Source organism: Stenella coeruleoalba, assembly GCF_951394435.1.
Source record: "Stenella coeruleoalba genome assembly, chromosome: 16".
Classification (NCBI taxonomy): Eukaryota; Metazoa; Chordata; class Mammalia; order Artiodactyla; family Delphinidae; genus Stenella; species Stenella coeruleoalba.
Genome location: NC_137162.1, coordinates 2,564,917 through 2,636,426, shown reverse-complemented (window position 1 = coordinate 2,636,426; position 71,510 = coordinate 2,564,917).

Genomic DNA, 71,510 nt, shown 5'->3' with positions numbered 1-71,510 from the left:
AACTTCTTAAATGATATGTCGACTGTGTACAAGTTGAGTAAAAGCAGTAATAATATATAGTTTCTGTTGGTCCCTGTACATGCACAAAACCAGAAAAAGGCCCATTCTGAGGAGGGGAAAGGGGACTTTAGATTTCTCTGTAATGTTTCGTTTTTTCAGTAATTGTTTTCTTTCTCAATGAAAGTAATACATGTATGCAGTCTTGCAAGTCACATGGCACCACCAGGCTGGTCACCAAAACGGCAGCCGCTACCCTGAGCCCTCTCTCTCTCTCTAGATTCTTGCACCTCTCCAGGGGAAACTACTGTCACTCTTGTTAGCTCTTTTGAAATTTAATTCTCTCTGTCTAAAATGGGCTTATATTTTTTACTGCTCCATTTGGGGTATTATTTATGGACTTTCCATTGACGTTACTATTTGATAATTTATTCTTCTTTGTTTTCTTCCGTTCTCCGTTTCTGGAACTCCTGTTGTTTGAATGTTGGACCTCTTGGATGAATCCCCTAATTCCTTATTTTTTTGTCTCTTACTTTCTATCTCTGTCTTATTGTTCACCTTTTTGGAATCTGTCCTTAATTTTATCTTTCAAACTTTGGAATCATTTTCTTTAGCTCTGCTTTCATACTTGTCATTTCTAAGAGCGCGCGCTCTCTCTCTCTCTCTCGCTCGCTCTCTCTCTCTCTCGTTACCTGAATGCTCCTGTTTTATACTCAGCTGCCCTTCTTTTGTGGATGCAGCATCTCCCTCCACCACCCCAAGGATACTGATCATAGGTTTTTCCCCGCAGTGTGTGTGTTTGGATCCCTGCGTTGTGTCTGCTGCTTCTGAATTTCCTTGACCTTGTTGGATTGGTTTCTTGCCCAGAGCCTTTTCTCACTGGCCTGGTGGCTCGTGGCTGCTCAACTGGCGTTTAAGAGCGAGGCCCCAAGGTGCTGCTTGGAGCTTCGTGGCTGCAGGAGGGTGATTGCTGGGACCTGCTCATTTTATTGGGAAGCTCCTGTTGTCAGTGTCTGTGGATCTCTCCTCCCGGGCAGATGTCTTCCTAGAGAGGAACCCTCCACCGCCTGCTTGTGGGGTGTATGAGATTGTTGGGGCCGCCGTGACACGGCACCACAGGCGGGGTGGCTGCTTAACAAGCTGGAGCTTGGAGGCTGGAAGTCCAAGGTCAAGGTGTCAGCAGGGGTGGTCCTCCTTCTTGCGCGCCCTTGCCTGCGTGTATCCCCGGGGTTTCTTCCTCTTCTGATAAGGCCGCTAAGTCTGTCGGGTTAGGATCCCACCCTTCTGAGCTCACGTAACCGCACTCACCTCTTTAAAGGCCCATCTCCAAATACAGTCATGTTGGGGGTTAGGGCTTCAGCGTATGAATTCTGGGGGGGACACGTTCGGTCCATAACGTGGGGTATAAGCTGGCTGTCGGTGTCCTGTGAGCCCCAGGTGGGGGCTGGGAGCCTCACGCTGAAATTGACTTTCACTTAATGTCCTTGTTTTCGGTTCTTCACTCCATGGCCATCTTCAGCTGGACTCCTGTCCTCGAGTCCAGGGCCTGCCTGTTTCTTCCTCCCGAAGGCATCTCGTGTTTTCTCATGGGTCGGGGGCATTGTGTGGACCTGGGCTGGTTTCACGACAGCTCCTGTCTGCAGGCTCGCCGGGCGCACCCTCCGATTGTTCCCTTTCTGGGAATTCCTGACCTCTGCCCCCTGCCTTGCTGCCCGCCAGCTGCAGCTGCTTGGTGCTCTGACCTTGCTGGTTTCCTTCTCCTCTCTGTCCCCGTGGGGCTGTCCCTTTTTATTCCTGTGTAGCCATTTTCACGGCGGGTTTGGGCAGGGTCAGAGGAAATAGCAATGTTGGGTGGGCCACGTCTAATCAGTGCCTGAGCACAGTGGGTACCTCACATGCGAGGTGAGCCTGCTGAGGGCGGTCATGGGAACGCTTCACTCCACCGTTGTAACTTCCATGACCTAAGACAGCGGTCTCGCGTTGGTGTGGCTTTATCACGGCATAGAGTTCACGAGTGAGACTGTGTGCATCTCCTTTTCTTGCAGAAAACCTTGATGGTTTGACTCTCAGGACAGAGTTCAAATAGCATTCATGGGTTTATTTCATCTGAATCCAGTGAAGATATTTCGTGGAAATAAATGCGACTGCGAGGTAAAGACTCTTCAATGATGGAATAGCAGTATCAGCTTTATTTTTGAATTAATGGACCTAGGAAGATTAAACAGGTTTTGATTTACCATCTGCTATAGTTCTTGAGACTCGAGTCAAAATATTTTCCCCTCTTCATGTGTGTTGACAAGTGTTTGTCTTTATTATTTAGGAAATTCATCACCATTGCTTCAAGTTGAGATTCTGTTCTGCCTAAAATCCAATGGCACCCTCATCACCCTGCTCCTCGCTGTTGTTTAAACTCGTATATATATATATATATTTTAACATCTTTATTGGGGTATAATTGCTTTACAGTGGTGTGTTAGTTTCTGCTGTTTAACAAAGTGAATCAGTTATACATATACATATGTTCCCATATCTCTTCCCTCTTGCATCTCCCTCCCTCCCACCCTCCCTATCCCACCCCTCTAGGTGGTCACAAAGCACAGAGCTGATCTCCCTGTGCTATGCGGCTGCTTCCCACTAGCTGTCTACCTTACGTTTGGTAGTGTATATATGTCCATGCCTCTCTATCACTTTGTCACAGCTCACCCTTCCCCCTCCTCGTAACCTCAAGTCCATGCTCTAGTAGGTATGTGTCTTTATTCCTGTCTTACCCCTAGGTTCTTCATGACATTTTTTTTTCTTAGATTCCATATATATGTATTAGTATACAGTATTTGTCTTTCTCTTTCTGACTTACTTCACTCTGTATGACAGACTCTAGGTCCATCCACCTCACTACAAATAACTCAATTTCGTTTCTTTTTATGGCTGAGTAATATTCCATTATATATATGTGCCACATCTTCTTTATCCATTCATCTGTCGATGGGCATTTAGGTTGCTTCCATGTCCTGGCTATTGTAAATAGAGCTGCAATGAACATTGTGGTACATGACTCTTTTTGAATTATGGTTTTCTCAGGGTATATGCCCAGTAGTGGGATTGCTGGGTCATATGGTAGTTCTATTTTTAGCTTTTTAAGGAACCTCCATACTGTTCTCCATAGTGGCTGTATCAATTTACATTCCCACCAACAGTGCAAGAGGGTTCCCTTTTCTCCACACCCTCTCCAGCATTTATTGTTTCTAAATTTTTTGATGATGGCCATTCTGACTGGTGTGAGATGATACCTCATTGTAGTTTTGATTTGCATTTCTCTAATTAATGATGTTGAGCCTTCTTTCATGTGTTTGTCGGCAATCTGTATGTCTTCTTTGGAGAATGTCTGTTTAGGTCTTCTGCCCATTTCTGGATTGGGTTGTTTGTGTTTGATATTGAGCTGCATGAGCCGCTTGTAAATTTTGGAGATTAATCCTTTGTCAGTTGCTTCATTTGCAAATATTTTCTCCCATTCTGAGGGCTGTCTTTTCGTCTTGTTTATGGTTTCCTTTGCTGTGCAAAAGCTTTTAAGTTTCATTAGGTCCCATTTGTTAAACTCATATTTTTAAATACCATGTCTTATCAACTATTAAATAATAAAGGAACCCAAGTGGGAATCTTCCTAATTACCTCCTTAGACTTTTATGGGGAATGTGTATGAATTGAGCAAAGCCCCATGGGTGGATAACCTTTGTGGTCTTAGGGTACTCCATCCTATGATGAGCGTAATTAATGCCAGAGTCCATAAAAGAGCCGTGCTGTGAGCCTCATAAAACTTGGAGAAGGCGTAAAGCCCCCTCGTGCCGCTGGTTGTCATGGTTACTGTTTGGGGAGCACTTTATTATCAATTCCCAGCCCCTTCCTTCCCTTACCAGGGTGATAAGCCATAGATTTGTGGGTCTCTGTTTGCCCTGCAGTCTCGCATTCTCTCTCTGTTAACCGCCTGGGCCTGGCTGGAGGTCGGACGTGGGGACACAGGGGCTGGCTAATAGCACGGGGACATCGTGGGAGGATTAGGCCAGATGAGTTAATGACACCAGTATCATATCCCAGGTCGGTTATAAACTGAATTGGCCAATAGAGGGAGAGTGGGGTGATGCCCAGTTTGAGACCACAGAGGGAGTGCGTGGGGCTGCAGAAAGGTGCAGAGGTGCACTCTGCACTGAGACCGAGGAGACTGAGGGCCCTGGTGGACCCCTGGGCGGGAGCATGGGGAAGCCAGTGCCCCCTGCCTCAGGAAGCTGTTTCTAACGGTCCAAGCTTCCCTGGGAGGGGACAGTCCCCAGTGCAGGGGAGGGGCCGGGCCCAGTGACCTTCTGGGTATACCAGGAAAGCCATCTTGGCCCTGGGGAGGGAGATCCTGACCCTCCAGGTCCCTCCCCGGGCACCAGGCCTGGTCTCCTCTCCTGCCCACGCCTCCTCTTTGCCTTTCCCACCTCTGCCTTCTCTCTCCTCTGCAGGCCCCGCTTTCTTGCTCTCTGTTGGTTTAAAACAACACATATTGATATTTATTCTCATGTAGTTCTGGAGGTCAGAGGTCTGAAAGCAGCGCTCCGGGGCTGAGACCAGGGGTGGCAGGGCCCCATGCCCGCAGAGGCTCCAGGGGAGAATCGGCTCCGGCGTCTGGAGCAGCGTTCCCGGCTGCCTGGGCTCCTGGTCTCTTCCTCCACCTTCAGACCGGGAGCTTGTGATGTCACAGAGCCTCTTCCTTTGTCCGGAATCTCCCTCTGCCTCCCTCTTGTAAGGACCTTTGTGATGGCATTTAGGGCCCACCCTGTAATCCAGGATGGTATCTGCACCTCAGGGTCCTTAATGTCCTCACGCCTGCAAAGTCTCTTTTGCCATGTAAGGAAATATTCATGTGTTCCAGAGATTAGGACCTGGATGTCTTTGGGGGCCATTGTTCCGCTGACCACGGGCTCTACAAAGAGCTCCCCGGTGGGCGGTTTAGAGTGTCATTAAGCCCTCTGTTCTGCATAACAAACCACCGCAAACCACAACATTGTAATTGTTTGAATTACATTTGAATATAAATATAAATTACATTTGAATATAAATTCAAACAACCAAACAAAAATCAAACCACCAGCCCGTGGGCACCGAAATCAACACCTGGTTCTTATCTCTCCTGTGTCTGCAGGTCGGCTGGCTGGGTGGTTCAGCTGCTCTGGGCTCGCTCAGGGGTCTGTGGTCAGCTGGTGGGGGGTCTGCCTAGGATGGCCCCCTCTTCTCTGATTGTATCTGAGGTCCCTCGGTCTCGTGGTGATTGCAGAGGAGCAAGGGAGGAAGCAGAAACACACAAGCAGGGCTTCCCTGGTGGCGCAGTGGTTAAAAATCCACCTGCCAATGCAGGGGACACGGGTTCGAGCCCTGGTCCGGGAAGATCCCACATGCCGCGGAGCGACTAAACCCATGCGCCACAACTACTGAGCCTGCGCTCTAGAGCCCGCGACTCACAGCTACCGGGCCCGCGAGCCACAACTACTGAGCCTGTGCTTTGGAGCCTGCAAGCCACAACTACTGAGCCCGTGCGCCGCAACTGCTGAAGCCCACACACCTAGAGCCTGTGCTCCGCAGCAAGAGAAGCCACCGCGATGAGAAGACCACGCACCGCAATGAAGAGGAGCCCCCGATCGCCGCAACTAGAGAAAGCCCGTGCGCAGCAGCGAAGACCCAACGCAGCCAATAAATAAATAAATTTATTTAAGGAAAAAATAACACACAAGCACTTTCAAAACCTCTTCTGGCTGTCAAGCTTGTGACTATCTCGTTGCTCAAAGCAAGTCACGTGGCCAAGAATCAGCCCAGGGGGAGACTACAGCAGTACAGGGCAAAGGGGAGGATGCAGGGAGGCGGCCCTTTATTCGGACCATCAATCTAATCAGCCTGCACACTGGACCCTGGATTGGGGGCGTGGCCTTGAGTTGCTCTCTGTGTGACTGTGGACAGATTCCTACCTGCTCCGAGCCTCAGTGCCCTCGTTTCTTACAGGGATTCTAGGCGTGTGTTAGACAGGAGTTGTGGGGATTATATGAAATAATGTCTAGAATGAGATGCTGGAAGTGTGGTTACAAGCAAATAACTGTGAGCTACTGTTCTCTCCCGAGGTAATTGTTATAATCTTAATAGCGGTTATTATTTTTACTGGGGTCACCGTTCCCTGTTCTGTCTCCGTGTGTGCGCGGGGGGAGAGCACATCAGAGTCTGAACTCAGGCAGCGTTCAACCTGACATTTTCATGCCTTCGGAACGCAAGCAGAAGTGAAGGAAGATAAGCGCTCAGAGCTGTTTAAATGTGTTTGGGCAGCTCTGAAAAGGCGTGAGCGTACTTGTCTTTAAATTGAAATGTAATTTTGTTCTTCATGCTTCAAAGTGGAATTAGTGTGATTTTAATAGCAAATTTGTAATTGGCTTTAACTGTTATTTATTAAAAGTGATTACTTTTCATGTTGACATCTGAAATGGAAACGCGTGAAGTCAGGCTCCGTGGAGGAGTCCCGTGCGTCAGCGGCTTCCCGTTCTTATGCAAGCAGATGTCAGTTAAAAAAAGGGGAGGGGGTGCCATTAAGTTGGAAGCTGCCCAAAGTTTAAGTGAACAGAACAAAAACCTTGTGAATAATGAAGGTTTTTGAAGTTTAATTTAGCATTAAATGACTGTGAAGAAATATCCAAAATGAAGAGGCTTTCGGGGATGCTGTTGTCTCTAATTTGGAGAAAAGTAGAATGAATATGCATGAAACTGATGCGTGAGAGCCAGGTAAGGCTTTTTAATTCCAGACTGCTAAGTGTTTTCAAAATAGTGTTTCTGGTGAGTGATTTTAGTTTAATGGTATGGCTGCTGGTGTTGCAGGAACGCTCCATATTCTGGAATTGCCCGTGGAGTCAGTTTGCTCCAGACCCTGGTGTGAAGTCGGAGGGAAGCTTCTCCCTTCCCTTCCTGTCTCCCCAGATCCTCAAGGGCTTCCCAGAGAAAGCCTGAGAGCACTTCCTGCCAACCTTAAATCACGTTTATTTCTGTGACATATGGGCTTTTGAGGGGTTCTTAGAGAAGTACTTGAAAATATAAGTGCTTTCCCCAAATCCCCCCAAATCCCCGGTTTTGCCTTGTCTTTACAGCTGAGGGACAATGTCTGGGTGCTCATGGTCTCAGACATGGGGGTGCACGGCTCTCGGGATTCTCCCTGGAGGAATAGGCGTCCTAATGTCAAGGTGGTTTATTTTAGAAAATGGCAAGTGTTGGAGATTTTTAATAGAGTTACTCTGATTGTTTCATCGGGGAGGCTCAGTGGCTGAGTCTTCGTGTTGAACTCAGATCTGTTCAGGTAAACTGTTGGAGCAGTTCATCTGCGATGGGCTGGGTCCACTTTTTTCCAGTTTTATTGGGATATAATTGACATATAACATTGTGTAAGTTTAAGGGGTGCGTGTTGATTTGATATGCTTACATCTTGCAAAAATGATGCCACCATAGCTTTAGGTAACACCTCCATCATGTCACATCATTACCATTTGTGTGTGTGTGTGTGTGTGTGTGTGTGTGTGGTGAGAACATTTAGGATCTACTCTCTTAGTAACTTTCTTTTTTTTTAAAAATAGATTTATTTACTTTATTTATTTGTTTTTGGCTGTGTTGGGTCTTCCTTGCTGCACACAGGCTTTCTCTAGTTGCGGCGAGCAGGGGCTACTCTGTGTTGTGGTGCACGGGCTTCTCATTGCGGTGGCTTCTCTTGTTGCAGAGCACAGGCTCTAGGCACGTGGGCTTTAGTAGTTGTGGCACGCGGGCTCAGTAGTTGTGGTGCGCAGGCTCAGTAGCTGTGGCGCACGGGCTTAGTTACTCTGCGGCATGTGAGATCTTCCTGGACCAGGGCTTGAACCCGTGTCCCCTGCAATGGCAGGTGGATTCTTAACCACTGCGCCACCAAGGAAAGCCCTCTCTTAGCAACGTTCAAGTATACCATACAGTATTATTACTATAGCCACCATGCTGTACATTAGATCCCCAGAACGTATTCGTCTTATAACTGGACGTTTGTGCCTCTGACCTTCCGTTTCTCCCCTGTGCCCCCTCCAGCCCTGGTCACCACTGTTTCACTCTCTGTTTCTATGAGTTTGGCTTTGCTAGGTTTTGCATACAAGTGATAACGTACAACGTTGTCTTTCTCTATCTGACTTATGGTGGGCTGTTCCTTGACCTCTCAGTCTTGGTCTTTTCATCTGAAAAGTGGGGAGAATGGTACCAACCCCATTGTGTTCGGGTTGGTTGCAGAGAGGATGGTGTGGGAGAGCTCCGTGCGGCGAAGGTCTGATTAGAGGTGCAGGGTTACTCCTGTTATACTCGCCCTGTGTCATCCTGACCCTTCCTCCTATGAGCTGGCCCTGGAAGTGCTTAGGAAATGTCGAATCAACATGTTCTATTTTCAGAGTCAATCATTGTGACTCTTCTTTTGTTAACCAAACATGCAAATTCTGACAACCCAGTTGGATTTTCCATTCTAGGCTCTCCTCACCCTCAGCCAGCACCTGTGCTCCAGGCATACGTGGTGCATGACAGGACCTCAGTCCTGGGGGCTCTGAGCCTGGTCACCAGGCCCTTTTGGGCGTGTCTGGAGATGTTCGGGGTGCCCCGGGGTGGGCTGGCTCCCAGGGCCAGCCTGGGCAGGACGAGAAGGGGGTGCAGGGGGAGCCATCTTGAGGGTCACTTCTGTGTCCCTTTGGTCCAGCTGATGCCCCGGGTTTGTTTTGTGGACCTGAGTGTGTCACCCCATCGCTGGGTTCTGGGTGGTGGAGGCGTCCGTGGCCTCCTTTACCGTGGTGGATCGGGACCGCGTCTGTAGGAGCCCAGCCACCTGCCCTCATCACCTGCCCTCTCCATGCCCTGTTTCCAGTCGCGAGGCCTACATGCCTCTCCCTGAGGGCCTTCTCTGCAGCCAGAGCGCACTCGGCCTGGGTCCACGCCCCACCCCAGAGAAGCTCTCAGCCCACGACTGAGCCATGGAACTTGGTGGATAAATACTGCAGCTCCCTTGCCCGCCAGGGCGTAGCTCTAAGCTACATGGTCTCCATGGTCCCTGGGCTCCCTGGGGACTGAGCGCCGTTTGTCCACAGCATCATCTGTCACCTGCTTGGTATCACATCCGTGTTTTGTTTTCCTTTTGTTCCCAGTTCCCCGCCCCTCCCCGCTCGCCAGCCAGTGCTCCCCGCGACCACGTCCCAGATCAGCTAGTTGTGCGCAAATCTCTGCCTTAAGGTCAGTTTCTGGGGGAACCCGAACTAAGATGTGGGGAATCTTCCGTGTTTTAGGAGGGCCTGGTGCCTGTTCAGAATGAGCTGTTTGGTTTGTTGGGGAGAAATTCATCTGTTATACTGGACACAAAAAAATCCCTCCAGAAAACTGCGTCACCGACCCTGTCTGCATCTTTAGCTGAGCCAGTAAGAAGCACTGCACCAATGCCAGAAACCACCCACCTCGGGGACGTGTCCTGGAGTCCCGGGCCGTGCCTGCGTGCAGTCTCTTGGGTGGCCCTTCTTCATCGTGGAAGAGATGGGAAAGGCTGAGTGTCCTCCCAGGGCTCAGCGTGAGGGGACCTTATCATCTCCTATCAGGGTGGAGATTCAATGTCAAGACCCCCTTCTCCCTCTAAAGCTGTCACACCACGTGCTCTTTTGGTTACAACCTGCCAGGGCAGACCACTTTTACGTGGGCCCGAAACATGTTCTGTCTTTTCACTCACTCTCCTAGCTTATTACTCCCGCCACCAAAGACTGCTCCCCAACTTCCGATTCATCCCCCAAATTTGAAGATTTCCTACCAGTTCAAAATAATTTGTTATACCTTCTGGAAAGAAGCTGGTAAAGAGGTTTTCCCAATAATGGAATAAAAATCAATCTGTTTTTAGGAAACTGTGCATATTTGGATGTATAAACTTGACTCGTTTAGTGAAACACCAGTCATGTTGACTAGAATTACACCTCATATGTGACTTTTTTCTTTCAGAGTAGGCTTTTGGGGACCACATTGAGTTTTCACAAGAAACTTGACTTTTTTCAAGGGCTTGGAAATACAGAAGAGCTTGTCTTTTGTAGATGGCAAAAAAGAAGCCTTCTCCACCCTGTAGAGGAAAGAAAAAACCCCACCGCTTACAAAACCTCTGGAGAAAGCATTGAACTCAAAAACTCAGAGTTCCAGGAAATAGACTCTCCACACGGGTCTGCAAGGGTGTGTTGAACTTTTAAATGCAAATGTAGTGGAATCAATAGTTTTTTGAAAATGTATAATATGGTGAGTGAGTGCTGCCAATACAGCATCATTACCCCGGACCCATGGGAGCAGGAGCCCTTTTGATGAGAACTGATTTTGCTTGGATGAAAAGAGGCCCTGCCTGTGAACAAACCAGGGAGGAATCCTTTCGTATTCTTAGAAGAGGCTGCTGGGTTTGCATGATGTCAGTGGTCTTTCAACCAAAAGGCTCAGAAATATTCTCCCTACTAATCACAGAAGGTGGGGCCATTACTAACCCCCAAGAATCATATCGATTTTGATTACTTTTACTTTGACTCCTTACTCGGAAGCTAAGCTCGAGAGTGGTTTGGGCTCATCTGTTTCTTTGCATTTACTTTATGGATGATTTGGTCCATCGTTTGAAGGCTGCATGTTTTCATGGGGGAAGTAGGGTTATTTTTAGATCACTTGAGTTCAATCAAACTTGAATTTTATAAAGAGATGTTAGTGGACTTGAGCCTTTGGGAGCTCACGTTCAACTACTTTGCATTCTGTTTCTCATTCCCTTGAAGGAGGGATTCGAGGGAATCGTTGGTCTTTGTAGATACACCAGCCAGTCGCGGTGCAAGTTCAGACCCCTGGGAAGGGTTTTTCCAGCGTGAGGTCTGATACCCCTCGGTGACCCTGGCGCCTTGATGGACCACAGGGTTGGCTGTGGTCAACCTTCACTCGTCATGGCTGTGGACGACATGTGGATTTTGTGTGCTGTCACCATCTCCTCTTTCCTGAAAACAAAAACACGTTCCTTTTTGCACAGAGAAAAATACTCCCTGCCCTTCCTTGCCCTTCCGGAAGGAGGCTTCACGTTTTCAAGTGATCTCTAGGTGATGAGTAGGTGAGAAGCATCTCAAAGGCAGATTCCTCCCGCTCCTGGGACCCCAGGCCCAGCTGTTTTTACCCAAATCAAAACTTTCTGTCCTTTGAGCCCTCAAGGTCTTCTCTCCTTTCATTGTAGGAAAAGGATTTTACCGAACATGCCTTTTTTCTCTAAATCCTGGGACTTTCAATTCAATAGCTCCTCATTTGTAACTCGGGCAGCTCCTGAAGAAAGAGGTCAGTCACTGAGCCACACAACTCCATCTTTTAGTCAATAACAAAATCCATGTGTATAGGATTTTCCAGATTCCCAAAGGGAATCATTACTGGGATAATCATTTAAAGGCATTTCTTTGCAGCATTTTCCCAGAAATTAGATCTCAGAGCCCTACCTCCTGGGTTTGTTTCCTGGGGCTGCTGTAACTGATTACTACATACTGGGTGGCTTAAAGCAACAGAAATGTATTCTCTTACAATTCTGGAGGCTGGAAGTCCAAAATCAATGTGTTGGTGTGCTGTGCTCGCTGCAGGGGCTCTAAGGGAGGATCCTCCGCGTTTCCTGGGCTCGTAGGCGCATCTTTGTAGCCTCTGCTGTCTGTATTCATGTGGCCTTCTTCCCTCTGGGTCTGTGTCTGGGTCTTCTCTTTGTCTCTTATGAGCGCAATTGTCACTGGGTTTAGGGCCACCGTAAATCCAGAATGATCTCGTCTTGAGATCGTTAATTACTTTTTTCTGCCAAGATCCTTTTTCTAAATAAGGTCACAGGCCCAGGTTCCTGGGTTTAGGACGTGGGCACTTCTTCTGGGGGCCACGGTTCAACCCTCTTTTGTGTTTTATAATCGAAGCAAACTCTTCCTTTGGGTGTTACAGGCTACCCTGCGGCTTTCCTTTTTCTGTAACCACTCCGGAGTAGAACTTAGCCTTTGGGGGGAACTAACCTTAATCGGGGTTTCTGGTGCACCTCTTCCCTCTGCTCAAGGACTCTCCTCCAGTTTATAAGAAGGCTTTTAGGGGCTTCCCTGGTGGCGCAGTAGTTGAGAGTCCGCCTGCCGATGCAGGGGACACGGGTTCGTGCCCCGGTCCGGGAAGATCCCACATGCCGCGGAGCGGCTGGGCCCGTGAGCCATGGCCGCTGAGTCTGTGCGTCCGGAGCCTGTGCTCCGCAATGGGAGAGGCCACAGCAGTGAGAGGCCTGCGTACAGCAGGGGAAAAAAAAAAAAAAAAGGCTTTTAATTTCCAGTCCATATTTAATAGACCTATTTCATTTTTAAAGTAGACCTTCTCCAAACTTGAAAGTAACAAATACCCGAATGCAGGACAGCATGTTATACCTTCGATATATTGGAACAGAGAAACAAAGACAGCTGAAGAGCATCCGGATTAGAACTTGAAATATGGGTTTGGAAATTGAGATAAAATTCCTTTTATAGATATTAAACTAACACTTGCCTTAAATGGCAAGAATGAGTTAACTGTAAATTGTTTACTGAGGCTTGAAGACAGGTTAGGGGTCAGCCTGTCTCCTCCTGGGGACATGTTTCTGTGTTGGTCCTGACTTCGTGACCCAGATGGGGCTGCTTTCTCTTATAGTAACTCTCCGCTCCGTGGCGGGCAAACCCCCAACCCGGTTGGGCCAGTCGTTGACCCCCTCCAGCCAGCGTGTGAGCACTGGGATGCACCCTGGGACTGGCGCTCCTGCATGGGCCCTGAGACGCGGCGCAGAGCCCTGGTCACACTTTGGGGGGGGGGCGCCGTACCTGCCTCCCTGGTCTGCCAAACTGCCGGATGCGTGCATGGTTCCAGCCGCCTTCAGCTCTGATCCCCCTGAGCTGGCTGGGGGCAGAGAGGAAGGAGCCTCCGTGCAGCTCTGGGAAGCTCTGGATTTCTTTGCACTTAAGGGGGATTTTGAATGCAACAGGCCCGTTTCTAGGAGTTTATCCTCAGGAAATGTTTAGAAAATGCACATCACTGTCTGCAGAGCTACTCATTTGCAGTGTCCCCAGTTGGAGGGTGGTTATGTCAGTTAGTACACGTGCATGCGAAGAACAGCTCCATGACCCTCCGGGGGGTGGGCCTGGGTCTGAAGGACCCTCTCTCTCTCTGTCTCTCTCTCTGTCTCTTCATCTCCATCTCCCTCTCCCTCTGTCTCTCCCTCTCTCTCTCCCTCTCTCTCTCTCTCTCTCCCCCTCTCCCCCTCTCCCCCTCTCCTGCAGTGGGGCTGGTGGCTCAGAGTTCTGGATGTGGTGCAGGAGCCCTTCATTCACGTCTGAGCTCTGTCACCTGCTACGTGCTGCTGGGGGGGGGGGGTATTGCCACGTTCCTCACCTGTAAAATGCAGTCATCAGACAGCTCGCCTCCTAGGGTCCCTGTGAGGATTACACGAGTCAGTAGAAGCAGAGTGCTTAGGACAGGGAGCGCCTGAGGAGGGGATGAGCTCAGCGAGGATGCGCCATGACCAGGACGCACCTTCAGGGAAGGAAGCACGTGTGGAACGGTATGTAGGCGGTGACCCTGTTATTTCCTACATATTGCGTACGTGTCGCGTGTCTGTACCAACGTGTTGACACACTTGTGAGAAGGGATATTTCAGGGGATTTTAATGAAATCATTGGTTCAGTCAAGTGCTTGAATCGTGCGGTTCCACGTGGGATCCTGTTCTGTGTCCCGTTCATCCTTTCCCTTGTTCGTGGATGGAACGATACCTCTGGAGCAGGACATGCAGTGGAGAGCGAGAGGGTCACTAAAGTCACAGGGATACCACCTCCTGGAAGGGGAGACCGTATTCAACAAGCACACGGTTAATCACTTCATCACAAGTGCGGCGCGAGCTGGGGGTGTGGTGGCGAGGGGCCTGGGAGCCCTGGAAGAAGTCGCGGGGGCAGCTGGTCACTGGAGGATGAGCAGGGTTCCCAGGGGAGACGGGGTATTCTGGCAGAGGGGGCAGCGGGTGGGAAGGCCTGGAGTGGCCAGGAAGGCCGGGAGCCAGGGCGGGGCGGAGGTGATGGGAGTAGGTGGACCCAGAAAGCCATGAAACAGACAGCCGCCTGTAAGGGTTTCAGACAGTGGGGAGCTGTGCTTAAGTATAGGTTTAGACGTGCTCCCCCAGCTGCCCGGGGAGGTGATGCAGGGACACCCAGCGGAGGGGTGAGGGTGGCTGCCAAGGGGGGCGGCTCCAGGCAGTGGGGGAACTGGATTGCCTTGAAAGGCAATCTGATTTACACTGAGACTCTCCCAGGTTAACCTCGTGGTAAAGGAACGCACCTCAACGCCAGGACGGCGTGGCAGCTTAGCACATGAAGCGCTGGGAAGACAAAGAGGCTGAACTAAAACCCCTTAAAAGCAGTCAGTATCCCGGCGGATGCACTGCCTGCCCTCTGCTGCTGCAGCTGCATCCCAGGGCCCCGGGCGGAAGCGGGCTGCGCACCCCGCCTGCCTGCTCTGCCCCGGTGGGCGGGCTCCCTCCCCAGCCTGTCGCCAGGGCTCCTGCAGCGCTGCCAGCAGGGGGCGTGGCTGGATTCGAAGCGATGACGAAACAGGAAACTGGGCAGCTCTTCTGAAGGCCGGGCCTCCGAGGCCAGTGTGCCATCAGGGTCCGGCCCGGGGCCTGGGGCTGCCTGACCGACAGCAGCTCTGGCTGTGAGAGGGACGGGCCAGGTCTGACCGGCGACCCCGCCATCTGTCAGCCGGGGACGGTCAGCAGCGTGAGTGAAGCAGGGGCTCCGGCAGGGCCGCCCACCCAGCACCTGCTCTCGGGGCACCCAGGTGGACGCCGGAAGGAGACGAGATGGCGCCTCGGCCCTTCTGCTGGCCCCGAAGGGAGAGCAGGGTTTGGGCCAGAACCCGCTGCGTGGCTGTGTCCGCGGGTGGCTCTCCCGGCGCTCTAGGGAAGGATGCTGTTGCTGTCACGGCGCTGGCTTTCGCCCGCAGAGACTGCGGGGACGGGCGCAGGCCCTCGTCCTCCCTCGCGGCGCGGCCCAGGCCCGAGCTCGCCCACCTCTGCACAGCGCGGCGGCTCCTGGACGCCCGGCCCGCGTCGGTCTCCTCCACAGGATGGAAGCGCGAGGCCTCTGGCTGTCGGTCTGAGCCAGGCCGACAGAGCGGGGCTCCGTGGCGGGGACATCAGAAAGCTCTGGGGCCCGGGCTGCGCCTACCACCCACAGACGGAGGCCGAAATGTGCTGTTTTCCTGGCCCTTGGTGAAGAGAGGAAACTGGCTGAGCTAATTCGGGAGCCCGGAAGGCGGGCGATTCGCAGGTCAGTCAGGCATCCGCAGGGTCACGTGACGGGCGAGCCGGGGCCCGGCTGAACCGAAGTTCAGTTTCCAACTCGAAAGTCCTGTGTCGGAACCACCACCGGGAGAGACGAGCGTGGAAGCTCGGGATTGGGCGGGTGGCCAGCGCACAGTGAGCGGGGGGCTTCTTGGCCTCGGTGTGGACGCTGTTCAAGGTGACTGGCCGATGAGCTGACTCAGACCAGCCTGAGCCGTGAAGATGCGGGGCGGCCCTCAGAGACCGGGCTGTGGCGAACCCCCTCGCGGCCCTGCTCCTGGCCTGGCCTCCTTTCCCAGCCCCGCCTTGGGCAGGAAGGACATAGGCTCTGGACGCTTCCCCCCTTTTGTTCCCGACTCCCAGGAAAGACCACGGAATCGGGTTTCCTTGGCCATGGTCAGCCTGTCCCGTGTCCTGTGCTGACCCCTTATCTGGCCACCGTGACCAGAGGAAGGGGCTGCCTGGGCTCCGCCGCTGGAAGCTGGAGTTGGTCCGAGGGGGGCGGGTGGGTGTGGGGACAGCAGGGAGGGGGTCAGTCCTCTCCTTGTCCCTACCATGCCGCCTGAATCTCAGTATTCCTTCAAATCCATCTTTCTAGCTCCCTCTTCTTTTTTTGCCCTAAAATCAGTGCCTTTTCATTTTTGAAACTTCTGAATATTTAGGGTCATTTACAGCATAGTGACTTGCCACTGTAATTGCCCAAAGAGCCCTGGGTGGAAAAGGGGATTTACTGGCTCGTGTAACTGAGGACGTTTCCTGTCCGTGGTGAATGCAGTGCTGTCTGTGTGGGGACCGCTGACCCCATCTCTGCCCTTTTGGGTGTGGAAGACTCTGCTTTGCACAGTCCACTCTCCCAGCCGCCCCATCATGACCCTTTTCTTCCCCAGATGTCTCAGGTGGGAGTCACTGGGACCAGGGCTGATAGAAGGGTGCACTGGGCCTTGGAGAGGACCCTCCTCCCTAGGGGAGAGGTCGGAGGTGTGTCCCCAGTGGTCGGAGAGCAGCCAGGAGTGGGCACACGCTGGCCGTGGTGGACAGAATGGCCTGCTGCTCCGCAGTTCTGTGCCAAGCACCTTGTCTGGTCACTGCTCCCAGATGCCTAAAGGTTCAGCATCTCCCTGGCGGGCTTTCTGTGGTGTCAGTTTCTTTTAAAGATGACATTAGTGTCAGGCTGGCAGTTTTGGACATCATCCTTCTGTTCAGTGAGTGCTGCCCTAAAATGCAAGCCCTTCTGAGCAGGATTGATAGAGTTATTAAGAATTATCTTCCTGGAATCAGAATGAAAGTGCTATTGCTCACTGTGTCCATTCTAGGTCATTGGGGCTGAAGCCAGGCAGGATTTTGGGGGCACTCAGAATCCTTCTGATGGAGCTCTGCGTTTGAAGCCTGGGTGCAGGAGTTTTCAGAAGAGGATGGTGCTCTGCATGACGGCTGTTTGGCTTGACAGACAGACCCCTGAGTCTCAAAGGTATTCTCCTATGTTTTCTTCTAGCAGCTATATTCTTTAAGTGTTAATGTTTAGGCTTGTGATACATTTTGAATTAAATTTTGTGTACAGTGTGTGGTAAGGGTCAAGGACTTTATTTTTAAGGACCTGGTTGTTCCAACACCATTTGCTGTAAAGATGTTCCTTTTCATATTAGATCACTTCTGTGCCTTTGCTGCATCTCCTTTTGCTCTCTCTATCCTGTTTCATTGATGTATTTGTTGTTATTTTATACCAGTGTCACACTGCCTTGATTACTCTAGCTTTGTCGTAAGTATTGAAGTCAGGTAGTAAGTCTGCCAACATTATTCTTCTTTTCTAACATTGTTTTGGCATTTTAAGGTACTTTGCATTTCCATACAAATTTTAGAACCAGCTTGTGAATTTCTACATAGAAGCCAGCTGTGCCTTTGATTGAGATTATGTTAAATTTATAGAGAAATTTTGGGGCAGTTGACATTCTTAACAATATTGAGTCTTCAAAGCCATGAACATGGGATGTGTCTTCATTTATTTAGGTCTTATTTAATGTCTCTTTGTAATATTTTGTGGTTTTTTAGTGAACAGATATTGCATATACTTAGTGAGTTTATTGCTGAGTATTTTGTTTTTTCATGCTATTGCAAAAGGAATTTAAAAAATTTCATTTTCCAATTGTTTTTTGCTAGGATATAAATTTACAGCCTATTGTTGTATTTTAAACATGTGTTCTGGGACCTTGTCAATTCATTTATTAGTTCTAATAGTTTCATAAATTCCTTAGGATTTTCTCTGTAGGCAGTGGGGTTATATGCAAATAGATAGTTTTACTTCTCCTTTTCTAATCCCTGTGCTGTTTATTTGCTTTTTCTTGTCTGATTACAATGGTTAGGACTTCTAGTGTAATAACTGAGTATGTGTAATGAGAGTAGATGTCATTGCATTATTCCCTGCATTGGGCAGGGAAGTATTCAGTCTTTTAACATTCAGTATAACTTTAGCTGTTTTGTTTTTTTAAGGTTCCTTTAGCAGATTGAACATGTTCCTTTCTAATCCTAGTTTGCTGAGGTTTTAAAAATCATGAATGATTGTTGAGTTTTGTTAAATGAGCAAATGCTTTTTTCACATCTATTGAAATAATCATATGCTTTTCTTTTATTCTGTTAATAATGTGGCTTATATTTATTGCTTTTCTAATGCTAAACCAACCTTGTATTCTTGGGTTAATTCTCACATGGTCATGTGATATTATCCACCTTATATCTGCTAATATTTTGTTAAGGAAATTTGCATGTTTCATGAGGTATCCTTTTCTGTGATTTTCTTTTATTGTAGTATACTTTTCAGGTTATTGTATTAGAATTATGCTAGCCTCATATAATGGATTGGCAAATGTTCCTCTTCTATTTTCTGAAAGAGTTTGTACAAGAGTGGTGTTATTTTCTTCCTTAACATATACGGGGCCATTCAGATTGTGTGTTTCATCTGTGTCAGATTTGGTAAGCTGCGTATTTTTCACAAAATTTGTCCATTTCATCTAAGTCACCAAATTTGTTGGCATAAACTTCTTCAAATACTCCTTTATTTTCCTTTTAAAATCTGTAGGTTTTATAGCAACAGTCCACCCTTCATTCCTGAAATCGATAATTTGTCCTTTTTCTCTTTTTTTAACCAGTACAGCTATAGGGGGTTTGTAAATTTTATTGCTCTTGTTTGTTTTCTATTTCACTGATTTTATTACTTCCTTCCTTCTGTTTAATTTGGGTTTACTTTGCTCTTCTTTTACTAGGTTCTTGGGTTGTACATTCATTCATTAATTTTTCAACTGTTTTTTCCTAATATAAATATCTGAAGTTATAAATCTCAGCACATTCCAAAAATCATATGATTTCTGTTTTCATTGTCATTCACTGTGAATATTTTCTAAATTTCCCTCATTTTTTTTCTATGAGATATGGATTATTTAGAAGTATGTCTAATTTTCACACACTAACAGTTTTTTGAAATATGATTATTAATTTCTAATTTAATTGCACTTTGGTCAGAGAACATATATATGATTTTAACCCCTTTACATTTAATAAGTCTTATTCTATTGGCCTGTATAGTGTGTCTTGGTGAACATGCTAGGTGGGCTTGCAAAGAATGTGTATTATGCAGTTTTTGGTTGTAGTAAAGGGCAAATCTATAGTTTACTCATTTTTAATCTATTCTATTAATTTATGAGGGAAGGAAATTTAAAATCTTTAACAGTGTTTGCGGAATTATGTGTCCTTTTAATTCTATCAATTTTTCCTTCATGGAGTTTGAAATTCTATTAGGTACATGCATATTTATGATTATTTTGTTTTCCTGTTGCTTCATATATCTTGTGCTTTTGGATTATATCCTAACTTTGTGAGTGGTATGTCATAGAGACTCTCTATTTTGTTCTGTGTCTCCAAAGATTACTTATTTTCTTTGTTAATCAGGCAGTGTATGTGACTGAACTCAAACTTCAAATCCTCTCTCTCTTGTGGTGTGAATAGCTCATATCCAGGTTCAGTTCTTTCAGTCTTAGCAGGGCAGCTTGGAGCCTGCCCTGCGTCTGTGTTGTTCAGTGGTCAGCCAGAGATTTGGGTTGAGTTTATACACGGAATTCCTTCTCCTGTCCTGGCTGTCTCCCCGCCAGTATTTCCCATTTATTCTCCAGTGGTCATGGTTGCTCCAAACTCCTTCCTCTGGTTCTTTAAGCCAGAAAGACTGAGGATTTGCTATTGAAGTTTAGCTGCCCTGAATGTCTCAGATTTGGACCTGCTCTTAGACTAAAAGTCATAAGAATGGGAAATTCACCCCATGCTGTTCCCTTTTTCCAAATATCTACTCCCTCCAGTGTCCGCCTGCTTCTGATCACTCTCCAGGGCCTTCAGACTTAAAAAAATATGTCTAAAACTTTTAGTTTGTATGTGTGGGAGGGTTAGTCCAATAGGAGCAATTTATCCATAACCAGAAGTGGAATGATCCATTTGCTTTGTATTTTCCAAAATTTTTTTGCTGTTGACTTACTTACATACTTAGATTCTGTCCATATGAACCGATGTTATTTTTATCCTTTTGCTCTTATTTTAGTGAGTTTTTTCTAGGTAGCAGCTATAAATGCATTTATTCCAGCTTCTGTGTTTAATCTAGAGTGTTTTTTCTATTTTGAATAATTTCCAAAGAAATTCTGGGTTAAGGGGCATAAACACTTTCAAAGCTTGTGATAAGTGCTGACAACATATCTTAGATTCTGTTTTCACCCATCGCTCTCTCTTTGCAGTAATAGCCCTTGTTTGCAGAGGGGCTGCCCTTCTCTTCATTCTTTCTGGTAGTAAGAAAGGCCCACAGCTATGCTCAGAGCTGCAGCCAGGACCAGGGGGCCCCTGGGCAGATCACCCAGATGGAAGGGTTTTCCAGCCCAAGACCCAAATTAGATTCCCTAACTTTCTTCATTGATCTAAGCCTGTATATCCTCAGGAATAGTTAAATCTCTCATTGGGTTGGGTTTGCCTTTTTATAATCTCTACCTCTGCTCACCTAATCGACTTGCCACGAGTCAGGGTTATGGATTTATCATGCAGTTAATTCCCAGTCAGTTAGAGAACTAGGGTAGAAGAGAGACAGGAAGAAACATTTGAAGGTCTCATATCAGATGCTGTTTGAATTGACCTGGAGACTCTCTGGAACAGTCAGGTCAGTTCTTGGAGGTGAACATGAACCAGCAGCCCCATGGCTGGTCAGGGGAGAAGCTGGCAGCCTGACGATGTCGTTGATCTCACTGTGTCCCAGCTCATCGGGTCTCCTCCCTGGCAAGCTCGTCACAATCCTTTCGGGCTCGATCACGGCCTTCTTTGTTTCTTCTCTTCTCTTTGGTAGCTTACGACACTCCCTGTGGACATGGAGTCTCAGTTTTCCTCAAATTGCAGGAAGCAGAGACACAGGACAGAGGGTGCTGTGGAGAGAATGTGGGTGTTGACCAGGCAGAGGATAGCCACGGTCTCGGGGAATGGCTCCCCCGGCTGCTGGAGGGCTGATGGTTCCAGAAGATCCTAACTGAGCTGTTACTGAAGGGACGCACCTGGGACTTGAATTGTCATTTCAAGGGGAGAGACAGTGGGGTGAGGAAAATATCCACTCAAAGTGTGATCTGCGGGACCAGAAGCATCAGGATCTCCTGGGAACTTGCTAGAAACACCGAATCACACCCCAGAGCTGTGAATCTGCCTTTCAACAAGACCGCCGCGTGATTTCTACACACCTTAATTTGCTCTGCATTTGCTGCACGACATCGGGGAGCAATGCACGTCACGTTGCTTGGTTTTTCTAGAGAACAGAAAGCCCACCTTTACGCCCCGTTCACCAGCATTGGGGAGATGCTCACCATCGACAGTTATCAGCAGCCCCCTCCCATCTCTGGGGTCTCCGGGGTCCTGCAGGGACCTTGGGGTGTGTGCCATCTGGGATGTTCTGGAAAGTTCTCCATGGCCTGTCCATCCTGGCTGTGGGGATGTGCCCAGTGCTGGCCCGCCTGGTCCTCTGGGAGGAGGGTGACTTGCCGCTCTCACCCCGCACTTGGCCACCAGCCTTGAGCATTGGGGGCCTCCCCTTCTCCTTCCTCCACCGCTCAGCCTGGGGGGATCTGCTGCCCTGCCGCTCTCCCCACTATGCTCTCCATCTTTCTGCACCGTCCTCTTGGATGTGTTGACACTGACAGACACTGCCCACTTGGACGTGGTGACGCTGTCCTGGAGAGTCTGGCCGAGGCCTCCTGGCTCTTCCTGGGGAAGCTCGGGCCTCCGTCCTCACCGCCCTGGCCTCTGTCGAGGGAAGAGGAAGTCATCTCATTGAGCGAGACTCTGCCTTTTCCCTGTGGCTTCTCTGAGGCTGAGGCTGGACCTTGAGGTGGAGGCACCTCGTGGGGACACAGGATGGGTGGCTGGAAAGGACCGTGCGGGGTAGAGAGCCATCTTGACTCCTGAGCGACATAGCAGGGGTCCTGGAGGGCCACAGGGAGTTCTCCACTGGTCCTTGGAGGCTGTTCAGGGCCTGGGTTGGAGGGCCCTGGCTTCTGCTGTAGCAGGGCTCTGGGTGTGACCTCGGGCTGACGGGGCCTGGAGAGGCTGGGCTCTCGAGGCCTGTCGGCTGGTTGGGACCTGCAGTGACCTCAGGAGAGTCACTCCCTTCTCTGTCCTTGGTTTCTTCTTCTGAGAATGAGGACCACAGTAGTGTTACCTCTCAAGGTCGCTGTGAAGAGTGGATACAAGCAAAGCCCGGAGCGCCACGCCCCCAGGGTGAGCCAGCCGCGCAGGTGACAAGATGCGGAAGCTGCAGCGCCGCCGTCAGGGCTGACGTCTGTTGGCACAAGCAGAGAACAAGGGCACTGCTCATGCAGGGGCCTGGCCAGGAGGCCCGGGCGGTGCTCCACAGATAGGACGGGTGGCCAGCCTGGGCCGTGGGTGCCGCAGAGACCCAAGTGTTTCTGACCTGAGTCTGTGGGCCCTTTTCTCGGTCTCACAGGGTTGTCCTTGAGGGCACTCCTTCCTGCTCTCCGGACGGAATAGTCAGGATATACAGGTCTTCCTCCACCTATGATGGAGTCACGTCCTCATAAAGCATCGTGAGTCGGAAAGATCATAAGCTGAAATGCACTTGCTACACCTCCCCTCCTGAACTTCACAGCTCAGCCCAGCCTCCCTCAGATGTGCTCAGAGCACGGACATTAGCCTACAGTTGGGGAAACAAAGCCTATTTTATAATGAAGTGTTGAATGTCTCATGTAATTTATTGGGTGCTGCACTGAACTTGAAAAACACAGTGGCTGTCTGGGTCCAGGATGGTTGGAAGTGCGCTGGTTTTCAACCCCGAGATCGCGGGGCTGACCGGGAGTTGCGGCCGCTGCCCAGCATCACGAGAGAGGATCGGCCCCCCTCTCCTAGCCCGGGAAGAGATCCTAATTCAACACCTGAAGTACGCGGTTTCTACCGTATGCACATCAGTTTCACACCGTCATAACGTCGGAAAATCCTAAGTTGAACCACGAGTTGGGGACCATCCATGGATGGAGCTAAGCTTCAGGAGAGAAGGCTTCATTCATTTGCTGGAGTTACTTTCTTCTGGGGAGAACGAACGCCTTGCTCAGATAAAGTATTTTTAGAGATCATCTGTGCTACATTAAGGAAATGTTTTTAGAATCTCTAGTTCTAAATTTCACTTTGATCTCACAAGGAATATTTTATCGGATAACGCAGGCCTGGCAGGGTGGCTTTGTCCCCCCCGTACTTGTCACTGTCACCGTGGAGCAGACCGGCAGGGTGCTCTCTGGGCCTTCTCTCCAGGCGGGAGATATCTGAGCTGACATCACTGCTGACCAGGATGCTATGATCACATTGGATCTGAGAGCCTCTGGGACCCACATCGTTTTCTTAATTTGCTTGCTGGTGTGACAAAGATGAAGCTCATTTCGAGGAAAGTTGGAGGCAGACAGAGCTGCGTGGGGAGACACAATAAGGAGCATTTATAATTTTCATCAAGTAGCAGATTTCAGAGACCGTTCAGTCTAGGCTGGAGCTCCAGGCGGAGCATCCCCCGGAAGCTGGTTTTCCATGGGCCTCTCCTGTGTTTTGACCTCATTTCTCAGTCAGATGATGGATGAGAGGAAACTCACTGGGGCATGGGCTTTCTTCTCAAGGTGAGGCTTGGGAACCTGGGCTGCGGGAGAGGCTCGGGCCCCTGCAAGTGGAGAGACAGGTGATTTTGAAGACTATGACGATGCTTACTGTGGTGGGGTGAGAAGTGTCCCCCAAAGATGTGTCTTCACGTGGCTTCTCCTCGTGTCTCTGTATGTGCTGTCTGCTTCCATCTCTTCTAAGGACATCATTCACTGGGTTTAGGGCCACCCTAATCCAGCATGATCTCATCTTGAGATACTTACCTTAAGTACATCTGCAAAGGCCTTATTTCCGAATAAGGTCACATTCACAGGTAACCAGGTTTAGGACCTGGGCATATCTTTGGGGGACGTGTCCTCTGTGTCCGCTGGTGGGGAGGGTGTGTTTCCCACCAGGGCCTCAAGTCTTTGCCACGTGCCCAGCGGTTAAGCTTTGCTTCTTTGGCATTTTTATAGCCCTTACTCTTAAGGAACCGGGTACAAATCGCTGTCTACAGTTTGGGTCAGAAAGAGGCCAGCGTCCACTGCCAAAGGCCCACCTTCTGAGTGTCAGAGTGGGATTGAGCCTGGACTCTGCCTTGTGGTGAGAGCCTGGCTGAGGGGGACACTTGCGGCTTTTGCTGCCCTGCGTCTATTCCATAGTTTGTCTGTGGACAAAGGACCCCTTCCCAGCCCCCAGCCCATGTGGCTGGGCCCAGGCCCCTGGGTGAGGTTGGCAATCAGCCACTAAGACTAAATTCTGACACTTCTGTTTGAGCTGGGGAAGGGGACTCTGTCCTTGCAATAGAACCAAATCTGGAAGTACAGAGGGCTGGAGCACTGCAGCCATTCTGTCATCATGAGGGGAAACTCTGCTTAAGACAACACCAGAGCTGGGACTAGCGAGAGGCCAATGGGGCTCAGGGGTGCAGAATTTAAGGAGGTGTCAGACTCAGGGTTGTGCAAGTGCAGGTTGGCCCTGGACAGCACCATTGAAAGCAGAGCTGAGGGAGAGAATACAAGAATTCCTGATGACATTGTCTGAGTTCCTGGATCCCACTGTGCCTGAAGCCATTAACCTCTGAATTATTCAGTGTATGAACCCATACATTTTCTTTTGCTCAAGCCAGTTTGAATTGGATTTTCAATCTCTTGCAGCCGACAGAGCCCTTGTAATATACCTGCCCCCACATTACTCCCCACTGAGGTTGGGAGGGTGCTCCGGACCCCTCCCCAGAGTCTGCCTGAGGGTCTTATATGAAGTCCCAGCATCAGACCACAAGTCTTCAAGGTCTGTACAGCATCCCTCCAGAGGCCTGCTACAGCCCCTGCAAGCAGGCCTCCTGCTCTCCTCCAAAACCCCCACACCCAAGGCACGGCCTCCCCTGTGAGCTGGGCACACCCCAGGAAAGAGCGGGGAGATACAGAGACCAGGCGTCAGGTCGAGGGGTGCTGCTTGAGTCTCAGAGAAGCCCCCGGAGAGAGCGATGACAGGTGCTTGCCGGGGAAATGTGTCCGATGATCTCAAGCCCGAGACGGGCGGTAGGTCTGTGGCTACAAAATGAGGTTCAGTTTCCAGAGAGGTTAGGAGGCTCCGGGGCGCACAGCCTCATGACGATGCCCGGGGTCTCCAGAAATGGCCGCCCCTCGCCGGGCTGTGAGCATTCAGCCTCAGACGCCCTGCCAGTATCATGCGGGACCGGGGGGCCTCAGTGGAGGACATTTCCCATAGTTTGCCCCTCCTCTACACCTCTGCCCCCAAGACAGGCTTACTTCTGAGCTCACAGCCCATTTATTTAGAATAAAAGTTTATGGTTTGATATATGTGCAAGAACGTTCATGAACCATCCTGTATTGGAGAACTACCGAGAAAACCAGAATCCCCTGCGGTAGATGTCATAAAGCCCCCACAGGTGTCCTCAGCTTGATCCCCCGAACCTGTGAATATGAGACCTTACATGGCAAAGGGCGCTTTGCAGGTGTGATTAAGTTAAGACTCTTGAGATGGGGAGATTATCCTAGGTTATCTGGATGGGTCCAGTGTAATCACAAGGGTCCTTACAGGAGAGGGGGCAGGAGGGGCAGAGTCTGATGTCGAGCAGGCGTCAGAGTGATGTGGGGAAGGGCCCAGGAGCCAAGGCTGCAGGTGTCTTCTCGGCGCTGGAAAGGCAAGGACACGAATCTCCCCGAAGCCACCGGAAGATACCGGCCCTGCCGGCGGCTTGAATTTAGGGCTTCTTACCTCCGGAACTGTAGAAGGAGAAGTTTGGGTTGCTTTAAGCCACTAGTTTGTGGTCTTCTGTTACAGCAGCCACGGGAAGCTCATACATTTGCTCTGCTGGTCAGTAAGGAGCCTGCATGTGCCTGGTAGATGCACCCACAGATTCCAGAGGTAACGAGAGACGCCCTCGGCACCAGGCTGGGCTGCGAGGTGCCTGAGGTCCCGGCACCACAGGTCTGACCTCTGGAGTCCACCAGGCTTTGCAGGTCAGGGGTGGAGGAGGGCCCACGGCCGTCTCCTCCTCGCTCTGTCTCTGGGTTTGAGGCGCCCCACTGGCGGCATCTCCCTCTTCAGCTGAAGTGGCCTCTGATGCTCGGCGAGGCGTTGCTGGATAGGATATTACATTGCAATCCAGGAGCTTTCTGGAGCAGATTACAAGACGGGGATCCTGGTGTGCAAGCGGAAACCCGGCCTCTACGGTGTGAAATTCCACTTTATCACCTTCCTCTAAAGATGCCTCACTGGCACTGACTTAAATGGGGGGATTTACTTCTCTCTGATGCCCTAGCCCCCCAGAGAAGGAGAAATCCTCTGCTGACACTCTTTCCCATCCCATGCATGTGGAAATCACAATACACAGATTTTGTGCAATCTGTTTCTGCAAAATGCTGAGTTTATTGCTCACTGAGATTGAAATGTCCAGCGAGCACTTGCTTTGCTCGTCCACTGGGTAGCCCGTGGGAAGGAGGTGTAGTTAATGGTACAGCGTAAACCAGGGAGCTTAGGTCTCCTGATCATTGTGTTATGGTCAATCTAAGCCTAGTATCCTTTTTCATAGCATTTCCTGCTGCCCGAAATCTTTCCTCTGAAAAGCAATAACAGGAAGGCCATCAGCGGAGTTTATGAGAAAACCATCGTGCTTAGAGCAGCACCGATTATAGCACGATAGCACTGCTGGCTCGTCGGGGACAATGGGCACGTTGGAATGACCCTGGGCGGCAGCCCGGGAGGCCCCAGCCTAGCATGTTATTAAGATAAGCGGTTTGGCTGCCCGGGTGAGGCTGGCCGGGACAATCAGCCCGTGGACCAGCGTGCCGTCCCGGGTTCTGGAATCCTGTCTGCAGGACAGCACCTTGGGGGAAAGGGGAGGACTGGCGGGGGGTCGGGCATGTGCTGGCCCAGCACTCACCCAGTGTCTCAGGGGAGGGTGTGAGTGTGAGGCATCACCCTCCCCAGACATGAGGGATCACGAAATTCCACAGGGCGTGGATTCACTTTCCTGAAGTGAAAAGCGAGATCTGAGCGTCTGTGCTTTTTTCCTTCCTCGCAGACAGTGGGTGGAAATGGGAATTTCTAGGCATTGGCTCAGATGAGCTTAGGAAACTGACAACATTACAAAGGACAGAGGTAACACTAGCCCCTGCATTAGTCTGCTAAGGCTGTCAGAGGACCGCAGGTGGAGCGGCTCACACAACAGAGATCTATTCCTCACAGCTCTGGAGGCTGGAGGCCCGAAGGCCAGGTGCCACGGGGCTGGTTCCTTCTGAGGCCTTTCTCCCTGGCGTGTAGACAGCTGCCTTCTCCATATCCTCACGTGGTCTTTCCTGTGTGCGTGGCATCCCTGGCGTCTCTGTGTGAACACATGTCCTCTTCTTCTAAGGACCCCAGTTAGATTGGATCAGGGCCCACCCTAGCAGCCTTGTTTTACCTTAATTACCTCTTTAAGGTCCTGTCTCTGAATACAGCCACACTCTGAGTACAGGGGGTCAGGACTTCAACACATGGGTCTTGGCAGACAGAGTTCAGCCCTTAGCATCCATGTATGTGTGGCTTTATTGTGATGACGTTGGGAAACACACCAGCTCGAAGCAACGTCTGGCATTTATTCCTCATTCTAACACCTGCAGGGTGTGGTCCCAGCCCGTGGATAGGCTGGCTGGGGCTGGTGGAGGCTGGGGGGGGGTACCAGCTGCAGATGGGCTCAGGTCTGCCCCACGTGTCTTATCTTTTTGGGATCAGCAGCCACTCTGATTCTGATAGAATCCCAGACTGCACAAGCCTAGCTGGGTCACCTCCACCAGGTTCCATTGGCCAAAGCCAGTCTCATGCCAAGGTTGTAGGATCTTATTTCTAAATTGCATATATATGTATATATATATTTACACACACACATACTGTGACCTTTTCATTTCCACCGCATGATACTCCTTTTCTTTAATCCTCTCTCAGTTCAAATCTCAGCTGAATCGCTGGTTCTGTTTTCTAGTTGGCCTGTTGTATTTTTCACGGAAATGCTCCCTTTTTACAGTTCCTGTTGTTAGTCTTAGGGTATTTTCTGTAATAGAGAGCTGACCTGCGGTAGCTCCAGCCTACTGCACTGTTACACATTTGTCTAGTGGGTAATGCAATATGTCTCACCTTTTCTCTTACCTGGTTAATTCTCAAGGTGTGATAGAGAAGTGATTACTGAAGAGATGAAACATATGAGCTGAAGATGTCATACACAAACGCTGACTTTTCAATTGTCATTACATTCAGCAAAATACATCATGGCGGGTCTTTGAATTTTGCCAGCATTATGGAATCCATCCTCTGGGGGAGTTTAAGATTTGGGCTGTAGGTGTGTGCCTATCAACCACATTTTAGTTGATAGAAGTGAATATTATATTATAGGGATGCACCCTTTCTACTCTGTCCTCCTTTAGATTTAAGAATAGCTCCTATGCTGTATGGTTTGTCACGTATTTCTCAAGCTGATGTGTTTGTTCTTCCTGAGAAATCCTAGGTTTCCAAATATTTCTGGCTCCTCAGTTGGTGTCATGCCTACTGGCATTTTATAGGCACTTGGGTCTAGAGCTGACCTCACTTCATTAGTTCTGGAATCTAGGAATCAGAGTAAGTCATCTTTTAATTTTTTAAATTTAATGTAATTTTTTCTTGTGGTATAATACACATAAACAGAATTTAACACCGTAATCATTTTTAAGTGTCCACTTCAGTGTCGTTAAGCACATTCACAACGCTGTGCAGCCATCACCGCCATCCATCCACGGAACTTTCTCATCTTCCCAAACAGAAACTCTGTCCCCATCAAACAGTAACGCCCCATTCCCCTAAGTTGTCTTTTTAGGTTAAGAGGCTAAAAATCATTTGCCTACCAAAGGTACAGTTGCAAAAGAACATGTGAACACGCTCTTTTGTTGGCACTAAACATGGTAAGGTTTGATAATCATCCTGGGGCGAGAGGACGTGACCCTGGCATGTCCGTGAGTCCGGTGAGGCTCAGGAGAGATCCACCTGCATCCCTGTCCAACCGCCGTCTCACCAACTGGTGCTTAACTTCTCCGCCTCCATGTTGCATTCTGAGAAGCCGAGATGCTGTTAGAATCTTCCTCCCAGGGAGCGGGAATCAAATTGTTTTCCCATATAGGTTTGCGTACAGTAAGTGCTCAGTACATGACTTAGGAAATGCATGCAAGAGGCAGAGCTGTCAAACTGAGAAGTGTTTCACCAAAATGTGTTCCTCGAGGCATGTCGGGGCCGGGTCCCCTGGACTCTGTTCTCCTTCCAAACGCAGGATTCCAGAGCCTCAGTGCTGATGACTGTCCCTGTGATGACCCCAGGCACAGGGGACACACAGGGTCCACCCTGCTCTCAGTCCAGCGAGCTTTTCTTGCTCTTCCCTGGTCACCAGACTCCTGGCTCCTGGCCCGTGTCCCTTCCCACGGAGACATCGACTCCGCCCTGCTGACCTGGGTGATGAGTGGGGCTGGGCCCATCACAGGGCCAGCGGCCAGCGGGCACCCGGCCGACCAGCAGTGCTGCGCTGAAAGCAAGTGGATCTTTAAACGGGGGCTTTTCAAAAACTTGTAATGAAGTGATTTGACCTTTGGTTCTAGAATTTGCTGCCATAACCTTTATTATCCACCAAGCAGGCAGTGCTCTGAGCTGGCCCCGCCTGATGGCTGGAGGGGATGAGAGATTAGTTTCCGCCGAGGCAGGTGGTGTGCAGGTGCACAGTTAACCTGAGGCCTTGACACTCTTTCATTGAACGGCTTGGGGGTCCAGGGTGGGGTGTCGTGGGAACGTGGGCCCTCAGGAGCAGGCTTGGGAAGACGAGCCTGGATCCCAGTAAAGTGAACAAGGAAGCCGTGACGCAAAGACCTTGTTAAGGAGAATCGCTGTGTGGACTTTGATCCCCGACCTTTTTCTGAGAAAGGATCCGTTTCCACGCATTCCACACTTTTACTAGCCACCCCTCCTCTGACCACGCATCCCTCTGCCAGGTTATAATGCCCTGTGTCCCCCCACCAGTCTGCATCTGCCAGGTTATAATGCCCTGTGTCCCCCCACCAGTCTGCATCTGCCAGGTTATAACGCCCCCTGTCCCCCCACCAGTCTGAGACCCCACTGATGCACAGTCACAGCCTTTGTCACCTTCGGCTACAACCTGCACATCAGCCGATGGGATTTAGCCGAGGGAGATGGGGGTTTGCGCACCCACAGGAATGGGCTTTCTGCAGTTCTGAAAGGATCATTAGGTCTTGTTTTTCAGTTTGGGAGCCGAGGATCCCAGGCAGGAGACTTGGGTTGGGTGATCTCCGTGGCAAAGTCGCAGATTTAGCAAATAAAAATAGAGGAACCAATATTTGCAGGGGACATACTTATACTTAAAAATGATTTGTTGGAGGTGATGTCACCAAGATGCTGACATGGGTCATTCCTGACTTAGCTCCCCACACAAGAAGAACAAGTAACAACTATTCAAGAACGAGGTAGCACTGAGAGAATCCTAGAACACGGGCTGAAGCACCCCCTGCACCACAGAGACCAAGACAGACGCGGTGGAAGGTAAGAGAAGGGCTACACGTTGACCACCTTCCTCTCCCCCGGGGCCAGTGCAGGGAAAGATAAACAAAATTGACAAACTCATAGCTAGACTAATCAGGGAAAAAGAGAGAGGATCCAAACGAACAAAATTATAAATGAAAAAGGAGACATTACAGCTGATAACACAGAAATACAAAGGATCATAATAGGCTGATATGAGCAACTATTAGGCCAGCAAACTGGACAACCTAGAAGAACTGGAAAAATTCTTAGAAACATACTGTTTACCTAAGCTGAATCAGGAACAAATAGAAAACCTGAATGGACCAATTGCTAGTAAGGAGATTGAATCAGTAGTCAAATATCTCCCAACAAACAAAAGCCCAGGACCACATGGCTTTACTGGTGAGTTTTACCAAATAATTAAAGAAGAATTAACACTAATCTTCTCAAACTTCCAACAAATCGAAGAGGAGGGAAAACTTCCAAACATTTGACAAGGGCAGCATTATTGTGATACCAAAACCAGAAAAGGACACTGCTAGAAAAGCAAACTACAGGCCAATATCCCTGATGAATACACATGCAAAAATTCTCAATAAAATTCTGGCAAATTGAATTCAGCAGCATGTTAAAAGGATTATTCACCATGACCAAGTGAGATTTATTCCTGGGATGCAAGGATGTTTCAACATACACAAATCAATAAATATGATACACATATTAATAGAATGAAAGGAAAGAATCATATGATCATTTCAATAGAGATGGAAAAAGCATTTGACAAAATTTGACATCTATTCATGATAAAAACTTTTAAATTAGGCATAGAAGGAACATATCTCAACATAATAAAAGTCATATATATCCTAAACCTGCAGCTAACATTATCCTCAAGGGTGAAAGGTTGATTAGCTTTTCCTCTAAGATCAGGAATAAGACAAGGATGCCTCCTCTCACCACACCTATTCAACATAGTACTGGAAGTCCTAGCTAGAGCAATCAGGCAAGAAAAAGAAATGAAGCCATCAGAATTGGAAAGTAAGAAATTGTCTCTATTTGCAGGTGATGTGATTGTATATATAGACAATCCTAGAGACTCAACAAAAAAAACTCTGTTGTATCTAATCAAAGAATTTAGTAAAGTTGTAGGACACAGAATTAAATAACATAAAAAATCAGTAGTGTTTCTACACACTAACAGTGAATTTTCCAAAAGAGAAGTAAAGAAATCAGTCCCATTTATAATAGCATAAAAATAATAGAATGCTTGTGAATAAATTTAACCAAGGAGGTGAACGATCTCTACTCTGAAAACGTATAAGAAGACATTGATGAAAGGAATTGAAGAAGGTACAGATAGATGGAAGGGTATCCTGTGTTCACCAATTGGAAGAGCTAATATTGTTAAAATGTCAATACTACCAAAAGCCATCTATAGATTCAGTGCAACATTTGTGAGCCCTAATGTAAAAGTATGGATGTTGGGTGATGCTGACGTGTCAGTGTCGGGTCATCAGTTGCAGCAAATGTATCATTCTGGTGGGGGGATTTGGTAGTGGAGGAAGTTATGCATGTGTAGAGGCAGGGGGGATTTCTGTACCTTCTTTTCAACGTTACTGTGAACCTAAAACTGCTCTAAAAAGCAAACTTTATTAAAAAAATTAAAATCAGTTGTATTAGTTTGGGTACGCCAGAGAAACACAATCAATAGGATGTGTGTGTGTTTATATGTATATAGAGAGAGACAGGGAGAGAGAACAAGAAAGAGAGACAGATTTATTTTAAGGAACCGGCTCGTGTGGCTCTGGAGGTTGGCAGGTCTGAAATCTACAGGGCTGCCCAGCGGGCCGGAGACCCAGGGCAGAGATGATGTTGCACGTCTGTCCAAGGTCCGTCTGGAGCAGAATCCCCTCTTCCTCAGGGGACCTCGGTCTTTTTCTCTTAAGTCCCTCAGCTGATTGGATGAGGCCCCCCGCATGAGGGAGGTTGATCTGCTGTGCTCAAAGTCAGCTGATCTAAATGTTAATCTCATCTTAAAAACACCTTCACAGCGACCTGGATTGGCGTTTGACCTAGTATCTGGGTACTGTAGCCTCGCCACGTTGACCATTACAGCAGTCAGCAAATGTGATGTCATCTCCCAGTTGTGGCTTGAGTTCACAAAAGTAAGAAAGTTACCTCTGCATATTTTTCCAAATGACAACTTCTTTTTTCCGATCATAAAGATAGAAATACATCCTCATGTACTTAACGGTGAAGCTCAGTAAAGAATGGAGAAGTAAGAGAAGTAAAAGGCCATTCTCATACTTCTCTTTCCAGAAGAGCCACTATTCACCTCTTCTAAGGAAACAGGCATACATGCCTGCACATGCGCACGCGCACACACACGCTTTTGTAGAAGCAAGACGCTGTTGTGTAAGCTGTCCTCTTCTGTCTTCACTTGGCAGCATCACTAACCTACGTGATGGACGTTGGTATATGTCGTTCTTATTAATGGCTGCCTTAGTTTCTGCTGAATCAATTTATCATCCTTTATGTAACCAACCACATAATCATGGGTGTTTAGGTTGTTTCATGTGATTTGAATATATTTTTTGAGCAGTTGTCTAATGGTCTGCTTGGGACAAATTCCCAGGAAAGGAACGTCTGAGTACAGGGCTATGCCTGTTAGATTTGGATTCCTGTTGTTCGGCTGGCCTGGAGTGTGGTTCCCTCAATTTATAGTCCTGCTGGCAGCCGACTTTTAAATGTTTGCCAATGTGATGCATGGGGAGGTACAGCCACTGTTGTTTATACTTGGTTCCTTGAAATATATCTGCCGTTCTCCTCATGATTTTAAACCCATCTCCTCTGTCCTGCTGACTGTCATGCATAGAACACAATAAAGAAGGAAGAATAATATTCCTTTTTCAGAATAAAGGAAGGGCATCCATTATGTTTTATGTTCAGAAGCACAGGACTCTAACCAGTGATGTGGGCACCCAGAAGGCAGGTGTAGTGAGAACCACGATGACGGCATCTTTAATTGTCATCAACAACACACATGCCAGGTGTTGGAAATCAAGCACTGAAATAAAAATCAGGTGATTAACACTCCCTCTTCAGTCAAGACTGCGTCTGCAATATGGTGCAAAGAATTATGAAAAACAGTCAGCAGTGGGTAGTGATGATAAAATGGGTGGGAGAGATTTACGATCGCTCAGTCCTGGGGAGAACGGGGAGGCCGTGAATGCGAAGAGCTGAAGGGCACTTAATTTCAAAACAAGTCTCCTTGCCAGTTGTCAAGTTCGCTGTACAGAGGGAGTGTATTGTGTGCCGAGACGTCTGCTGATCCCACAGATAGAAAGCTCCTTTTTTTAAAAAAAAATTTTATTTATTTTATTTATTTTTGGCTGTGTTGGGTCTTCGTTGTGGTGCGCGGGCTTCTCATTGCGGTGGCTTCTCTTCTTGCAGAGCACGGGCTCTAGGTGCCCGGGCTTCAGTAGTTGTGGCACACGGGCTCAGTAGTTGTGGCTCACGGGCTCTAGAGTGCAGGCTCAGTAGTTGTGGCGCACGGGCTTAGCTGCTCCGCGGCATGTGGGATCTTCCCGGACCAGGGCTCGAATCCGTGTCCCCTGCAATGGCAGACGGATTCTCAACCACTGCGGCACCAGGGGAGCCTGTAAGCTCCTTTTCAAGCATGCATCTTGTGTTGGCAAATCTGATTCCTCCCCATCCTGTCCATACTGTGCATCCTGGTGGATGCTGCCCCTCGGCAGAGGGAAAGAGCGGTGGGGCTGCGTCTGCCAGCTCCACACGGGGCCTGGGTCATGCTGGCACAGCTGCTCCCCTGATGGGTGCAGAGGGACCCTGCAAAACCCCGAGGCCTCGCTCACTCCTTGCCCTCAGTGCCTTTTTTTAATTTTGATTTTTATTGAGATCTGGTTGATGTCCAATATTATATAAGCTACAACTATATAAAAATACAGTGAGTCACAGTTTTTACAGGTTATATTCCATTTATAGTGATTATAAAATATTGGCTGTATTCTCTGAGTTGTACAATATATCCTTGCAGCTTATTTATTTTACATAGGAGATTGTAGCTCTCAATCCCATACCCCTATCTTGCCCATCTCCCCTTCCCTCTCCACACTAGCAACCACTAATTTGTTCTCTATATCTGTGAGTCTCTTTCCTTTTCGTTATATTCACTAGTTTGTTTTATTTTTAAAATTCCACATATAAGTGATACCATATAGTATTTGTTTCTCTTTGTCTGACTTATTGCATACTAATACCCTCCAAGTCCATCCACGTTGTTGCAAATGGCAAAATTTCATTCTTTTTTATGGCTGAGTAATATTCCATTATACACACACACACACACACACACACACACACACACACACACACACACAAATATATATGCCACATCTTCTTCATCCATTCATCTGTTGATGGACACTTAGGTTGCTTCCATATCTTGGCAATTGTAAATGATGCTGCTGTGGAGATTGGGGTGCATGTATCTTTTCGAATTAGTGTTTTTGTCTTTTTTTGGGGGGGGGTATATACCCAGGAGTGGAATTGCTGGGTCATATGGTGGTTCTGTTTTTAGTCTTTTGAGTAAGCGCCATGCTGTTTTTCAAAGTGGCTGCGCCAGTTTACACTTCCGCTAACAGCGTACAGGGGCCTTTTCTCTACAACCTCACCAGCATTTGTTATTTGTGGTCTTTTTGATGATAGCCATCCTGACAGGTGTGAGGTGACACCTCATTGTGGTTTTAATTTGCATTTCTCTCATGATTAACAATCTTGAACATCTTTTCATGTTTCTGTTGGCCAGCTACATGTCTTTGGAAAAACGTCTATTCAGGTCTTCTATGCATGTTAACATCAGGTTGTTTGTTTTCTTGATGTTGAATTGTATGAGCTGTTTATATATTTTGGATGTTAACCTATTTCGGTCATATCATTTGTAGATATTTTCTCCCATTCGGTAGGTTGTCTGCCCCTGTGCTTTTCTCTCTCATCCCACCCTTCCCTACTGAGGGGTGGGGGAAGCAGTGGTCACCATGCTAGAGACTTGCCCTCGAGAGGTGCTGAGCACACGTCCCCCTGGCAGGTTGGATGGGGTCTTCTCTCATGGGTGGGCACGAGTTGAGGACCATCTATTAAGACTACACATGAGCCCCTGGCTCTTGGTGGGCACTGAGTACAGTGCAGGGGCCGCCAACTCTGGTCTCAAGTTCCAGGTGAAGGGCCTGCTACTGACTAGCCCCGGAGAGGACCCAAGGACAATCCTGACCTGGGGTCTACTCCACTGAGAGACGCAGGACTCCCACGGGGCCTGGGTTTCCACTCTGCCCTTTCAGGAGGCCCACAGCATAGACAGCATCTCTCCATGTCTAAGCTTCTAACCCCCAGAAACTAACGGATAAACCCCAAGAGGGCACCCCTGGCCCAGGCCTGGCCCCCACCCCTTGCCCATCTCTGGGGCAAACTCGGGGACTCAGGCCTTCCCTTCTCCTGGCTCCTGAGTCCCTGGCTGCTGGGGAACGGAGCCTTCTCGCTACTGTCACGGCATCTGATAAGGTTAGAAGGAGGTCACCCGCAGGGTGTGCAGTGGGTGGGGAGGCCGTACGTCCTGCTTTGTCGGGACAAGCCTGGCCCTTGGTAATGCTCCCCTTTCACCCTCACAGCTGGTTTAGTTTGGGTGACGAATGACAGGATCCCCTACTGTCAGGTCATTCGTTGGTTAAACGACCACCAACAGTGGGCCTCACAGGCGGACGAGGGGCCCAGGAGCAGCTCTGGCGTTGGGGGGGGCTCTGGTGGCCCTGTGCGGGCACTCGTAACTGTATCCTGATTGCATTTGGCCTCCCAGGAGCCTGGCATAGGCAGGGACCATGGCTGCTCACCATACATGGGGGGCAGACAGGTTTGTTGTGTCATTTTTTTTCTCTCAATATTCTCTCATAGACATTTTCACCAACTTGTACATTCTTAGCTGATGTCATCGTTAATGGTCACGTAATGTTTTACCTCACGGAAGTGCCATGATTGACCCCAGCGTCTCCTTTACCTTTTGGTCACTGAATTTGTTTGATATTTGCAAGGACACTGTGGTGTGTCGTGGTGCATTTGAGGGTCCATCTGCAGCTCTGGCTCCTCAGGAGAAAGTCACAGGGGAAGGATTACCAGGTCAGCTTCGAGGCTCTCAGCCCGTGGCTAAGTTGCCATATGGAAGCTCAGAGCTGTTGACTCCGTTCCTGGCAGTGAGGCCAGTGCCCAAGCCACAGACCAGGCCACAGAGCCAGTATTTTAATCTCATTAGCATCGCAGCTTGGGAGCAGCGAGGCAGGGGCAGCTGACGGTTTTGCTCCTTTTATCACCTTTTCAGCCGTGTTGGCCCAGCGCGGTCACTGGGTCTAGTAAAGGTCAAGACGCGGGCGGCGCTGGCTTGGACCTCTTGCCACGGAGGCCAAGGCATCGCCCTTCTTCAGGACGCCCCACACGGTGTCCTGCGGTTGCTGCTCAGGCCGCTGGGGCCTGCGAGGCACCTGCTTTCCAGATGGACAGTTTAAGCACGTGGCTCCCTGCCTCAGACGGGCAGGCCCAACATGAGCGCCGTCTCCAGCTGGGCTCGTCCCCCTGAGCTGCTCCCCTTGGCCTGTTCATGCACCCGGGACTTGGGGCGGGCGTCTGGCAGATCCCGGCTCAGCTCCACAGCCCTGCCATGGTGCAGGATGCCTGGGCCGGACAGAAGCCCCAGCGGCTGCCCTTGGCGTGTGTGAGTGAAAATGTGAGTGTGCCTGCGAGCTTGAGTGTGTGAATGGTTGTGTGTGTCTGTTGCAGTGTTTGTGATCATAATACAACTGACAATAGCCTCCCTCTTTTCTTGATCCAGTTGGTAATTTAGACCCCACCACGCCCCTGCTAGGATGGAGCTGGATAGGTCTGGAAGCTCCATGATTCCTGGTGGTCCAGGTCTAGCCAAGTTGTGACCCCACCAGAGAAACCTTCCCCCAGCTCTGGAAGAAGAGGAACCCACGACCCGAGAGGACTTTGTGCCCCGCTGGGAGGGGGTGCACGAGGCCTCCGGGGTAGTGAGGCTGAGGAGAACCGACAGTCGGGGGCCTGGGCTTTAGCCTGTCTGGAGCCCTGCACCTTGCGGGGCCTCGCTGGCCACAGCTGCGTGGCCCCCAGCCCCATGGAGATGCTGATGGAAAGGCTCGCTGTTCAGTCCAGCGTGGGCCTCGTGGGAACCAGATGGGTGGTGGGCCTTGGAGTGGGCTGGGGTGTCTCAGAGAAGGAGGCGTGTGGGGAGCCCCTTGGTGGTTTCCCCTGTGGGCATCAGTTATGCTAAGGAAGGTGTGGGTTCCTCTGTTGAAGACAGACCTCCTCCTGCTGTGACGGCTTCGTTGGGGCCGGTGGCAGGGGGCTACCAGCTGCCCTGGGGTCCCTGCCTGCCCGGGGGGCAGGTCCCCACATGGTTTCCCGTCTGTTGGGAGTTTAGCCCCAACACAGGGCCCTCCGCTCCCCCCACCCCCTGAGCATCCTCTCTCGTGCTAACTTTGCCGGAGGTCACCTTGCGTTTTAATGATGGATTAGGCCTTCGGGAGCTCGGCCTTCCTTGTCGGTTGGCTGTCACTGGCAGTTTTCTGAAAACTAAAATTTTAAAAACCTGGTGCTCGATTTAGTTTTTCAACAAGTTGCCTGAGATCTTTTTCAAAGTTGTGTTTTATTGTTGATGGAAAATGTTGGCACCTTGAATGGTCTCTTTTCTGCTGATCATACTATTTTAATTACGCTGGCAAATTTAGAGGAGGTTCTGCTAAATGGGGTTATTTGAGCGTTTTTGTCAGTGTGGCAGGGATGGGACAGAGGGCAGGCCGGTGCTGGCGTCTTTCGACGGAACCCCGTGTTGAAGAGCCAGCTCTGATCGCCACACCTGTTTCTCCAAACTGAGAGGTGCAGCCACGGCAGAAGCTGGAGTAGAGACAGGGTTCTGCAGACCCCTCTGGACTTACCTTGGTGCAGTCCCCTAATACTACTTCTTTAAAAATAGAAAATGTTGGGACGAACGTGAAACTGGGTAGGAGAGTGGATTAGCAGCGTCCCAGGCACGGTGTGTCTGAGGGTCATCTACCTGCAGAGGCTCTGCCCGAGGAGGGTTCTGGAGGGAGTTGGGAACGGGCTCCTGGGAGTACGAGACTGGGAGGGAGCCACGTGCGCTCCCTTCTTTGCTGCCCGCCACAGTGCAATGACATCCCGGCATCACGAGCATCGTTTCTTAGACTTTATAGAAGTAGAGTGGCTGGTCAAAGAGCATGCCCACCATGGCATCAGACGCATGCTGCCCGGAAGCAGATGCTGTGTCCTCTGTTTGCAGGAGCTCCAGCATGGCCCTTTCCAGAAGGTGGAATTCATTTTTCACATGGTCCACATTCAACCCCGAGATTAGCTTCCCAGGGCTACTGTAACAAGTTGCCACAAATGGGGTGGCTTCCAACAATAGGAATTTATTCTCCCCCTTTCTGGAGGCCAGAAGTCTGAAATCAAGGTGTCTGCAGGGTCGGTTCCTCCCGGAGGGAGACTCCATTCCACGCTCCCCCCCCCCCCACCGGCTTCTAAAGGCTCCGGCAAAACCCTTGACAGACCTTGGCTTGTGGGCGCATCACTCCAGGCTCTGCCTCCCTCTTTGCGTGGCCTTCTCTCCGTGTGTCTGTGTGTCCAAGCTCCCTTTCCTTTCTCGTATAAGGACACCAGTCACGGGTTTAGGGCCACCTTAAGTCCAGGATGATCTCATCTCGAGATCCTTAATTACATCTGCAAAGACCCTGTTTCTAAAACGGGTCACCTTCACTGGTGCGTGGGTTAGGAATGGATGTCTTTGGGGGTTCCTCCTTCAGCCACTGCAGGCCCTTTACTTCTGCATCTTCCCTTGATTTGTTCTGTCTCCAAACTGAGAGTTGCCCCCTACCTGGGTGAAGGTGGGGTGAGGGAGGCTCTGCCCTCAGCATGGCTGGCTGGCTGGCTGGCTGATTCCTCCAGCCGGTCAGCTGCCACTGGCCCAGCCCAGCTCTGGCTCCAGGTTGAGGGAGCCCTGGCCTCCTTGCCTGCGTCCTGCTGCCCTTCCCTCCGAGCCCGGCCAGTGGGGCTGTGGTCCAGGCTCTGTGCTGGAGTTCTGTCTGAACAGCTTCCTCCTCAGGGATAGTTTTCTAAAGCCAGGAAGGGGGACAAATACAGAACTGAACAGAGCCATTCCCGCACCCCGCTTCCCTGTTTCTAAATGTGACATTAGAATAAAAGAAAGTTAAGCTACAACCTGCAGTGGGAGGGGAGCGGTGACATTCTGTTCTGAGCCTCCAGGGTTGGAAATGATGGATTAGCTCTGCATCGGAGCTGAGGGAGGACCATGCAGCTCGCGTGTCTGTCGACCCAAGGACTAGCTCCTCTATATGCAAAGTACTCCTGCCAGCCGAAGATGCCAGGAGGCCCTCTGGCTTTGTCAGCGCTGACAGTCAAGGTCCCTGGGAATCAACCACGAGTGCAGTTTCAGGGCACGGCATCTCGCAAGGCTCTTCCTGCTGCGTTCTCTTGGACGGGGCGGACACCTGCAAGCCGCAGGTCCGGTTCGGGAGTGTGCCCTTGGCAAACAGCCACAGCGCGGAGCTCCCGACGAAGCCAGTGCGGCCGTTTGCTGACAGGTTGTCTCTAAACCTCTCCAGGTTGCTGGGGGCTGCGAGGATGGATCAGGCATTAGTGTTCTGACTGTTTTGGGGTCAAATACTCACTCATCGAAGGCCTCTGTGATAAGAATGGTGTGAACTGTGGTGTTTCAGAAAAATGTGGGCTTTCTGCTTGAAGCTTGCCTGTTCCCTACAGGGTTCTCTGCTCTGCCCCAAACTCCACATGCCATCCGGCTACAGGAGTGGGGTTCTGTTGGAATAGAAAGTTGGACCGAAGGAGGAGGTGCCTTGCGAGGAGGCCGACTTGTGCCTCTTCCGCTCTCACCCCTGCCCTCCTTCACTGCCCCCACGTGTGGGGTGCAGAAGGGATGGAACTGAGGGAGACGCTTTCCCGGGCTTCTTCCTGCTGGTGGCACAAGAAGCAGGGAATCAGGTGAAGCGACAAGGAGTCGGGAGCTGGGGGTGGAAGGTCCTGATGGAGAAACCCAGACTGCACCTGCCAGACGAGAGATGTCGTGCCGGCATGACTGCGGTGCGTGTGCACACGTGTGTGTGTCTCTCCTTGAAGACAGCAGGGCCCTGAGAAGAGGAGGAGAAAATCCCGCCGCTCTGCTGATGCAGGGGGCCCTCCCGCCTCACCTGGCCCCTTCTCAGCCCGGGGGCTCATCCGCAAACACAGATTACATTCACTTTCCTGGCTTCTCCCACGGCTGCCGTGAACATTAAGTGAGAAGGTGGATGCATAAAATAACGCAGCTGAAAGTGCTTGGGGAAGTGGAAGTCTTGTGCAGAAGTGCAGGCTACTTACCGGTCGATTCTCTGATGCTCACGGCTCACAGCCAGACCATCTGGCGACACCCCGGAGCGTCATCACCATCTTGATGCGTGTCATGAATATCTCGATGCTGTGGGTGGGAAATGTTAGATTATTATATCTTAGATTATGACTTGAAGTGTTATTATATAATTCTTTCCATTTAAAATAAGAAATTTGGTTAATATTTACCCATGAGGATCAAGACGTGCCCCTCCCTGGTCTCTGGGTCAATGACACTCTCCCCTTCTCCCAAGATGGCGGCTCCCCAGGGCTGAGGGGCAGCAGAGGGGCCCTCAGCTGTGGTTTGCTCCTGTAGACTGGGGTGTCTGCCTTTACACCTGCCAGGTGAATGGGCTTCCTGCTCACTTCCTCTGGGTCTGAGGAAGTCAGCCCCTTCACAAAGCAGGTTGTAAAGGGTCCTGAGAAGAAAATGCAGATTGAAGACGTTGCTAATAACGCAAACACAAACTAGGAGCAAGGAAACTGACAAAACTTCTGTGTCCTGGACAGGCTCTTCACCAGCTATGTTAGCTAGTGAAACCCAGTAAAATCAAAGAGGAGCTACTTGGGTTTGACGAGAGCAGGTTGGGCAAAAAGATTCGAAGTTATTAAGCAGGCTGCGTGGGATGAGGATTTACGTTCCCTATTATTATTATTATTTTCTCCGGTACGCGGGCCTCTCACTGTTGTGGCCTCTCCTGTTGCGGAGCACAGGCTCCGGACGTGCAGGCTCAGCGGCCATGGCTCACGGGCCCAGCTGCTCTGCGGCATGTGGGATCCTCCCGGAGCGGGGCACGAACCCGTGTCCCCTGCATCGGCAGGCGGACTCTCAACCACTGCGCCACCAGAGAGGCCCTCCCTATTATTTTTGAAAAATTAATTGAATTGAGAAATAGTTTCCATAGAAAAACGTGCATCCACTTTAATGGTCAGTAGGTGTGTTTTGACAGAAGTTTACCCCTGTGGTCGCCACCAGGATCAAGATACAGAAGGATTTCCTCACCCCCGGCGGGCTCCCCGCTTTCAGCCCCAGGCAATCCTCACCTGCTTCCTGTCACTCTAGATGAATTTCAGGCCAGTGCCATCACACATGTCGTCCTCTGTAGTGTCTGGCCGCTTTCGCTCAGCATAATAATTTTGATGTTCGTTCGTGTTGTGTGTGTAGGTAGATTAATGCTTTTTTATTGCTAAGTCGTGTTCTGGTGTTTGCCGTCATCGCGATTGTGCATCCACTCATCTGTTGATGCAAATTTGAGTTGTATCCATGTTAAAAAAAAAAAAAAGCCTCTGTTTTTCCTCTACTGCAGCATTCGACTTCACTTCAGACACCATATGTGTGGATTTTTCCCACACCACACAGTCCGCAGATACAAGCTGGGTGTCCTGCAGTATCTCCGTTCTCACACTGTGTACCTGGAGATGGGATCAGATCCCGCAGGTTAAGGGCTCAGTCCCGCAGGACTGCGCTCACTTCAGACCCCACTCGAGAGTCTAGGTTGTCATCTGTGCTTCCGACGACTGGCTGTAGATGAGAGGTTCCCTGAAGCCCCTTCTGCTAGAGTGATTTGCTGATCTTGGAAAGCAGCTTACTCGATTACGGGTTTGTTATACATAGATGCACCTCGGGAACAGCCAGATGGAAGAGGTGCACAGGGCGAGGCAGGGGGCAGGGGTGGGGCGAGTCCAGGCCCCCTCCAGGCCACCACCCTCCCAGCACCTCCGCGTGTTCACCAACCTGGAAGGTCTCTGAAGCCGGTCCTTTTGGGTTTTTATGGAGGCTTCATCACGATTGACCAAATCATTGGCTTTCGGTGACTAATTCAACTCCAGCCCCCCCCCACCACCACATCCCGCCCCCTTCCCCTCCTGGCCAAGTAGGGAGGGGGTGGGGTTAAAAGCTCCAACCTTCTAATCACCTAGTTGGTTCTCATGGCAACCAGTCCCCATCCAGGAGCCCCCAGCCCCCAGTCATCTCGACATACAGAAAGACTTATCACTCCCAAGATTGCAAGGCTTTTCAGATGCGGTGTGTCTTTCTAAAAACTAAAGTTTTATTTCAGATATAGTTCAATATTCATTTCCTTTTGGGCTGATGCAGAAAGCATGGGTCCTGTCTAAGAAAACTTTGCCTCTTCCAAAGTCTCAAAAGATTTTCTCATAGGTTTTCTTCTAGAAGCTTCATAGTTCTGGCTTTTACATTTAGGACTATAATCTTTTTATTTCATTTAGTTTTTGAGTTTCCTGGTTTATTAAAACATAAAGATTTCCAAGGCAGAGTCACAGAAATTCTGGGATATTTTGCATATTGGCATTAAATAAAGTAGTGCTTTAACATAGAGAAAAGTAATAAGATTCTTCTGTTTTCAACATAATTACAGGATTTATAAAAAAAGAAAAAAAAAATAAGTAATAATTTGCTCCAGGCAGGGTAGATTGGGAAAGAGACACAAATTTTAATTATTCTCTGCTCCTCTTTTTATAAATACTGTTATTGTGTCACTCTGTGACAGTGTGTATAACCTGGGGTGTTGTCAGAGCTCCACTATGTGCAACAATAGTTTACAATAATAACCATGGTTCCTCTGCCGTCAATTTTTTTTTTAAGGCGAAGTCTTTGTTTTTTTGTTTTTTTTGGCTTCCCTGGCCCTGTTATGATTGTGGGCGAAGAAGTCTTTGTTTTTGTTTAATCACTTTCTTGACTTTGAGGTCATTGTAGATTCACATGAAGTTCTAAGAAATAGTGCAGAGAGGTCTGGCACGGTTCCACGTACCTTTGCCCAATGGTAACATCTTGTAAAACTATAGAGCAATATCACAGCCAGGATACTGCCACTGATACAGTAAGTACAGAACATTCCATCCCCCAAGGATCCCACGTGGTGCCTTTTTTATAACCACACTAATTTCCCTCCTTAACCCCTGGCAACCCCTCCATCTGCTGTCAAATCCTATAGTTTTGTCATTTGAAGAATACTCTGTAGATGGAATCATATATTACGAAGCCGTTTGGGACTCTGGCTTTTTTCGCTGAGCATAATTTTCTGGAGATTCATGCAGGTTGTAGCGTGTCTCAGTAGGTTGTTCCTTTGTATTGCTAAGCAGTAGTCCGTACGGATAAGACCACGGTTTTTTTAACCATTCACGTCCTGAAGGACAGGCTGAGTTGTTTCCAGTTTTGTCTGTTATGAATAAAGATGCTATAAATATCCACACACAGGTTTCCGTCTGAACGTGTCTCCATGTCTCTGGGATAGTGGCCAGGAGTTCAACTGCTGCATCATCTGTTTAGTGTTCATGGACATACAGTTTTTGTGGAAACTGCTAAAATGTCTGCCAGAGTGGCTGTACCATTTTACAGTCATCTAGTTTCTCTGAATTCCAGCCAGCATTTGGTGTTGTCGCTATTTTTAATTTTAGCCATTCCAGTAGATGTGTAGTGATATCAAATTGTGGTTTTAATTTGTATTCCTCTCGTGGCTCATGATGTTGAGCATCTTTTCATGTACTTGTTTGCCATCTGTATATCCTCTTTGGTGAAATGTGTCTTCATGTCTTTTGCTCATTTTCTAATTAGATTTTTTTTTTATTGTTGAGTTTGGCAGTTTTTTATATATTCTAGATATATTAGTCCTTCTCAAATATGTGGTTTACAAATATTTTCTCCTGTCTATAGCTTGTCTTTTCATCCTGTTAAGAGTCTTTTGCGAGCAGCAGTTTTAATTTTGATGAAGTCCATTTTATCAATTTTTCCTTTGATGATTGTATTTTTGGTATCAAGTCTAAGAACTCTTTGCTTAGTCCTAGATCATGAAGGTTTTCTCTTATGTTTTATTTCCTAAAATTTTTATAGTTTTATATTTTACCTTTGTCTGTGATCTACTTGCAGTTAATTTTTGTATAAGGCACAAGGCACAGGGTGAAGTCCTTCTCTCTCTGTTTTTTGCCTATGGATGTCCAATTCATGTACCAGCACCATTTGTTGAAAAGACTGTCTTTCCTTCATTGAATTGTTTTTGCATATTTGTCGAAAATCAGTTTGGCATATTTGTGTGAGTCTATTTCTGGGCTCTTTGTTCTGTTCCACTGTCTATGTGTCTTTCTGCCAGTACTACACAGTCTTGATTACTTGTACCTATATAGTAAGTCTTGAAATCAGGTAGACTGATCCATCCCACCTTAGTCTACTTAGTCAAAACTGTTTTAGCTATTCAAGTTCCTTTGCCTTTCCATATAAATTTTAGAGTAATCTTGTCTCTATTTATAAAAATCTCTTGCTGGGATTATGATGGGAATTACATTAAACGTGTATATCAGTTTGAAAAGAATTGACATCATTATTATGTTGAGTCTTCCAATCCATGAACATGGTATGTCTCTGCATTTATTTAAATCTTTGATTTACAACTTTGTGTAATTTTCATCATACAGGTCCTGTACATGTTTGGTTAGATTTACATCTAATTTTATTTTTTGAGAAATTATAAGTGACCTGTATTTTTAATTTTGATTTCCACATATTCATTGCTACTATATAGAAATAAATTAAATTTTGAATGTTTATCTTACATACTATACTGTTGTGGAACCCACTTATTAGCTCTGAGAGGTCTTTTTTTTTTTTTTGTATATTCCTTGGGAACTTCTATGGAGATGATCATGTTATCTCCAAATAGGGGTAGTTTTATTTATTTATTTTTCTTTTCAGTCTGGATGCATTTATTTCCTTCTCTTATAACACTGGCTAAAATTTCCAGCACTATGTTGAATAAGAGTGGTGAGAACAGACATCCCTGTCTCCTCCCCCATCTTAGTGGGAAAGTGTTCAGACTTTCATTATTAGTGATGATGTTAACTGTAGGCTTTTTGTAAATACTCTTTATCAACTTGAGGAAACTCTCCTCTATTCCTATTTATGTGAGTTTTTTAAAGACCATAAACAGATGTTGGATTTTATCAGTTTTTTTTCTGTATTGATTTATATGGTCATGAGAATTTTCTTCTTTAGCTGGTTAACATGGTGAATTACATTGATTGATTTTCAAATATTGAACCAGCCTGCATCCCTCAAATAAACCCCATTTGGTCATGTGAATAATTATTTTTATAATATAGCTGAATACTATTTGATGACATTTTTAAGGAGTTTGTATTTATATTCTTGAGGAATAGTCATTTATAAGTTTCTTTTTTTGTATTTTTTTGGTCTGGTTTTGATACTGGGGTAATGCTGCCTTCATAAAATGAAGTTTGAGATTTTCCTGTTTCTTAGGAAGAGAGGTTTTCTATTGAAATGTGGACATTTTTTGTTTTGTGTTATGAGTCTTTGTATCTTATTAAACTTTCTGTTTTAACAGTCTTTTAAAGAAAAAGCCCTACTCCATCCAACAGGGTAAGGGAGGGGTGCTGCCTTATTACTGTCAGGTTGATGTAGGCATCCAGGTCCTTTACTGGGCCTCCGTTGACATCCAAGAGGTGGAGGCACCTTGCTACTGTGGCAGGGATGGCCTTGTTACTGCTGTGTAGTGGTGGAAGTCCTGACCCTCCACCAAGCCTCCAGAGACCCCGCCTCAGAGGGGAGAAGGAGGGGCACCTCACTTCTCAGTGGGATGCAAGTCTAGGCTCCCTGCATAGTCTCCACTGACACTGCAGGGGTAGGGAGATGCCTCCTTTCTAGCTGGTGGGAAAGAAAGTTCTGTCTCTGACACCACCCCAGGGGGAGTTTTTGGATGAATTTTCACAGAATCACAAGGGTCAAAGTTCAGGGTCCCCATTTGGCCTTTGCTGGTGTATATGAGTCTGGGGTCAAACTTTCTCCTGTGGTGTTTGATTGGAGTAGAGCTGTTATGGTCTAGATTTTTCTGTGCTGCTAGGCTACTCCTGTTTTGGTCCTTTGTATAGAGACAGTAGACCTTTGTGGGCGCTTTCTTGGTCTGTACACATTGGCATTTCCAGGTTGCTGGCTTTGCCAGCTTTAAGTCTGGGACGTATGTAGCCAAAAGGAAACCCAGAGGACTCACCACCATGTCATTCCTTGGGTCCCAAGATCCCTAGCTGGTCTGAATTCTTCTTTCCACCTTTCAGAGTCTTCTTATACTAGTTTTATACATCATGTCCAGGGTTTTTACTCAGGGTTTTACTGTACTCAGTAGGAGGACCAAGGAAAACTGTGTCTCCTCCATTCTCCTGGAAGCATAGGTCCCTTATGAGCTACTTTTAGATAATTTTTGTTAATGCTCTGAGATAGGGGTTGAGGTTTATTTATTTTTTTCTATATGAATATCTGTCCCCCCCCCCGCATCATTTATTGAAATAAACTTTCCTTTTTCTATTTATTACCTTGACATTTGTGTGGTCTTTTTTTCCGATACCACTTCTGACGCCAACTTGCTGTCCAACAATTCAGTTAAGTTCTGACACTAAGAGTTAGTATCAGACCACACAGGTTGGGCTCAGTCTCTAAAAGACTGTCTCCATTTCAGACACCAGCTGCCATGGGGTGCCCAGGTCACCCACACTTTTGCTTGGCTGACTATAAGTTTTGGAGTCCCCATGATTTCCCCTCAGGTTCAATAATTCACTAGAATGACTCACAGACCTCCTTGGGGAGACCCCCTTGCTCTTACTGGGTTTCCTTTTCCTTTCCTGCGACCTGGAAACTTCCTCCAAGAAGTAAGCGGGGGCAATCATAGGGCTTACTTCATTTACTTCTTGTCTCTGTGGGTTAGTTTTCTTATTGTCTGATTTTTTTAAAGTGTTTTTTTTTGATGTGGACCATTTTTAAAGTCTTTATTGAATTTGTTTCAGTATTTCTTCTGTTCTATGTTTTGGCTTTTTGGCCACGAGGCATGTGGGATCTTAGCTCCCCGGACCAGGGATCAAACACGCACCCCCTGCATTGGAAGGCGAAGTCCCAACCACTGGACCACCAGGGAAGTCCCTCTTACTGTCTGATTTAATGCCTAGTGTCTTGTGTATCATTGTTTCTTGTATTCTGTTTTTATTTTTTTAAAGTTGTTTCAGGCAGGTGAATAAATCCGGGCCCTGTTAGTTCATTTTGACTTGAAGTAGATTTTCTCTGCCAAGGAATTTTGCATCTCTTTGTCACGGGTGATATCCGTTTGCACTTTTTCTCTTTTTTCTAATGTCGTTTGTTTGGTTTTGGTATCAGGGTATTGCTAATTTCACAAAATGGTTTGAGGGGTGGTCTTCTTTTCTATTTTCTCAAATTCTTTGCATGGTCTGTGCTATTTTCCTTTACATGTTTGATGGGATTCAGTAATGAAGGCATCTAGGGGGACAAATCGAAATGCACTCTCTGTAGCAAAGATGGTTGGAAGGTGCAGAGAAGACACTGATTTAAAGAAACAGGAATTGGCACAGATTCCACGTTCTGTGGAGGTGTGCTATGCAGGGGCCTAAAACAGATGATTCTTACACATCCTGACTTATGATATTTGCTACAATCGGTTTAAATTTGGAAATACATGAAGAACCCTTTCTCTTGAGTCAATTAAAAAAAAGATGTCTAGGAGAAGGTATTGAGTAAGCAGCTTTTTAACAAGACAATGTCTTAGTAAACTCAGTGTAAGTATAGCCCCAGATGGAGTGGAAGCTTGGACTAGAAATAAGCAAAGGATTCTCGGGCAAAGTTACAGAGACTGGGAACCATGGGCTGTCCATCCTCTGCAGAATGGTGCAGCAAAAAAGTTGAGGTTAGCGGTGTAAAAAGTGCCACAGAAAATCAATAATATGATTAATTTTATAAAATTAAGAGCGTTGGAAAATATTAGAAACTTTATAACACTCATGAAATGGAATGTGATTATGAAACTATTTTGTGGTTAAAAGATTTGTCAAACTTAAACGTAGTTTTTTTTTTTTTTAAACAAAAGTGTGTGTTTTAAATTTGCTGACCTTTTCTATGTTGACACATGGGTCTCAGGGCATGCCACCGAGGCTGTATTTCTGAAAAAATATGTCCATTTCATCTGAACCTTCAGAGTAATGTTATTGAACCAACAAGTGAGAAAGTACCTTTTCTTTTTTTTTTTTAATTTATTTTTGGCTGTGTTGGGTCTTCGTTTCGTGCGTGGGCTTTCTCTAGTTGCGGCAAGCGGGGGCCACTCTTCATCGCGGTGCGCAGGCCTCTCACTATCGCAGCCTCTCTTGTTGCAGAGCACAGGCTCCAGACACGCAGGCTCAGTAGTTGTGGCTCAAGGGCCCAGTTGCTCTGCGGCATGTGGGATCTTCCCAGACCAGGGCTCGAACCCGTGTCCCCTGCATTGACAGGCAGATTCTCAACTACTGCGCCACCAGGGAAGCCCGAGCGATGGGAGGTTCTCACCGACGATTCTCTCTTCCCACCGGTTAACCGCGTCTGGTCCCTCCACCCTGACTCGTGGGACCTGAGGTCTGGACCCCTCAGGGCCCAGGTACCTGGCCTGTCCCAGTCTGCCTGGTCCCCTTGAGATGTGGTCTGGATCTGCTCGGAGACTGGACACTTGGCTACTGCACAAGCTTGTGTGCGTGCGTGCGTGTGTGTGTGTGTGTGTGTGTGTGTATGTGTTTCTAGCAGTGAACTTGTCCTGCCGGCTTGGGCAGGGAGCTGGGCCTGTTGCAGCAATGCCCAGAGTCTGAGGGTGCAGCAGTTGCTCAGTGAGTGTCGCTGGTGGGGTATCTATCCCTTGGCCGTGATGCTCCCCGCTGTGTCTGGTCCCCACCGTAAATCCGCGAGCTGTTGGCCTTTTCCAGGCAACCAATGGCATGCCCCAAGCCCAGCCCCAGTGTGTGGGCTGTTTTGCCTTCCTGGCCCGACGCTGCCCTGTGCAGAGCGGAGGCCCCGGCACATGTGCAGGGATGGGCACGATCGCAGTGCGTTCCAGTCTCATTCCTCTGCTCCATCCCGGCCTTGCCCATGGCAGAGAACATCAGCTGGTGCTGCAGCTGGAGAGTGAAACCCAGTCACAGAATTAATGGCGCCTGAAAAATCATCTAATGGAGGGACATTCTTCAGTTGACAGTTCCGGCAGGAAGGAGAGAATTGAGTTAGGTTGAGTGCTGAAGTGAGCCGTCCCCCCTGCCCGGGGCCGGGGAGGCTCAGGGGAGAGCGAGGCTGTCCTGCAGGGAACCTGGACGGGGGTCGCATCCACCCTGACCCCCGCGTCCCTCGTGCTCACCTGCTCTGTGACGGCCATTCAGGGCTGGAGCGGCCCAGATGTCCCCGGCTTTGTGCAGCTTCTCTGCCCAGGAACCCTCCGGCCTGGTCATGGCCTGGGCTCCTCGGGGTTTTCTGTTTCGAGAACTGGCCCTTTCCCATCTTTGGGGGGCTACCCCTCCCCTCCTAGCCGGCTGCTTTGGGTCGTGGTCCTTGTGAATAACTCACAAAACTCACTTACTTACTTTTCTCTAATATTATGGCAGAGTTTAAGCAAAAGGTATTTAGGATTTTTATCTGAAAAATAAAAGAATTTTTCTGGAAAACAAATTTCATTATGACAGTACAAAAACCTATTTTAAAAAACTATTTTTTTTTTACAACTAAGGATTAATTTATAATTAAAACATTTTGGGAAAAGACCTAGCCCGGATGGTTTTATTATACAGAAGTGAACAGAGTCAGGTGCAAATGATTATTGATTTGGGGCTCCTGTGGTCACATTATTATTTTGATTAAGTGATTAACGCCAGGAACTTTAAAAACTGATCTGTCAATTTCTACATTCTTTCAGATTCTGCAAATACTTTTCCGATCAGTAGGTTTATAGAAACTCTGGAAACTTTGATTTTCATGTTCCAGTGGAAATCATGGTGTGTGGCCACCATTTTGTTCCTCCAACCACTCCAGGTTTTGGGAGAACCTGCTGTTTTAGTTTGTGAAGAGTGTAGTTTCCGGTTGATTGAAGGCCCCATCCCTATATTTGCTTTAATTAATATTAATGCAGGTTGGTAGTTAATATGTGACTTGGAATACAGTGGAATGTGTGTTATTTAGACTAATTGCGTACTTAACAGTCTGTAAAATCAATGACATGGAGAACAGTTTGCAGTGGGAAAACAGAAAATGTGGAAAATGAGAGGTGGTGTTGGGCTCAAAGCAGACCACGTGACCTGCCCTGGTTCTGCAGTTATTTATTCACTGTTCCTCCATCCAGGAGCTCGAGGGACACCCTCGGTTAGCAGCGCCAGGCCCTTCTGCCCTTGCAGAACCTCGACACTTTCACAAGAGTAGATGTTTTTCTTGGTCTGGATCTCTTTCCAGGAGCGGCTCAGTGGCTTGCCAAGTGGGTGGTGGGGCCGCAGTGGCGGTGAGGCGTGCGGTCCTGGCGAGGTCCCCTCGCTCATCTTTCGTCCCGCGTCCTGCAGGTGTGCTTGGATTGCTCCTTCAGAAAGCCAGGAATCTCTCTCGCCGTGGAGGTGAGGTTCCATAATTAAAGCAGTGTGCTCTCTAGCCCTTGGGCTAACGCTGAGAACTCCGAGGCATGGCTGCTCAAGCTTGATGGAGCTAATGAGGTTTAATTAACAGATTTCAGGAATAACTATTGGAAAACCTCCTGGGCTGGAGAGGAAAGCATGCATGGTTCCCACGTGGAGTTCCCCCGCCCCTGGCTGATATCTCGCAGATATATGATTAATGTCTTTTGTCACTTTGACAATAGAATTGGGTCTCCTTTGCTCTGTTATCCTTTGATCATGGAAATGAAGCTTTGATCCTTTATTTCACTGGACCTTTAACGCCTGAAGGTAGATACCTTCAAAGAATCCTGATTCTGTGGCAGATTCCCCTCCACGCCCCATGCTTGAAGGAGGAGACTTGGGCCCTGGACGTAGCAGCCATCTCTAAGGGGAGGTTGGGTAGTGACTGAGAGTGAAGAGGTAGAGAGGGAGAGGTGGGGGGACCTGCCCACCTGCTGTGACGTCACCTCTGCTGTGCTCCTTCTGCAGCAGTTCTGACACCAACTGGAGTCTTTCAGTGCGATTTCATTCTGACATTGACCACCTGAGGTGGAGATGCCACAGGTTAAAGGGCGGGGTCCCACAAGGTTGCCCACACCTCATTCGGGGGTCCCCAGGCCACCCACACTCCTGTCTGACTTGGGTACAGATCCAGGGGTTCCTGGAGCCCCTGTCAGGTTCAGTAGTTCACTGGAGTGACTCACAGAGCTCAGGAAATGCTTTACTTACCACGACCATTTTATTACGAAGGGTGCAAACGATCGGCTGATGAAGAGGTACATAGGTGAGGTTTGGAAGGGTCCCAAGTGCAGGGGCCATTGTCCCCGGGGAGCTGGAGTGCATCATCCTCTGGTGTATCCACATGATTGTCAACCAGGAAGCTCCCAACCTCATGGACCAGTGCTTACTGGGGTGTCATTCTGTAGGCGTGGATGTTTCCATCACTGGCCATGTGATTGAACTCAACCTCCAGCCCGCTCTGTCCCTGAAGGCCAGGCAGCTTAAAGTTCCAGCCCTCGAATCCCCTGGTGGTTCCTTTTCTGGAGACCAGCCCCATCCTGGAGCTCCATCCCTCCTCTCCAGGAGTTGCCTCATTAGCATAAAAAAGACACCCCGACACTCACGAAACTCCGAGTGATTTTGAAGCTCTGTGCAAAGGCCAGATCTAGTTTTTATTACACCACAGCAGTCTTGGGCAGGGCACCTGGAGCCCAGGCCAGGCTGTGCATTCCCAGCTGCTGGTGATACTTTGGCCAGAAATGGCCGGTTCAAGTGCCCCTGGGGAAGGGCTGCTCCCCGACCTTGCAGGTCAACCTGATCTTGCACAGCAGGTGCTCTGGGGCTGCGCCAGGTCCGCCCTTGTCCTAGAATGTGGGCCCTAGAACTCGGAGTCTGGAGGCCAAGACCTAGTCTGTCCTGCTCACTGCAGTGCCCAGAAGTGACACAAGAAACGCTGGTTGAGTTCATGCTTCACACACTTAGATGTGAAAAACAGAACCGACAGACGAGAGAAGACGAGAATGACATTTTCTAGATACGACCTTGGAGGAGAGTATTTGGGGGAATCCATTTGCTTCAAGACTTACCCTTGGCTCTTTTCATCCAGACATCAGCAGAGGGACCCTGTTCTTTAAATTTCAAATGAAATTGCTGACACCTCCCACCCCAGTGCACACACACACAGACACAGACACAGACACGCGCCCCATCCCTGTGTGGTCAAAACCCAGCATCCCTCCCCATCTCTGGAAGGCAGGGTCGACACACCAGGACCTGCAGGTCAAATCGGCCTTGATGCCTGTTTTCAGATAAAAACTTCAGAACACAGTCATACACACTGTTCATTTGTGTCTAGTCTGCTTTTGTGATGCTGGGCAGAGTCGAGAAGCCGCAGCAGAGACCCCATCGCCTGCAAAGCTGAAGATACTATCCGGCCCTTCACTGAAGGAATTGCTGGTCCCATCCTCCTTTCCAACCTTGTCAGCTGTCCGCCTAGGCCCCCCCCCCCCCCGTGTCGGCTGACGTCTCGTACTGAGTGACTTAGGCCTCCCTTCGTGTCACCATGTCCTCCAGACCCTTCCCTGTGGACTTTCTCTCTGAAGCAGTGAGGCTCACAGAGCGGGTGAAGCGGCCTCCAGTTTGGTTGCACGTTGCATGTGTTTCCTGTCCGTTACACTGCAGTACAGGTGAGCTCCCTGCAGAGGGAGACAGGGCTGGGACACCTGGGGCACCGGAAGACCCCCGTCTCCTCTTCTAAAAATGAAGAAGTGGTGGCCTAAGGGCGAGGTTGAAGGAATTGCAAAGGCTTCCGGACCATTTGATCAACTGTCTTTTCCCCAATCTTACGTTCAGCTGGTACTTCCGCCCCGTTTGGAGAAAACCCTCCCTTGAGGCCATTTGTACCCCTCCTGGGTGTCCCCCCGGGTGTCCTCTGGCCTCGGGGCTCCTTTGGTGCTGTCTTCCTGAGGTGCTCAGAGCCGGCCGGGCACCTGTGCTTTCTGGGGCTCCTAATCGCCCTCAGGGATCTGGACCCCCTTTCATAGCAGCGGAAACAAAGGAGGAGGGAGGGTCCCAGCGTGTGTGGCCCCTCTCGTGGGTGTGAGATTGTTCTTACCTGGGTCCAGTGGGGGAGGGTGCACCTCACGCCCCACTCTCGGTCTTAGCACTTGCTTTTTCAAAACGATGGCTTATTTGACTTCTAGCTTTATCAGATCTTGGATTTAGTTAAAATTTAAAGTTGGTCCCTGTCCTGGTGTCTCGGGAAGCCCTTGATCTCTGGCCGTGTTGAGCGGCACCGGGCAGGATGGGTCACTCTGCCCTCGTTCCCGCCGTGTTGGCTGATGGTGAAACCGCACACCTCAGATTGGACTCGAACCCACAACCTCTGGCTTAGGAGGGGACGTGAAAGGTTGCTTTGCATTTAGAAAAATGTAGCCTTTAGAGTTAGCATTTGCCCCAGAGGTGGAGCATGTTAACCGTTCTTGAATCCATGTGAAATCCCAGGCACGGGGCTGGGTCTCTTGGCCGCCGAGGCTGGCTGCTTCCCTGCTCCCAGCCAGGTCATTACCGCCAGGACCCAGACTCCCCTCCAGGGGCCTTCATGCTGTTGGGACCCTGATGACCAGTGGCCCAAGTACAGCCACCAGGGACCCTCCACTGGGCATCCCCTCACTGTCCCGCCAACTCTACCGTGTCTTCTGGAAGCCATGGCCCCCCTGCAGGCTGCGCCACACACACACAGGCCCTGAGCTGGGCCAGGAGTGCCTGGGCCCAGGGAGACCTGTCCCCGTCCTGCATGGGACACTTCCTTGCCCACCTGCCCCCCAGTCCCCACTGGACGCCCCCAGCCCATCCCCTCAGATGTGTAGATTCATGTCTGGTCTCCATCGAGGGAGGCTACAGGGGCACCAGGCGGTCTGACTCAGAATCTGGCCCATTTGGGACAAATGCCACGGCTGTTTTGGTATCAGTTCGATTCAGCATGAAAGCAGTTCTGGTTTGGCACATCATAGGTACTCGACAAATTGTTGTTGAATTAATAAGTGAGTGACCCAAACAGCTGTTTTTACTTCTGATTTTAAAGGAAATGGGAATTTCAGCTACACTCCCAAAGCTTATTAAAATACTTCCCAAGGCCAGCCGCGAATCTCCTGGGGGCTTTACCAGTGCTGGGCCCGGAGCAGCAGCTGAATCTGATGCCCGTTTGAAGCCGCTGCCCCTTACTTGTCCTGTCATGGTGAGCAGGTCACTGTGCCCTCGACCTCAGCCTTCTCATCTGCACTGTAGGGTCATAACCCTGTCAGGAAGGCCAGCAAGCCTGGGCTGGGAGGTGCTCAGAGCAGGAGCTCGGCTGTGGGCAGGGGCTTCCTGTGGGATCCGCCGCACCCACACGCACTCCTGAGCTTGGAAATGAACCACCTGACTCCCCAGAAGGGGGCAGGTCTTCCTTCTCTTTGCAAGGTTCTGTGCCCATCGGTGGGAGGGGCCCCGCTGCAGGCCTCTGGGAGAGCTGGTGTTTTGCTGGGCATCTCACAGGGTGAAGTCAGAGTGTTGGCAGGGTTGGGTTCCCTGCTGGAGGTTCTGGGATAAATCGCTTCTGCTCATTCAGGTGTCGGCAGAGTGCAGTTCCGTGTGGTTGTAGGACTGAGGTCCCGTTTCCATGCTGGCTGAAGGTGGAGGGTGGGCCTCAGGTTCTAGAGGCTCCTTGGCTCGTGGCCCCCTTCCCCCATCTTCAGAGCCAGCAGGGTGGGGGGCCTGCTTCCACCATCTGTGCCCACCCTCTGCTCCTTTCCTGCCTTTAAGGGCTCGCGTGACAGCACTGGACCCACCTGGATAATCCCGGACGCGCTCCCTGTTGTAAAGTCGGCTGGTGGGGAACCGTAGTTCCATCTGTAAAGTTCCTTCCCAGTTATAGTGGGGTGAATAGTGTCTCTTCAAAATTCATGTCCACCAAAGCGTCAGAATGTGACTGTGGAAATAGGGTCATTGCAGCTCTAAATGGTTGAGGATCAAGACCAGGCTGGATCAGGAAGGACCCTGAGTCCAGTGACTGGTGTCCTCACCAGCAGAATAGAGGAGACACAGAGACTGGAGAAGACAGCACTGTGAGGATGGAGCCGGAGACCGGAGTGATGCGCCTACAAGCCCAGGAGCCGCCAGAAGCTGGAAGAGGCCAGGAGAGGTTACTCCTCAGAGCCTTCAGAGGGGGCGTGGTCCTGCGGACACCCTTATTTTGACTTCCAGCTTCTGGAACTGTGAGACAATAAAGTTCTTTTGTGTTAAGACATTTCTCACATATTAAGAAACCTCCCAGTTTGCGGTAATTTGTTATGGTGGCCCCAGGAAGTGAGTACAGACGGCCGTGTCTAGATTAGTGCTTGATGGGGAAACCAGGGGACGGAAATCTGGAGGGGATGTCTTTTGAATCCTGCTTCCCACAGTGTGCTGTAGAGTTCTTTGTAAGTGCAAGGGGCTGTTATGTGAAACGTGTGTGCTTCCCACGTTAATAAAGACACTCCTCTAGGGTGCCGACCCTGTGACCAAGTGATGTAGCTGATGGAGACAGCTCTCCAAACTTTTCATTCTGCGGTTAGCAGTCTGGGTGTTAGAAACCAGAGTTAATTAATACGGCACATTTACAGCCATGGACTAACGCAACAGTGAAGTAAGATTTACTCCGCATCTGTCTGGATGGGTACGGAGAAGTTGAGGCAGAGTGAAGGCATCAGGAAACCCGGTCATTAATTAAATCTGATGAAGCCAATGATCCTGCATATAGAGAAGAAGGATGGAGGTTACTGTCATAAATGCCTTTGGACCTCTGACCCCAGAGGGTCTGCTGTTATCCTGTCCTATTAGATGCAAAGGCTTCCTCTGGATTTATCTCTGCTGTGTGGGAAAAAAAAAAATCAATGTGAATGTCCTATAGCTAGAATATGAAGGAGGTATGAACATTTTCCCCAAATAGGACATGAATAGTGAGGATTTCTGAGGCATACTGCTTCATGTCAGAGGCTTCCCCCAGTTAGTTCCGTGACAATCTATACGTCCTTACCTACGTCCCCTTAGTTGTATGTGTGGGTATACAAGCGTGTTCATCTGTCTTTGGGTCCAAAAACTCCTGGATGTTGGGGGGAAAAAAGCCCTGTCCCTTCTTCCATGGGACAAAGGAAAGTCAACCAAGGTCATCCCAGCTTAGGTGCTGTCTTCTTGTGGGGATGTGGTGAGGCCAGGCAGCACCGTGGCAACAAACAACCCTAAATCTCAGTGGCTTGAAACCATAAAGGTTTTGTCTTCCTCACTTACTCTCCTTCTCCATCAGACATTGGTGGGGCCTCACTCAGGGACCCAGGCTCCACCGTCTGCAGTGGCTTCAGTCCCTGCAGCTGGGGAGGCGAGAGCAGGAGTGTCCAACACTGGTGACCAGATGCCTTGGCTGAGAAGAGCACAGGACAGGTCTGCTCACATCTCTCTGGCCAGACTGGATGCACGGTTGCCCCTGGCTTTGAGAGAGTGGGTGGCCCATCCTCCTTGGGCCCCTGGAAGAGGTGCATTAGAGTGGTGGACATTGGGAAGTCCTGCTATGGAGGCTGGGGGAAGGTCTAGCTCTCATTCTTCAGTGATCCCAGAGCAGACACAGGGCCACAGTGGATTGAGTAAGCAGGTAACTATGTCATCAACCATGACATAGTTGATGTCATGACATCATGTCATGATGTCATGGGATGGACGTGAAGTTTTGGGGGCCAGAGGGTGGACTGTAATTGGTTGAATCGTGGCCCCCCAAAGGTATGTCTGTCTGGAACCTCAGACCGTGACCTTATTTGTAATAAGGGTCTTTGCAAATGTAATTAAGGTATGGATCTTGGGCCTTTAATCCAAAGATGAGTCTTTGTAAGACAAGGGAAGGGGAGACAGGTGCAGACACGTGGAGGGAAAGTCCATTTGACGGTGGAGCCAGAGACTGTAGTGATGCGGCCGCAGGCCAAGGGGTGCCCAGGATTGCCGTGAGCCCCCAGGAGCCGGAAGAGGCAAGCAAGGGTCTCTTCGAGAGCCTTCCGAGGGAGTGTGGTCCCAGTGACACATTGATTTTGGACCTCCGGTTTCTAGAACCGTGAGAGAATGAATTTCTTTTGTTTTAAGCCCCAAGCTTGTGATATTTTATTCCACAGCCATAGAAAACTGATACAGACTACCACGAAAAATTATCCTGCAAGATAAGTTTTGAGAAATTATATTTATTTATTTATTTTGCGGTACGCGGGCCTCTCACTGTTGTGGCCTCTCCCGTTGCAGAGCACAGGCTCCGGATGCGCAGGCTCAGCGGCCATGGCTCACGGGCCCAGCCGCTCCGCAGCATGTGGGATCTTCCCGGACCGGGGCACGAACCCGTGTCCCCTGCATCGACAGGCAGACTCTCAACCACTGCGCCACCAGGGAAGCCCCTGAGAAATTATATACTTCTCCCTTTGCTGTGCCTTTCCCTCCCCTGATCCAGTCTGGTAGCCAGGACCCATGCTTCTTGCTCCTCCCTTCCCTTCTTTTGTTCCTAATAAGGAGCTAAAGGCAACCTCACAGGGTCAGAGGCATCTCCTGGAGGTGGGGGAGAGAGAGGGCTCATGGGGTCTGGGAGCAGGGGGGATGCACTCGGGACCCCAGCTGGGAGAGAGGGGTGCTCATGGGCCAGGGGAGCCGTGGGAGGGGTTTGGACAGGTGGGGTGCAAGCGTCTTCCTGCAGGGCTGAGCCACAGGCACCTGGATGTGTATCTGAAGCTGGAACCGCCTGGTGGAGCTGAGTCGTCAGCATCCACATCTCCATGAGGCGCTGCAAGCCTGCCTTTGCGAATAGGCATCAGGGCTTAAACTCTGTTTAAAACCAATTTATGCGACTAGAAATTGATACGCTATTGATTTGTCCTGACTTGGTGTTTAAAGGCCAGACATGGAGTAAAATCCACAGCAAAAGAGAGCTTTGGGCAAATCCACCGCCTCCTTGCGCTAAACGCACCTGTGCCTGAAAAAGTCGGCACCCGCTCTCGTTGACTTATCGGCTGTGCTTGAGAAGGTCAAACACCAGCAAAGTAAGTTTGATCTTAGATTCCTCACGCCCTGCTTCCTTCATTCCACATACAGTTACTGAGGTGCTGTTGTAGGTGTTTGGAGCACGTCGGGGGGAACCCCTGCCTGGCCACATGCGGCTCCCCAGCAGCCTGGGAGGCAGCCGTGCACCGTGCAGGCATCCCTGGCAGCACTTGCGTGAGGGAAAGAGGAAGTCAGGCGGGTGTGGGCATTGCCCGTGGGGAGCGCACTGTTGGGGTGTTCGGCAGTGTGGCAGGCAGGCACTGCTGAGGGTGACGCTTGTGCAGAGACTTGGGGAGGTGGGGACAGCTGTGCAGAGACGTGGGAAAGGGCGGTTCTGCAGGGGGAGCTGAGTTGTGAAGCCCCTGGTTTCTGGCACGTTCTAGGAGCAGCTGGGGTGACAGGTGACCAGGCTTTGGGGGTTTTGGGTTCCTTTCTGTTGAGGTCCCGCTGGAGGCTGCTGAAGAGGGGAGAGTCATGACCCAGCAGTTTTAAAAGGCCGTCCTGGCCGCTGGGTGGAGAATGGCGAGGGCAGGGCCCGGGGGCAGTGGGGCATGATTTAGGAGGCTGATGTGGTAGCGCAGGAGTTGTGACCATGGCCTGGACAAGGTTGGGCAGCGGATGGAGAGAGTGGGAGAGAGCGGGTGTGGGACGAGGGAGAAGGGCATCGAGGTAACTCCAGGACACCCCAGGAACCTGCCGGCGGCTGTGTCGGGAGAGGGGAGAGTCCCAGGTAGCGTCCTGAGCGGATCTCACTCGCACACAGAGGGTTGAACCCTGGCACGCGCGTGATTCTGTGGTCCTTTCATTTTGTGAACAAGAGCCACAGTCCTGGCTGTCAGGCAGCATCAGGCATCAGCTCCACTCCTGAAAGCCTGGCAGAGCCTCTGCAAAGCCCTCGAGCTCCCCTCTGCCCACTCTCCCCGAAAGTTCTGGCATCCCCACTTGCTGTAGCTTCCATGGTGTGAAGGAAATAGGGAGAGAGGCCACTTCCCCACAACAGTTAGCGCGCCCACCCCGGAGGTGAGCTTGGGGCGGGGCTGCCCGGCCTGCAGGGGGGAGGAGGGCTGTGGAGGGGCCTTTGGAGCCTTCATAGCCCCTCCGCGACCCCAAGGGCCTGTTGCTGCAATTTCCAGGTCTGTGCTGTGATCCGGGACCAGAGAGGAATGGGGAGGCGGTTCTCAGGGGGCCGGCAGACCCCGCCCTTGGGTTTCAGCCTCGGGTGCCTGTGTTCCCAGTCCTCTCACCTGTGATGCGGGGAGAGCCCCTTTCCTGGGGTTGCCATGGAGATGAGAATGCTACTGATCTAGTGCCCAGCAGGGAGCCCGCAAGAGCCAACCTCCCCCCGCCCCCCTCCCCCACCCCCCCCCCCCCCCCCCCCCCGCCGGAGGCGAGGGTCCCAGGGGAATGCAGGGTGGTGCACGCGCTCCTCTGGCTCCTGGGAAGCATAGAGACCCGAAGGCCCAGCCCTGGGTCCTCGGGAGGCCAGCTTTCCTGCGTCCCTAGCCAGGGAGGGCCACACTTACCAGGCACAGAGCCACCAAGACAGCTGTGATCCAATTGCCCTGAGCTGCCCTAAAGTTGATAACTTTTAGAGCGTACCTGGCCTAAGGCTACCTGGAAGCTAATTTATGCAAATCATAGCAATCCAGATTCCTGGTAGCAGAGGCCTCTGCTGCCTCGCTCTCCTTCTCTCCAGGGAGCTGGGGAGCCCTGGGGCCCCTCCAAGCCTTCTCTCCCTGCACCGGGCTGGGAGATTGACAACCCTGCTCTGGGCCCTCCCCTTGGCTTCCTGGGGCTGATCCTGGGCCAGTTACAGAGGCCGAGAGCAAACCTGTTTGCCAGTTAAACCCTCTTTATCTCAAGGCTCTGCCAGTCTCTTAACAGTGAGTGGGTTGGTCTCAATTCTTGACGCAGAGTTGAGCAAGTTCTGTGCTCATTGGAGCTCAGCAAACAAAGTGGCTTCCGGAGAGGCAGGTCTGCTTGATTAATAACAATTCTTTGTCCTTTTACGGCACCTTTCGGCATTGCCGCCATCAGGCAGCTCATCTGTTCTCAGGACACCCCTGTGATGGGCAGATAGGAGTCTTGGATGCCCCCTCTGCGGTGGGAAAGGTGCACTGGGGGAGCCCCTGGTCCTGGAGTGGGAGGCCGAGCGGGAGGAAGGCCGAGTCGCTCCCCCGGCCTCAGCGCTGAGTCTGACCTAGGGAGCCCTTCCCAGGCGGGCAGGGACCCTTTCATCCAGAGAGACGCTTCCTCTCAGCAGCTCTGCCCACTCCCAGCCCCCCACAAAGTGGAGAGCCAGGTCTGAGAAGGAGAGCGCATGATTGACACACCATTTGTCACTGTCACACGGTTGGTTGTCCTCTGGTTCCCCGGACACCTGGCTGGCCTGCATTTGCTTACAGGCTGTGCCGCTCCTCCGGGATGTGCTGTAATTGGAGGTGTCTGTGCTGTTCCCCAGGCTCCCAAATGATGAAGGCGCACAGCTCTGCCTCTCTCCCCGATACCCAGCCAGGGGTGGCTGCCCTCTGCGTTCACACAGGCCTTGTGCTGTTCATTAAGGTGTTAATGTGGATGGGAACAGAAATTTCAAGGGTTTCCTGAAATTAAGACTTTCCCATTAGCTGGCAAAACTCAGAAGGGGGTAGAAATATATCAACCTGCAGGTTTGAAGACTAGGAAGCAGGAAAGCACGTGGACTGGGCTAAGGGGACTTTGAGGCATCATATAATTTAAAGTCAGCCGTTTACTGTGATGTCTCTGCTAAAACATGCTTCTCCCAGGCTAATGAGATCAGGGCTCCTGCTCTGACTAATCTCTCTGTTCTGATTAGAATATTCGAACACCCTCCCAGAAGCAGGTCAACCGGCGACTGCAACAAAAAACCGAAGCGGATGTTGGGGTCTGCCCAGGTAATCAATATCCAGCGTGCTCACAGCGCTTGGAATGGAAGGTCCTTGTGGGGCTGGGGGCTGGGGGCCGGGGCTCCTGCACGGCCGCAGGAGATGAACTTGCTGCTTGTTCTGAACCTTCTCCCTGGGCTTCAGAGGACAGCTGCACGCCGGGCCCGAGTCCAGCTCGTTACCTGTGTCATTTATCTCAGGCACCGCTTTGCTGGGACTTCTCCTGGAGAGTTAAGTGAACGCACAGGCTCCATCACGGAGGGTCTAATCCAGAGATGAACTGTGAGGCAAGAAGCAAAAGGGACACATCAGGAAGTTGCCCAGAGTGGGACCATTCACTCCACCAATAGTTCCTGGGTACTAGCCCATGCCACAGGGCGCCCTGCCCACTGCAGAAAGCCAGACAGACAACGAGCGGGTCCTGCCCACGAAGCAGGCTGGCAGAGGACTCAGTAACACGTGCTCCTGGGGAGCAAGGGGCCCGTGTTGAAGTGCCTGCCCAGGGCTTGGGTGGCTTGAGTGATGCTGGCAGGCCACCAGGAACTAGCGAGAGGCCCGGCTCTCCTTGCTGGGAAGCCAGGCTCAGGCCCCTGCGCTGGGCAGCAGTGATGGGCCAGAGGCTGTGGGTCCTCTGCAGCCCATCGGTCAGGAGCAAGGGCTTCAGGACTCATCGGACCTGGCTCCAACATTTGCTGGTTTCCTTCCTCTGCAAGAGGACAGCTACACGTCCGTGAGTCACGAGTGTGGGTTCTGGGTGAGCCAGTGTCATCAAGTATGTAGCGCAGGGCTTGGCTCTCATGGCAGAGGTGATCCTCAGTGATTCCAGGCGTTGCGTGAGGTTGGCTGCATTTGTTTCCTATTGCTGTAGTAACAGATCATCGTAGATGTAACAGCTGAACGTAACACCGGTTTATTATCTCAGTTTCTGGAGGTCAGAAGTCTGACGTGGGTCTCGCTAAGCTAAAATCAGTGTTTTGGCAGGGCCGTGTTCCTCCCTGGGGGCTCCAGGGAGAAGCCACTTCCAGGCTCATTCGGGATGTTGCCTGAACTCAGTTCCTTGGGGTTGTAGGACTGAAGTCCCATTCCCTTGCTGGCTGTCAACTGAGAGTTCCCTTTACTCTGAGAGGCCTCTCTTGGGTCCTTGCATGTGGGTCCCTACATCTCAGAGCCAGCAACGTGCACCAGATCCTTCTCATGCTTGACATGTCTCTGAATTACCTTTCTGCTGCATCCCTCTTGCTTCAGCCAGAGAAAGTTCTCTGCCTTTAAGAGCTTATGTGATCAGATGATCCAGGATCATCTCCGTATTTGAGACCCGCCCTAATTACATCTATATAATCCTGTTTGCCAGGTGATGTAACACAGTCACAGATTCCTGGGATGAGGGTGTGGACCTCTTTGGGGGGCCATTCTGCCTCCCGCACTGGCCTGTTGAGGGGTATTGCTCAAAATCCCTGGGTTTTCTGGAGTAAAACCCAGAAGCACCGATTATCTGCATGAGTACAGAGCTAACACGTGGGAAGGATTTCCTGGGCATCAGGCACTGCAGCCCTGCATCTACGGTCTCATTCAGGTGCACAAGAACTCTGTGACGTCAGTACTAGTGGTACCCCAGTTTTAAAGATGTTGAAACGGATGTTTGGAGAGGCCCAGTGACTTGCCTGGGTACTGCAGCTGGTGGGTCCCAGAGCCTGGAGCCAAGCCCCTCGGTCTGGTCTGTTTCCAAAGTCAGAATTGTCGGTGGTGGTGTCATATTTTGTTAAGATACCAGTATTGCGTTATAATTTTGTTTATAAGTAATAAAAGGGCCCTTGGTGCTGGGCGCACAAGAAGAGCCTGCTGCTTTCAGAGACAGAGCCCCAGGTGTGGCCTAGCAGATCAGATCCCTGATCAGCAGGTATTTACTCATCCTCCACCCACCCCCACTCCCCGCCTTTGATGTTGCCCTTGGCCGTGTGACATGCTTTGGCCAGTGAAACTTGGAAGGAAGTGACAGCGTACCAGCTCGGAGCCCAGCCCCTGCTGGGTGTTGTGTGTTTCTCCTTGTACCTCGTGGAGCTTCTGTCGTTTGCCAGGAGATCACACCCCGGGGGCTGCCTCTCTAGACGGAGACGAGATCAGCAGCCTGAACAGGACCCCAGGACAAAACAGAGCAGCCCAGTCGTGCCTCATACTTGCTGGTGAGAGATAAATGCTTATTGCTGTACTCCTCTGAGATTGGGTGGTTGTTTGTTACACAGAAAACCTGACTGATACACCTTGGAGCTAAATACTTTGCAGAGTAGGAGTTTAGTTGTGTTGGGGCAGTGTGTTAAGGCTTGCGAGGAATTAATAGAATTACTTGTTCCAGACTTGGTAAGTTCTGATCTGTAGGTAGTACCTGATTTGGGGTCTTCCTGGTTATCTTCATGCTCTGAGCTCCCTTCTGAGGGAATCCTACTGCCGGCTGTTGGCTGGTGCTTCTGGAGGGATATATCAGGGCCTGCCCTGCCCCTGGGCTCAGGGCTCAGGGCCTGCGATCACATCCTGACCCCCTGGAGACACTGCCCTTCTCCAGATCTTTTCTGCCATCTGGTCGCCTGTGATGGACCCTGAGATAAGGGAGTGTGTACAGAAAGTCTGCTTGTGGCTTCATAATTCACTTAACATTTATTGAGTACCTAGTAGGCTCAAGCACGTGATGAGGGACCCACAAAGGCAAAGTGGCCCTTGTCCTCGCAGCTCTGAGGATCTTACAGGGGTTTGCTCAGACCTGATAGCAGGCTGAAGATGCTACGTGCAAAAGACAGATGCCAAGATACCCTGCAGCCCTCGGGAGGAGATCGGATGCTTCAGCTGGCAATGATGGGGCCAGCTTCATGCACACAGTGCCATTTGAACTTGAGGACTACTTCTGTCACTTGTTCATTGACCCAGAAAATATTTCCCATCTACTAAGTGCCAGGCACTGGGCTAGACCCCAGGAACATAATGGTGAATAAGAGAGGCCGTGTCCCTCTCTTTGTGGGGTGCAGGGCCTGTGGCTGCAGAGTTGGGACATGGAGAGAGAGGAGTCAGGATGTCTCAGAACAAGGGAGCAGCATAAGAAAGGACATTTTTGAAAACTGAAGTGTAGTTGATTTACAGTGTTGTGTTAATTTCTGCTGTTTAGCAAACTGACTCAGTTATATATATAGAGAGACAGATAGATAGATACATTCTTATCTTCTTTTCCATTATGGTTTATCACAGGATATTGAATATAGTTCCCTGTGCTATACAGTAGGTCCTTGTTGTTTATCCATTCTATATATATACCAGTTTGCATCTGCTAACCCCAAACTCCCACTCCATCCCTCCCCCACTTGCCTCCCCCTTGGCAACCACAAGTCTGTTCTCTATGTCTGTGAGTCTGTTTCTGTTTTGTAGATAGGTTCATTTGTTTCATATTTTAGATTCCACCTATAAGTATATCATATGGTATTTGAGAAAAGACATATTTTTAAAATAGGATTTGGGGAACACTGGAGATCAAAAAACTGTTTGATCTGAATGACGTGTCCTTGCAAATTAAGAAAGTCTCAGAGCAGTTTGTCCTTATCACCTCTTTAAGGCTGCTAAGAATAATAGTAGTAAAATGCAACAGAAAAATCTATCATTTGTAGAGAACAGTGTTAGTCAAATTTAATTTCACCCAAGATCCTGGACTGGGAGGAAAGCTCTGAATATTTCTGTTCACTATGATAAGATGTCAGTGAACCATATATAAGTTTCCAATCATGTTAACATGCCAGATGGGACATATGCTGTGTAATGAAGGCCAACTGGGGTTAGAAATGCACCCTTCTGGAGAAGAGCATCAGGGTTTGGAAAATTCAAACTTATGTGAAAGGTCTGGGCATGGAAAATCTAACCAACGTCCAGGGTGAAGCTTTCATATCATCTCTGCGCCGGTATCAGAGCCTGCCTTACCCGCCTCGAAGGCACAGCTGGTCTCCGTCCTGGCCAAGAATGGGTCGACCAGCTGCCCAGAACCCGCAGGTTTGGCTAGACTGAGATACACTTACCCTTCTTCCCTTGGGTCCTGAACCTCAGAAGGTAGAGAAATAAGTCATCTTGTAAGATTATTGTAATACTGACAAGATTTAAATTACATATGAAGAAGTCAATTAAATCCATGCTGTTAATATTTAGACTGGGACTGAGTGAGTGCAGTAATAACTTGTATAATCATCTTATTTATGAATGTTTTTTCTGCCATTTATGTGGTTGAAGGCTTCAAAATGGCCTGTCATACTTTATTTGTAGATATGGTTTAAATTATTTAAGGGAGTTGAATTAATTTCACTTGTAAACATTGCTTAAGAACAATTATTATCTAAGTTTTGTTTATAACGTACATTGAAAATTACATTTTAAGGAGTATGAGTGCCCTTCCAGCTACAAAACCCCTACAGACATTAAAGATCCTAGGGTTTTCTCCTATATCATGGTAATAAGTTATATTAAATTTCCTAATATTGAACCATTCATTCATTTATTAATCAACCAATTACAAGGAATGTGTCCTGTATAGATTCTTGTTATTAAGGGGCTTAGTGTTCAGACCGCTGGTTCTCAAAATGTGGTTCCTAGACCCACGGCATTGCTGTCACCTGGGAACTTGTTAGAAATGCACATTTTTGGAAGCCTCCCCACCCCGTCTGCCCACAGACCCTTGAATCAGAAACTCTGGGCTGGGCTCAGCCACCTGTGGTTTAACCAGCCTCCCAGCGGATTCTGATGCTTCTGAAGTGTGAGGACCACTGGTTTAGGTGTTCTCTTTCTTCTTGGGTCAGTTTTACGTTTCGTATTTGCCTAGAAATTGTCCATTAAATCTGTGTTCTCAAATATATTATCATGGAGTTGTGAACGTTTTTATTAAGAAGTTTTTAGAAGTGTTTCTGCAGGTGTTTTCTGTTAGACTCTGTATAATAAATCACCTTCCCACACTTCTCCAGCTGATTTATCACGATTCCGAAGCAGATTATTCCCGTGATTTCTTGTTTGGGTAACAGGCGTGGGTTCCTTTTTGTCAAGCACATCAGTTTCATGCGTGCAGAGGGGTAAAAGTGGCAGCAACATCCCGTGCCACCTGGTTCATATCAAAGCAGAAAGTTGACGTCCTAGCTGCACTTGTGCCAAACCGGGGACACGGGCCAGGGGCTCAGCAGCACAGTGCTTGGCACTTAGTAAGTGCTGGGTTCATAAAAAACATGATGACAAGCCTTCACCCAAGGGGTGGACATCTAAGGGTGAGGGGTCACAGGTGGCCCAGCCTTTCTTTGCCCTCATATGTTTATAAATGCAGGCTGTAGTGAGGAGAAATGTATCCCCCAAAAGATACGTCCGAGGCCTAACCCCCGGTACCTGTGAATGTGACATTATTTGGAACTAGAGTCTTTGTAGATGTCATTAACTTGAGGATCTCCTGGTGAGATTGCCCTGGAGTTTGAGAGGGCCCTAAGTCCAATGACTGGTGTCCATGTAAGAAGAGCAGAGGGCACACAGACACACAGGAGAGACGCAGGTGAGGCTGGAGGTGGAGACTAGAGTGACGCTGCCACAAGCCAAGGGTTGCCGGCAGCCGCCAGAGCCGGGAGGGAGACATGGCCCGGATTCTCCTGCACGGCCTCCAGAGGGAACCAAGCCCGCGCACGCTTTGAGTTCAGGCTTCTGGCTTCCAGAGCTGTGGGAGAATAGATTTCTGTTGCTTTAAGTCACCCCACTGGCGGTCATTTGTTACGGCAGCCACGGGAAACTCACGTACAGGTGAACACGCAGCATACACGAGTGCTTCGCAGATCATTCTCAGGCCTCCCCCCGTGCAGGGAACGAGGCCTCGTGACCTCAATTCCCTGGAAAGCTCTGGCCTCCCGTTTCATCTGTGTAGCGCTGGCACATTTGGAAGGCTCGGAGGGTGGATTCTCAGAGTCAGCCCTGGGAATCAGCCGGACGCTGTTTGCTTGTACTTGAGATTACATGGTTTCTTTATCTTTGTGTGATCCAAAGTTAAATTTAACAATGGGAAGCCATCTCGAAATGAGCATTTCCTGGCATTGTCATCATGCAGGATGAAAGGAAAGTGGAAAGCAGAGAATTCTGCCTCTGTGGGATCCTGACGATTGTCCTATAGCGGGAGCAGCTCATGCCGGCCCCATTTCAATGAATATTAACCACACTGACCGCAGACAGCTCTGTGTTGCCCTCTGCCATGCAGCACAGTCACGTAAATACTGTCGTTGCGGTATTTTGCGAACAAGGCGTCGCAACATGCCGGGGTGTCAACTTTGCCTCTCTTGAGGGATGCTGAGATCAGTAGGAGGAATCGCTGCTTTACATCCTTTGTGTTCTTGGTGGACGGACACAGTGCCTCGGGGGTGCTACGTGAGGACCCCAGGAGGGGCTGTTGCCCGGGGTTCCCACAGAAAAAATCAATCTGCTTTTTGCCAGGAATCCGGGACTCCAGGCTTCCTGGGCGACAGCTACTGTGCTCCTGGCCTCCCTCTGTCTAGTTGTTGATTGCCGGGGATTTGCAAAAACGTTGCTCCAAGTATTACGCTTTCTCTCTTCCTTCTGCACAGCCCCACACGTGCCTCTTCCCGGGGCTCTGTCTGTCTCACAGCGCTTGAAGGGAAGGGAGAGATGGGCGGCAGGAACCAGCCTGAGTTCTTCCAGCTCTGTCTTGAGCGTGCAGCTGCCCTTCCACCGCTGCTGGTCCGGAGCAGAGGGCTCCACTCCCGGCCTGCACCAGTGCGGGGGGCACTCTGTGCCTTCGCGTCCGGCCAGGGTGGGCGCTCGCCCCTGCTCCGGGCAGGGCGCACAGAACCTTCCAGCCCTCGTTCTCCAGGGGAGAAATCCAGGTCGGAGCTGCTTGCTCCTGCCTCTCCCAGCCCCCAGCTTTCGAAATAGAAAGCCTGGCGGTCTTGTCATCTGGCGGGTCCGACAACCTGGGGGTTGGACCCACCAACTCAGCTTTAGGAGCTGCTGGGGCGCAGAGCTCGGATATCCGAGGTAAAGCATGGCTGCCTTGTGGGGCGGGGAAGAGAGGTGGCCCATTCCCACCGGCCTCTTTCAGCCCTGAAGACAGATTATCTGCCCGTGGAGAACACTGGAATAAACACCCCTCCCCAAATCCAGCAAGTTTCTGCAGTGAGAAATCTGCCGTGCTTTCACAAGGTTGGACATTTCTCGACCAAATGAATACAATTTAGGAGCAAATTCCTGGCAACTTGTAGACCTTCTGTGCCTCTGTATTTCCTATAGAGGACACTTTACAAGGATGCTTTGATGATCAGCTCTCCAAATCCTGGCATTCTGAATTTAACTGATGTTCCGTCTTGCAGAGTTGTGGGATTTCTCTTCTGATATCGACGATACTAAATGCAGTTCATAAAAGTCTATTTAAGTTGAAAATGGGGTTTTGTTTTAAGAGACATATTTTCCTGAGAATCCACTTCTAAGTCGCTCGCAATTAGACACGATTTTCTCCTGAACTGGGATGAGATCTGTTTTCACGTCTCTGCGCCCTTGTTCCTAGGCTTCGGCAATGAGGCTCTTTGCAAATGGGAGGTGACTCTCCTGTTCCCATTATTCCGATGTCCTTTAATTTGCAGTCGAAGTTTCTGATTCCCCCGGGTGGCAGCTAAACAGTTTGGGTAAGTACCTCATTATCAGCTCCCTCCACCTGCCTGGACGTGTGTCAGGTTTGCTGTTTCTTGTGCCAGCCCCTGAAGCTGTGTTTTCTGTCGCATAGGGCTTCTCCCTGGCAAGTTGAAAACCCTGAGAACCTCATAATGCGCTGAAACCCCCAGTCCTTTCCTTCTCCAGTCACCGTGGCTTCTACAAAGATCTCCGAAGAGATTGAACCTAGGCCGATGAGTTGTTCTGTAGATGCTTTAAGCCTTTCCCCGAATGAAATGTGTTAGGTTTGTTACGATTTCTGTTTCACGGCCTTCAATTTCTTGTCATAATGTGATAAACAACGGAATGAATGGGTTGTTTTAATAGCCATTCATCACTCAGTGGACTATTTCACTCTCTCGCAGCCTCTCTCAGGGCTGCAGAACTGAGTGCGTGTGAGTGAAGTTGGGGTAAATCTGTGCTAAGATCGTCTGGGATCTATTCTGATCCGATTGCTGGGAACATTTAACAAAGTTAGTTCAAAAATAATATTCTCATCATTTCTGTCCTCTTCTCTATACCATGTCTCTTTTTATCAGGGATTCTAGATGTAATTTGTTTTGACACTTGGCTATCCTTCCGCTCCTGGAAATTGGTGTTGACGTTTTTCTATAAAGACATTGAACTTTGAACCTCTTTATACGAAACTCAACTGAACTCTTCAGGAAACTCATTCATTTTCTTTTGGCTTATAGGATGGGAACACAGAGGTGAACTTACCATTTTCTTCATGGAAAGTAGAAATTTGTTCAGAAAAGTCAGGGTTGGAAGATCCTTAATGCTGGACCTCAGTGAAGAAATGACTTCTTATTCCTGGCTTTATGCCTTTGAAATGGCTTCTTCAACACGCTTGTGCCGGGGCTCATGAGGAAGGTTTGCAGATGGTGTAACAGCGTGAGAGATTCTGATTACTTGCCTTGGAGAGGTGCTTTTACAAAGATATTTTTACCAGGGTGCTGGGGAGGAAGTCATATTAATGCAGAGGTCATTTTAAAATAAAAATTGCCGTCGTGTGCGAAAGGTAATTAATGAAATGCTTTGTTCGCTATGAAACTTCATAGCGATTCCTAAGGCTTTTAGGTAAGCTTTTCCTCTGATGCCGTGTCTTAATGGAACACGAGTTAGAAAAAGTGTTCTCTTAAATTGGGCCCCTGAGGGAGGAGAGTTCACTGGTGCCCCAGACTGTCCCCCGGGGTGCAGCTGGAGTCTGGACAGAAGGATGCTCCCAAATTACAATGTTAACATTCATTTCAGGAGAGTTGCCTGTCACCCTGCAGCCCTCTGGAGTCGGTTAAATTGTCTGCCCTGCAAAAGATGTGTTGGGGGCTGGGCTCAAATTCAGGAGGTGAGGACCCCGGGGAGCAGGTGGCCGCTGGGTCCTCAGCTCCTGTCCTGCCCTCCCTGCTTGCGACCCCGCAGTCTCCGCATCACAGGGGTCCTCCGGGTGGGGTGCCATCGTCTGGAAAGTGTACACCACCAGTCACTGGGTGTGGGCAGAAAACACCGGAACGCCTGTCGATACTTATCCTCAGTCTAAAGAAATCACACTTCCTATGTTTGTACGTTCATAATGTACGTTTCATCAGGTGCGGGTCCCGGCAGGAAGAGCTAGAGACTCAACGTTGGGGTGATCATATCCGGGAGCCTTGAACGGAGGCCGTGCTGGCTACTCTGTCCCCGCAGGAGCTGTGACCATGGGCCCTGCCCTGTGGTCCTGCTGGGACTGCACTCTGGGAGCCCTGGCTGGCTTTGGGAAGAGGGAGGGGCTGGAGGGCGTGTAGTTATTCCTCAGGCCACTTCCC